Genomic DNA, 72,089 nt, shown 5'->3' on the forward strand with positions numbered 1-72,089 from the left:
AACATATTTCATAATGGTCACAAGCAGTCTCAATCATTTAAGAGAGAAAAGGAGCATCTCTGCAGCGTAATTACACCTAATGCCACTTCCTGGAGGTTTGCTGAGTGCTTCTGCAGGCAAAAAAAAGGCAGGATAGCAAACTGAGCAGATGTGACAAGAAGCACACTCTGTCTTGGACATAAGCATTTCAGAAAAGCGATGATTTTCTCCAAAGCTCTTTGGTGAATTTAATTTTTCCCTTGGAGGCAAGTTTCAACTCCACCATTCCGTTTGATTTGAGCTGTTTGTAAACAAACATTTTTAAATGGGTGCAGCTGTCAATGTGACACACAATCACACAGGACTGTATGAAAGAGACGCATCGTTTCCAAACAGAAGCCTCTGAACCCTTCATCCTATCTGACTGTTGGATGAACTGTTTACATTTTACATGAGAACCCTGTAGGATTGCTATTGCCATCAGCTATGCTCAGGGGTCCCAGCTGGAGCTGCTAGCTTTTCTCTATGGTAACATTCATCATCAGGAAATAAGTTCCTGGGACGAATTCAAAATGGCAGTTGTTTCATAAAATGATTTCATGAGGTCGATAATTACGGCACAAACCCTAACCCCTTCCTTCAAAACAAGAGCAGTTAAAGCTGAATCTGTGTTGAGTCTAACTGGCGTCATCAAATTTATCAGTCACTGTCTTCACATCTAAAACCCATGTGACTCCTGGGGACACTAGAAATTCTCATTCAAACTGAATTAAGACACACTCAACCTTACACAATAGTCGTGTTCATGCAGATTCCAAAAGCAATTATATAAACATATTGAGAAATCTTATTTTAATACCAAGGACATACAGTAATGCTTTACAATACATACAGAGGAAAGGCCTAAGTATACACTTTGACTTCAATCTTCAGACACACAAGTCTGTATTGGCCTCACACAGACAAATGTATATTTGTTCATTCAGTAAAGGAGATAATATAACTACTGGGGAGTATTCACATTCCTTAGGAGATGAACAGTGAGATTACTCTGTTGGCGCCGTGGATATCTTCTTCTCATAACTCTAATATGCTTCTTTTTCTGCAACAACCATGACTTGCACGTACAAGGAGGATGCAAACTGCGTGTGCCTATTGAACAGATTAGCTGTTTCAGAGGACGTGTGCGTCGTCGCAGGTTTAAAAATCCACATTGATATTCACAGAGGTGTGAAGAAACTAGAGGAAAAGGAATACTAAAGAAATATTTCATCTCTCACAGTAAATAAAGTAAACTGAGATTTCTTGTACCCAATCCTATTTCTGACAATGAATGCGAAAGCGCTCTCGTGTGAAATTTTTATCAAGCTGTTTACGGTAAAATGTCCACTGCCTATTCGGAATGTAATGTGGACATGGTTCTTTGTGGTGAAATATACAATGTGAAGTAGTAAGACGGTATAACAGAATTTAAAGACAAAGTTTCTTGCATAACTATAACTTTACTGTTCGCATTTTATAAACTTAGCAGGGATGGGTCGCGTTGGATATGCGGATTGCGACACCCTTTTTCATATTAAAGAGAAAAACTTAAGTAATCTTACTGATGCTAATATATGAAACGTAGTGGTCTCTGAAACTTAAAACTATTCTGACTGAACATACTGAATATTTCAGTCATCTAATTTAATTAAGAAAAAAGTTGGTATTGTAAAGCAACAAAAGCTTACCTATTACCAGAAGAAACGCACCAATTCCATAATCTACGGCAGGTGACAATTTAGACGAATAGATATCCATTGTGGGGGTCTTGGTTATATTCCAGCGCAAGAAAAAAACAATTATCAAGATTCCGGTGTTGCAACGGAACGCGTGAGTTAAAACGGGTTCGCTGTCATGTCGAGCATAAAAACGCCTTTGAATGGCTCAGAGAACAGACCCCAAGTGGTCCTCTGTTGGCTTGTGTCAGGAACATCTGACTTAAGGTTTATGAGCAGAGAAAAGCACCATCAGATAATACCTCCCCCACTCTACTTCAGATCACACGATGTCTTTATCTTGTACCACTACCCTCGCGAATCGCATCGGTACCATAAGCGTATTTGGAGAGAAAGTGGGCGATATCCGAGAAGATGGATTCGTGTAGACCACACGAAGCAATCTGTATCTTGTGAAAAAAGTAAACATAACACCTAACTTTAAGAGACAAATATTTGTCATTTATGTCAAAGAAAACACTTTAAACGAATCATAGCCTACACAGACTCTATCAGTACGCTTACATTTCTTCATCTCGTGTCCACGCTACTGTACTTTATCGTTAGTTGTGAAGGGTAAAGGGTTTTCAACCATCTCTTAATTCAACAGGGATGAGACGTGGAAATACGGTGAACTATCACCCTGTATCGCATTTAGAGGGATTTAGTAATATATTCGAATAAAGCACCCATCGAAATAAACGACACAATCCTTTAAGAAGACCGCCAACATACCAGCCACATAAACCTAATAAAATTGTAAAATGAATATACTATGTATGAAAAGAGTTTGAAGTGTTCTAAGATTCGCATCAGACTGAAAAGACTGAAAAGACTGAAAGGGGGGGGCACACTGAAACGCGGTCGCTACCTTCACATAGATATGCAAGCAATGATACGAAGTGGAGAGCCCATGTACTTGCTACTGTTAAATTAAGTATTAGAAAGTTACACGTTGGTGTGACTCATAAAATCTAAAAAGAATTTATGTGATCAAAAAGTGTTTATGTGATCAACTTTTCAGTGTTTAAACATTTGTGAGTTATTATAATACTACAAGACCTAATAGAAAATAATCTTAAAATGATTTTTGCCACTCCAGGAAAACCAACTCTAGCAAATTTGTTAAGTTTATGAGAACTGAAATAGATTGGAATCAAAAAGCTTGTATGAGACAGAATCAGCTGGGAGTCATAAGATTTAAAAGGATTTAAACCTCTTTACCTTTTGCCTCTAAAAGGCTTTTTTTTACCTCTGTCTGGAGAATTGCACTGCATTCTGAAATGTGGACTATCTACATCTGTTTGCTTGATTGAAGCTCACTTAGGTGTGTACACACAAACACACACACACACACACCCACCCACCCACCCACACACATGCACACGCACGCACACACACACACACACACACATGCAGTGGTTTTAACAATGTCAAATATGTCAATAGCGTGACATATAAAAATGAGTTTGGTTTATTTGTTTTGGCTTTGTGAATTGTTGTGTTTTTGAAACAGAGACATCCTAATGCTGGATCATACTGGTGTTACTAGTGATTTCTGACCCAGCTTAACATTCTTGAAATTGAGTCAGGGCTTCTGACATGTGAAATTGCTATCTATTTTGGCTAAAATACAACATAAAGATATAAACTCTTCCTGTTGATGATCTTTGAGGACATTTTTCGAAGGCCACTCCACTTTTCAAATTCAGAAATCAAAAAGTCTTTTTAGTTATTCTTAAACAAAACATTTTCCTTGTATCTTGTAGCAACCATGTTTCACAGCTAAAGATCATGTTGATGTTCCATAAAAAGACATTTGTTAACATGTGTACTGTTTTTCAGGATTTAAAGTGTTAATTATTTTACACATAATTTTTCCACAAGTGGGAAATCCATAAAAGTGGATTTAATTTTTAAGATTCAAAGAACATACATTAATACTTAAAAATGTTTTAAAATCTGGGCCCATTAACTTATTGAATTATACATACAGTTCAGACTATATTTAATTCCTTTACTAGTTCAAAGACCTGAGCTTGCTGGTTCAAAATGTTAGCTGCTATAGCAGAGCTTCAGAGAAGTATTTCTTTCTAATATGTTGACCTTGCTTAGGTTCTCCATTTCCTCTCTTCTCTTTAAACCAGTTTCAGGTCCTAAGGTTTACTTGCCCTCCAAATCCAATTAATCAGAGGAATAATATCTGTTGTATATCTGTATATAGGCCATTGACAACCTTTCTGGCGCCAGGGGGCCTTGTAACTACTTGGGTTGTTACAGAATGAAGTACCTTGGAGTAACTATGGCAATGACTTTTACTGTCTGTCTTGAAGATCAGATAAAGTGGTGATACCATTTTGTATGAAAATACTACAGACAGGAGTTGTGATGAAGCTGTTTATTTTTATAGTGTCTTGTAGAACTGCAGGAACATAAAATTGGCTATAGTTCTTGTTCTATATGTGTTCTTCATTAACAATTTGCTACAAAGCGCTCAGCTAACCAGTCAAATAGGGTTGGTGTCAATTCAGAACTGAACTGAGAAGTGATGGCTTACAGCACTTACTTTTTCAGTTTCAATTGAAGTTTGGAATAACACTTGCTTTGAAGATGTAGATTTGAAACCTGCTTACCTGAAAATGCAAGGAACAAAATTCCATGAAATTCCTCAACCAAGAGAGGTGTTAGATGCAATTACTAAACAAATACCTATTAATTTTTTTGAACAGCATACCATTAAGTAAATGAAATATATTTATTTAAATTGCTGAAAACTATTTGAAAGAGTTAGTATTTCTTTTATTAATATTATAAAACACATATTCTGGTGTGAAAATAGTTTATATGAATTATTCAGATGGTGTTTTAAGTGAGGTAATTTGAACTAAACTGCAATATTTTTGAACAGCATTTCAACATCATTTTCAATGTCAAACAGCCAAACTGTTTTCAAAATGTTTTCCTATAATACCAATTTGTATCCAGTTCTACAACCTAAATTGTTTGTCCATTTTACACTGGAGTTTTGCTTTTCCAGATTTGTTCTCAGATCCAGGTACTTCTGTTTTCTACTAAATTATGAATTAGGAAATCTTCAATAACCTGTAAGTATTTGATATCAAGTACACAGAGCAAAATGTTTTGACTTCATCATGGTGCTCTCTAAAGGATGAATGACTGTTGTTCCAAGTTCAGACCTGAGAATCTATCACCCGCACTAATACAGACACCCTGCAGCAAATGAATTTCACAGCCATCAAATCACCATGGCTCAGTGAACATCTCTAAGTGAAAAGCAATCTGTTCACTTTGGTTTGGTTTCTCTACAACAGCTTTGACTCTTTCTGTGACAGATTTCTATGACACAAGAATGCTCACATTCCAATTCAACCAGCTTTTGACAATGCATCCTTGCTATACTTCAGTGTCTACTTATGCAGTTACAGCTTGGCTACAGGTTGTGTGATTAGGGGAAAGGGTAATTGTGGTGGAATTTACACAGTCACAATTAAAAGCACACATCATCTGTGACCATAATAATTGCATTTCATGCTCACAAATAGCAAGACATGATGGCTTCAAGATAAAGATCTCTACCATGGCCTTGCTAAAGGAATGATATCACTCATTGAGACTGGTTTGCAGTTACGCTCTGAGCACTGAAAAGGGGCAGGGCATTTCCCATCTAAGTCTCTTTAAACTCTCTCAAAAATTACCTGTGCAATTGCTTAGATTAAATTGACTTTTAAGACACGCCATAATAATTTGGTATTGTATCAGATAAGGTTAATTTTCAGAGAACTTCAAACAGCTGACAAGAATCCACTGGATACTACTCATGTGCAAGCAATAAGTCATTCAGGTTTCAGAGATGTAAAAGACTGCTGGCATACAGAGCACTTGGTAGACTGCAACCTTAAATTAAGTCACCCGGTTTAGCTAATGTAAGAGTTTACCCCCCCCCCCAAAAAAAGAAAGATGAAGCCAGATAAAACATGAGCTTGGCTGTCATTGTCAAAGAGGCAGGTCGGAGTTAGGATGCCACTAAATTAACAGAAGCTTTGCATGGTCTTTAAGGGAGTACCAGTACAGCTCAGGTGTAGAGCTCAGCAGGGCTGGGAAGGGACTTGCTTAGACACTGATCTTTGTTTTGCTAATGCTTACCAAAAGTTCAGAGGTACAGTACAAGTTTGTATCATCAAGTACAGTATGTGTTGCATAGCTTCTGGGCTACTTTCCAACAGGGAACAGTTGTGAGTGTATTATGCTTTTTAGATTTTAATCACTGTGGTTTCGGTGAGGGATTGTAAGTGTTAGACGTAAAATTCCCAATAAAGAAAGGAACTGTAGTGTTTCAGGATTGTGACTGCTGTCAATAACAAGTTTAATGCCAGTACAGATCTCTGTTTCATCCTTTTTCACAGGCTGCGGGATTGTATTCTATTTCCAATAACATAACATTCCATTGTGAAACTCCGATTGTTGCTATCTAAACTTCTCTTTTACTGGCTGAATAAAGATCACTGGAAGTACCTTGGTCTTCAAAATGCTGAATCCACATTTTTTGTCCTCTCAAAGGATTCCCCCACTGATGTGAGATGTAAAGTAGAACTGCATGACCAGCACTGGCACCTTGCCAGACAAAGACATTAGTTGGAGACCAGGGCTGTCACTGCATCTGAATTTATCTTTCCTTTTGTTGATTGTAGCTGCACTCTATACTGTTGTTCCTAAACTTTTGAGAGATGGTATCATTAGACCAGAATTTTAGAAGGAATTTGTTGAGCTTATATGATAAGATAGTCACACTTTCTTAAGGTTCAGCTGGAATTGTTTTAGAACCAGAAACTCCTGAGGATTCTCAGTGCTGTAAGGATCTCACTTTTGGGGTTCATCAAGTGAAAGCACTACTGACAGGTATCAGTCAAGGGGATTTCTCTTGATGAGTAGGGTGTCAAAGTGTTCACGAACAGTAAGGATTTGCTGTTTCCCCTTGAATAATATGGAATGATCTGCAGATCATATCAGTGTAATGTTCTATTTCCTGCACAGAGTTTTCACTGATTTATAAAATTCATATTATTATTACATACATTGGATTTACTGGTGAATTGTTTGGATTCCATGGGCTTCCCTGAGCTGCCACAAATGTTCCGTGTAACACATTTGTTTTTGGATCTTTCCAAGGAGAAAAAAACTGAGTAAAACACTGAAAAGATCAAATAATACAGACTGCCCTCTGAAATCATTGATGAAAATGAATTAATGCAGTTGCAGTTATCAAGGAATCGACTAAAATACACCACATAGATTAATGTGTGCAGTTCCTTTTATTTTTGTTATTGAGAAATGAGAGAAATTGGATGAAGTTTCATAAGACATGTGATGTAAGCTTTGTGTTTGACTTCAAGGAGCTCTTCAGTCTCAGGAGAGCTGTCATCAAACAAAGTGTTGGCAATACCTTTGGATGAGGCCTATTGTTTCAGAGGCGGCAAAAACCACTCCTCGCTCTGGAAGATTCGCCAGAGATACTCATGGAAGGTGACCTTGTTTACTGTAGAGTTCAGCTTTGCCATATCGCTAATGGTGTTCAGGGTGCTGTTAAGAGACTGGTTGACAATACATGGTAAATTATTGCTCTGGACTCTGCATCTCTTGCATCTCTTGGGGCTGAAGATGCAAGAGATGCAGGTTCTGTAAGCCTTTTTGAGGCTGTTGCTTTATGTGCTGTGGAATATCGCCTCTCCGCTCCCAGTCCCTGGTTGACTGATAGTATCCGTGCTGACAGAACCAAACTTCGTGCGGCTGAACGGAGATGGCGGAAATCGAGATCCTCCAACGACCTATCCCACTACCACTCTCTTCTTTCTTCTTTCTCCTCTACCCTGTCCGCTGCCAAATCTGCCTTTTTCCACTCTAGGATCAACTCTGCCTCCTCCAACACCTGCAAACTCTTCTCCACCTTCTCCTCCCTCCTCTCTCCTCCTCCTCCTCCTCCTCCCTCATCCCTAACTGCTGATGACTTTGTCTCCTTCTTCGAGAAGAAGATCAATGACATCTGCGACTCCTTCCCCCCTTCCCCTCCCACCTTGGATCCTGCACCCCCCCCCCCCCCCACTATCTTCTCCTCCTTCTCCCCTGATCTGATGCTGAAGCTCTCTTACTCATCAAATCCCATCGTCCCACTACCTGTCCTCTAGATCCCATCCCCTCCTCTCTCTTTCAGGCCATCTCGGACGACATTCTGCCCTTCATCTCGTCCTTGATCAACAGCTCCCTATCTACTGGCATGGTTCCTTCTGCCCTGAAGAGAGCACGGGTCAAGCCACTGCTCAAGAAGCCCACCCTAGACCCTGCTGATGTCAGTAGCTACCGTCCAGTCTCTCTCCTACCGTTTCTCTCCAAAACCTTGGAACGTGCAGTATATAACCAACTCTCACCATATCTTCTGCAGCACAATCTCCTGGATCAGAATCAATCCGGATTCAAAGCCGGCCACTCCACCGAGACGGCCCTCCTTGCTGTCACGGAGAAGCTCCACTTGGCCAGAGCGAAGTCTCTCAGCTCTGTCCTCATACTCCTAGACCTCTCCGCAGCATTCGACACGGTCAACCACCAGATCCTCCTCTCATCCCTTGCTGGGCTGGGCTTTGCGGGTTCTGCACTCGCATGGTTCAAGTCCTATCTGTCTGACCGTTCCTACCAGGTCTCTTGGAGGGAATCGGTCTCCTCCACCCGCCCTTCACACACGGGTGTCCCACAAGGTTCGGTACTTGGTCCACTCCTCTTCTCTCTCTACATCAGATCACTCGGTCAAGTTATCTCCACCCATGGCCTCTCTTACCACTGCTATGCTGATGACACACAGCTGTTCTTCTCCTTCCCCCCCTCTGACTCCCAGGTTCAACCTCGCATCGCAGCCTGCCTAGCTGACATTGCCTCCTGGATGTCTGCTAACCATCTCAAACTCAACCCGGAGGAAACGGAGCTCCTGTTTTTTCCTGCTAAGAACTCCCCAGCGATCGACACTGCAATCACCATCGAGGGATCTGTGGTGTTCCCCACCACAGCAGCCAAAAACCTTGGCGTAACCCTCGACAACCAGCTGACCTACTCCGGTCACATCCCTGCAGTCACTCGATCCTGCAGATTCTCCCTATACAACATCAGGAGAATCCACCCATTCCTCACACAACAGGCGACCCAGCTCCTGGTCCAAGCGCTTGTCATCTCCCGCCTGGACTACTGCAACGTTCTACTGGCTGGCTTGCCGGCCTGCGCCATTAGGCCGCTCCAGCTTGTGCAGAACGCCGCTGCACGCCTGGTATTCAACCTCCCTAAGCACTCTCATGTCACTCCACTGCTTACTGCGCTCCACTGGCTTCCGGTAGCAGCCCGCATCCAGTTCAAGACACTGGTGCTGGCCTACCAGGCCACAAGAGGCTCCGCCCCATCATACCTTCGGTCTCTTATAACTCCGTACACCCCAACTAGGACCCTCCGCTCTACGACCTCTGGTCAACTGATGGTCCCCTCACTCCGGGAACCCGGCAGCTGCTCCTCCCGACCACGCCTCTTCTCCGCCATTTCCCCGAGGTGGTGGAACGACCTCCCCCATGCAGTCAAGACTGCGGAATCTCTTACCATCTTCCGCAGGAAACTGAAAACCCACCTCTTTAGAACACACCTATCCCCCACTGCCTAACCTCCCTTTCCTAAAAAACCCCCCCCCAAAAAAACCCTTTGTCTTGTATCTGTGTTTGTCAAAGTATTCCAGGGGCGCAATGCGAAGGGGCAATTTGATGCTCAGTTTTATTGTGATCTCTGCTCACGAGGTATTAGAAATCCGACCGATCCACTGATTGTAAGTCGCTTTGGTAAAAAGCGTCTGCCAAATAACTAAATTGTAAATTGTAAATTCACTGATTTTGAACTTCATCAAATGGTGATGTCTCCTGCATTCTGGATGGTACATACAAGCGTTATGGTGACGAGTTCTGATTTTGTTGACAGACGATAAGGTAGTCAATTAGGTATCAGTATTTTCATCAAAGGCAAGTGATGAATATGTTCTCTCTCTCTTGCATCCTTTTTCAATGAAGTGAATGGGCTTTTTCGCCCCAGGCATATTTCTTTAGAATTCTTAGTCATTTTTTGCATTCATTTTGTAGGAAATATTAGCATAAAATGTCTTCATGTTCGGTGCTGGGCTGCCACAAGCCACCCAAATAGCCCCTCTGATGGGACTGGGGCACTTAAATCATGCTGTGAAAATGCACCTTAAATGATAATAGAACTCCTTCTACCCATCAAACCTGCAGTCCTCTAGATTTCTTTTTTCCTGCACTGTGCACATACTTATTTGCTTGTTGAGAAATGGACATATATATTTTTTCTACTGCTTAGTTGACCACTGTTTGTTTTCCTTGCATTGCTTTAATCACAAATGTGCAATTTAATATCACAAGTGGTTTGCGCACTGCAACCTATCCATAGTAACCATCTCGGTGCCTTTTGCATCCTCTTGGCAAACTGGTGATAAACTGTCCTTGATGAAAATGCCTGCTCATGTCTTATACTGATAAATACAATCAAGGCACTAAGAGTTGTTTCTTTTGCTTTTGGAACTACAGCTTTCAATATAATTTTCAATCCCTTCATAACCACATTAAATTTCAGTGTGAACTCTGTTGTGTCACCTGACCTACTTAAAAATGTCAATTGTGTGTGAACTACACTGACAGTCTAATCCCCTCAGCTGAGGAAACGAGCTTCAGATGTCCAGGGGTGCATAATATAAAGCAACGATCTTGAAGAGGAGAGGACCCACTGATAGGTCAGGATCCCAGGGCCATGAAAGAACACAAAATACTGTGGTGACCATTTAATACAGTGGTTTCCAGGTTACCCTTGTCTTTTCTGTTTGCTAATGCAGGTGCCAAGCTGTCACTATGTCAACTGTTTTTATTCCTTGTAACCCCTCTTGACATACACACACACACACACAAATACACGCACCACACATACACACATGCCCACACATACACACATACTTCTGTGTCGAATCTACACCGTGGGTACGGTGTAGGTTCTGCGTAGCCGCGAACACTACACCGTAGCCTATGCCGTAACCTGAGGTGCACCTCCCCAGGTAACTCAGTGTCATGGCGGCGCACAGCGACGGAGCACACAACAGTTGTGATTGGACCAAATTGAGGAGAGGTTCATTGAAAAAGTCCATAAATACTGTATGTACATTTCTATGACTCTTCTTTGCCAGATTACAAAGACTGCCAGATGGCAGAAAATTCATGGAAAGATTTCCGCAAACATTGGTTCGGACTTCACGGGATGTACAAACAGTTGGAAGAACTGGCTGGACAAGTACATTTGCCTCCTAAAAAGAGTTACTGCATTGCAGTAATTTCAGTAAAAGTAACTGTTGTTCAACATTTATTAGCTCTAACTGCAACATGATCACAGAGCCTATGCATAAGTCTAAATCAGCCTTTATTCCTCGTATCCAGAAGGCTGTTATTTAATATCACATCAATCCTGGCTTTAAAATATAACAGCAAATGCTTGTATGTGTAATTTAAGATTTTCAAAGCAAATCCCTCTTTAATCAATACGTTTTTTCAATACGATAGAGAGAAAGAAAGAAAGAAAGAAAGAAAGAAAGAAAGAAAGAAAGAAAGAAACCTACTAATCAACCACTAGACAGATTAAATAACAGAAATCTATACAAACTGACAAATTTGTATTAAATTTCCTTTTTTAACCTATAAGGCTTGAGCTGAACTTCTCTTTGGTAAGCTTTCATGACATGTATAGCCTGTTCATTCTGATTCAAATGAGGTAGGTTCCACTTAAGGCCATTGTATCTCTGTTTCTTTTCAGTTTTGCCTTATTTACAATTTATTACACATGTAAATTGCCTGTACTGTATTATACCACTTGAAGCAAAGTGTCTGTGTTTACTAAACACATTTGCATGTTCAAAAAGCTGCTCTATCTGCTTTTGGAGGTGGAGGTGTCTTGGAATGGGCCCTATGAGCAGTCAAGCGTCATCTAGCAGACACTTCTGCAGATATCCAGTTTATCTGTTTTCTCTCATTAAATCTTCATCACAATGAATTTGCATTAGTTATGACCAGGGTCCGTTTGAGGTCCTTTAAGAGGGATTGTGTATGAAAGAACAAAATGCAAAAAAAGGACGGCAAATAATGCTGCTATTGGAACTTACACGAATAAGCTACAGCTATAGAGCACGATTATAAAAATGTTGAAATTGAATGAAAATAACTGCTAAAGTGCAACCGTTTTTAGCACCGTCAATTGTGTTTTCTGATATGCCATGACTGCTAATGTCCAGATTCTAGCTTTCTGCAACAGAAACTTTTATACAGTCAGCATAGACACAATTTGATTACATGAACTGTAAATGAATGATGCCAACAAATAAGAGAGAATAGAGAGGGCCCTAATTGTGTTTTCAAGTATAGTGCCATCTGACACTCTGTCATGATCTGCAATGACACCTTGCTGAAAGTGTTGCTTAAGATCACTGGACAAATTTACAAAAGGTTGCAGTTTCTTTACATGCTCTGATAATGAGTAATGTTACCAGAGAAGAAAGTGGTGAGCAGGCTTATTTGTGATTTCAGGTATGATGCCACTTCACACATTGTAATAATCTGATATCCTGCAATACTGGACTGAACATTGGGAAAATAGAGAGAAATTCAGGCGTTTGGTAATGACATTTGTTCAAAAAATTCTCTGTATGCCATTTGGGACAACCTCGTGAGTTAGACTGGCCCGATTCTTTCCCTTACTGATGAGTATCACTTTATATTCTTTGACCTTAAAATCTCAGGACATGCCAATTGTAGATGAATGGTTCCTCAGTCATCTGACTGTTCAAGCTTGATAGCTGGAGGAGCCAGTGGTCAAATTTAGAGGCCAGAGAACATGACACTTGACAAAATCCCCAAAATACAGAATGGGTGGTGTCCAAAATGTTTTACTGGGTGGTGCTTTAAAAAATCAGAGAGAGAAAGAAACAGCAACAAAAACAGCAATTGAAATCCACTGAGGCTGATGCAACAATATGTTTAGAAATTATGAAAAGGTGCTGGTGTCATTAAAACCATGTGTCCTGGTCAGTTAAGCCCACCACATGTGATTAGCCTCTAGGTACATGCTGTCTGTGAACAATTTACAGAAAATAATTTGGTGTTATCTTTCACTGATTCTGGAACTGACAAGTTTTAGCTCAGTGTTAGCTTAATTATTTCTGAGAAATTAGTCATTGTGCACTGATTCTAATCAAGCATTTCACATAAATGCGACTCATGTTGTTGTCTGACAGTGAATTATGGTTTGATGGTGTGGAGAAATTGGACTGAACAATCAGGAAATTCTGAAGTGAACTGTGAAGAGGCCTGTGGTCCACTTACACAGTACTGTCTTAGCTCTCTGAAACTGCTTGAATTGATGTAGTCATTTTAATAATGTAGGGATACTAGGCTGTGAAAATGAAGGTTTGTATATATTTTTTGTTCCATTATATGACAGAAATTTACCAGAATAAGTTATTCATAAATATTTTTCTTCATAAATGCCTTGGAAGCAAAATAAGTGATTTATAAAATAGAAATAAAGTTGAATTTAAAAATTAGTGCAATCCAAACAAACGAAAAGAAAAAAATCAAAATGTTATGTACATTGTGTCATTGTGTCAGTGTGTACACATAGTAGTAATTCAGGTGTCTCAGTGATATCTGAATGAACCACCACATTTCTTTTAATTTGGATGTACAGAGTAAGATTAGGTTTCATAATCTGTCAGTAGTGAGGAGAAACTGTTCAAGTGAATAAATAGGTTGTGCAGTTTATTGTTTAATATTTTCAACAGATAGAGAGTAACACTGAGAAAAAGTGTGTATTTCTTTATTTCTTTCCTTCTCTCTCTCTCTCTCTCTCTCTCTCTCACTCTCTCTCTCTCTCTCTCTCTCTCTCTCTCTCTGTGTCTGATCATTTCTGGTTTTCTCAAAGCTGCTACAGTCTGTTTGGTCTCATGGCAGGCAGCCTAGAGTCAGTCCCTCTCTTGTCGGCTCTGCTGACGCACAAAGCACAGACTGTTGTGTCTCCTTCATTTGATGATCTTAACATGATGAATCAGCTGTGAACTCTTCAGAAAATGCACCTTCCTTTGTGAGGATAAGTGGGATTGCAGGTTGATGAAGGGGCAGAGGCCATGCATCAAATCACAACTTGCTGAAGGCTAAATGTATTACGATGGCTACTAGAACTGGATGGATAGTCTTAGAACTTACAGACTTTGGCTATACATAACAAATTTACACACAATTCAATACTATTGTATAATATTAGTATAGTATCAATAGTATTTATACAAAAACAGAACAGAATTAGATTAACAAACACAGGTAACTAATGATCGACTAACAATGTTAACTAAGAAACCAGGAAATGTATAAACAAACCTAATGTTTTTGTTCTTGTTTTGCTCTTGTGTTGCCATTGTTTTGCCTTTGTTTTGCTGTAGCCCTTGCTCTTTACCCCTTGCTCTTTAGCCAGTGCTCTGTGGTCATTGCTCTGTAGCCATTGCTATTGCCACTGCCATTGGTTGCACCGCTACTTTGTCCTTTATTTTGTTAGCGTTAGCGTTTGGGTTGCTATTCCTGTTTTTATTTGCTAAACCAACTGGGTTATTATTTTAATCTTTTTGTATTAGATCTTTTTTCCCTTTTAGTGAACAGTGCCATATTGTTTAGGGAGCTAGGCACCTGTGGAGGGGGTCCCTTCATCCGATGCGTGAGTGTAGGAGCACCGGGACACAAAGGTAGATTGCACTATTCTCTTTGCAGTGAGGATTGCGATGTTGCACCTAAGGTAAGGGTAGCACTCCTCATTGTAGTCTGCCTCTCAACAAGTGGCCTCAGTTCCAGTTTAGATTTTAGTTTCTGTTGGGCTGGCATTTGATATTTATGGTTTAATTACTGTTTTTAGCTTTTGTAAAGGCCTTTCTAGTTTAATTTGAAAGTGTTGCTTTTATCTCACTCATTCTTAGGTTTCTGTCTTGGGTTATTTTGGTTCTCTTCCCCAGCAGCTCCAGTCCTGCCTTTTTTGATCAATTTGATTTTCAATAAAATTGATTTTATTTTGAACACGACTCTGTCTTGCATCAGTAATGAGTGTGCTTTAATTTCCAAAACAATTCTCAAGGTTCCTTGAATGGTATTTCCTGGGCTGTAAGTCTCCAGGGGGTGGTGTCGGTCTTTTTCCCATTCTCCCCTTATTGCCCCTCACCACACTAACAATGACCAGCAGAGGGGGAGAGAACCAGGGCATGACACTATTGCTGTTTCTTACTGTATTTAGTAGTAGTGGTATTTCCTGGTGACAGTAACAGACTAATTACTATAAATTACAATGCTGATTTAAGGGATGATCAATCAAACTTAAAAATAGTGTAATTCAGTCACTGTCTGCCTGACATTTGTTGACTGTCATACCAGGCCTTTATTTGACCTTTCATTAATAGACAATTGGCAGCTGGGCATGTGGGCACTGTAAGGCCAACAATGACAATATTACACTTTCACACATCTCTATGTGGCATCACCCTGCCTCTTCTGTACAAGCCTCTGAGCCTTACCCCACGACCACTGTCCATTTCCGTTTCTCTGACTGCACGAAAGGTCAAGAGCGAATGAGTGCAGCATGAGACTGCAAGCAAATCCAGTAGAGACAGAAAGACAAGTGAGGCAACAGCAAGTGGGCAATGAGCAGGAGTCACCTCACATCCCTTTTATCTAATCTCTGATCTAACTGGACTCTTGTCCACAGCTCAGTGATCTCTGAGGGTAGTGAGGCATGGCAGGCAGGGTCAGAGAAGGACAAACTTTCCCTACGAAAACTATATGCAAGAGCTAGAACTTAGCATGGAGGTCTTCTAATTGTCAAAACACGTTTGTCAATGCTGTAGTTTCTAGATTTTGGATAAACACCTAACCATTCCTTCATGTCAAACACTTGACAGTGTTTCTCTGTGGTCCTGCTCTGTAGAGCCAGAGCACTCGGATGTACACAGAGCTTTTTCCTTTATACAGCTTTGCTTGTGATGATCGTCTACTCTTATTTCTTTATTCAGCTCCTTACGCAATTTGTCTCACTGGCATTTTGCTAAGTGCACAGACAATGACAGCTGTGTTGTTCAGGTAAGTGGAAGGGCTAAGAAATGAAATACTGGTCACCAAAGCCAAGCAGAGCATGCAGAAGTGCACATTATCCTGTTGATTTGCATGTACTGAGCCCTCTTTGCCACCATTTGACCACTCTGGCAGTCGTAACTAAGCCTTTTTTTTAAATTAAAGTGCAAATGGCCAGCCTGGCTATTCAACCTAAAGATAATTTCTGTATCTGTGTGTCTGGTAGTTGTATCATCACAGTAATGAAGGTTGGTTTATTTAGGCAAAAATGCAATTAGCCACATCGCACTTTTCCTCATGTTTTGTCAAGGCTATAGAAGGCCAGAAACCATTGATTGGTTGCATTCTCTTCCACCCAGTTCAATTCATAGGGTTAGAGATGTGGATTTTTTGAGTGTTTCCATCTTAAAAAGGACAGCACAATAATGGTTTACATAGAGTCTACTTCTTAGAATTAAAATTTAATTTAACTTTGCTCCTCAAATTCATGGTTTTCTGATGCAGCCTTCGCTATCATTCCATACAGAGAAATGTTTTAATTCTTGCTGAAAACTGTGAGATTCTGCACAAACAATTATTGTTGCTTTTTTTTTTTTTTTTCGGCGGATGCTATGGTTGGGTAATCTTTTGAACAAGCAATTCACTTATCTTTCAGGGTGCACTGGTGGTTAATGCCAGTAGAGAGAATGTAATTATTTCACTGGAGGCGTAACAGTTATCTGTGGGAACTGATTCATTTGACAAACTGGGTTTCTTGGTCATGAAATGATCCTCTAGTGTGACTCTTTTTTTCACAATTTCATATTATACTGAAGGGAAATATTGGTTTGTTACATAATTGTTTGAACAAAAATCAGATAGATCAGATCAGATGTGATTTGTAACCAACTGACACCTACACACCACAGTTTACATAAAAGACAAGGTGAGGTTTGTTTGGTACATGAATCTGAACTGCAGGTTCACAGCCAATTTCAGTGAAATAAATAATATTGCATAATTCAAAAAATCTCTCAATAATTGAATAGCTCCCTGAATGATATAAAAGAAAGTGACACTTGAAAATATTTATTACTCATTTTAAAACTTGAATAAAAGTATGTCCTGATGTGAAGTGTTGAAAGCATTTTTATGTAGGAACAAGCTAGTGTCCTCTTGTGGCACCACAGTGCACACAGGTCCTTGATCCAACTCTAATCCAGCTCAACTGATTCCATTACACAGACGCTCATCAGGAGCCTCTTGAACACTGTAAGGAGTATTTGAGTCGTGATGGCAAAACACTGTGTCTCTGTACAAGGTGGATTTTCTTTTCTAATTTTAGGAAACTTATTAATGAGATTCAAAATGTGTGAAATATTCTAATAAGATTTGTCATCTAGTCTGTGCTCATGCTATATGCACTGGGTGATTAAGACTGAAAAGTGACAAGTGAGAACATGAGGAAACCACACAGTTATTATCCTTAATCAAACTTAAAATCATTTCTGTTGTAACCAGAAATAATTTTGTTAACTCAGTGTAAATTGTTCTCAATGGTGTCGGTGCTTCTAGGGCCTCATTGAGTAACATTACCATAATTCATCCTCTAAATTTGATTGTACAGTCAAAACTATAGTCATTATATATGCATGAAGACAACTGGGATTCATAAAGGGATTATGCCAGCTTGCATACACTTTCTTTGACGAATTGCACTCATCCTAATATCATACAAACATGTGCAAGCTTGAAGCTCTCAAACAGTGCCTGTCCACACTCCACAACCAAAGAATAATCACCTATATAATACATAAATGCTGATCTGGTTTTAAAATAGTACACACACATTTGTAAATCAAGAATGATGCTGACAAAATAAAATGCTTCGCTGTTGGAGATTACACAATAAGAGTATAACGTCCCATTTTTTTCTCCTTACATTCTCATTATATTGGCTAGAGAGCTAAAGAACTGAAAAAAAAGCATGAATGCAATGTGATAATATCATTTTCATCTAAATTCTAGTGTTCAGTATGAAACATTTCTGATCTGCGTTAACATCTAAATGCTTAAGAGATCTGTTTTGATAGCAAAGCATACAAATAAAGCACAAATGTGCAAAAGCAAAAAAATAAATCAGTTTCCTGCAAGGAATGTGATTTCCAGATAATAGCTTTCATAAGAGTCCAGTAATGTTGGGAAAAAAGAGGATTCATGCTCGTCAAACACATTGCATTGTAAAACTAACCTGACTTTCTCTCCTGTACTGCAGTTATTGGCAAATGACCTAATGTACAAATAAAACAGCTATTCTTGCCACTCATGGATGTACATGCTGTTCAAACAAGAAGCCACTATGTAATATGTGTGTACTGATAAAAGATGTGAATGAATGAAACTTCGCTTTTTTTCCCTATTACATTCATTTCTGAGAAAATTAAAATGGAAAATTCTCTACAGTCTGTTCCAGGAATTCAAAGTAATATTAAGAGTTTATGAACAATGGAAGCTGTATAAAATTACAATCATCAAGCTAAAAAGAATTTCATGTTGGTATGCAAAAAGCACACTTGAGATTGCTGCTCTTCAGAGTATATTTACTGTACAATCTTGTTCTCAAGAATACCTCTCAATAATAGGTTTATACAAAGCTGCATTTATGACTATAATTTCTATGTTGCACCTATCTCTGATCAATCTTGTTTGTATTTACAGCTTGCCAGTGATGGGTACTGTGACTAAACATTAAAGAAAACAAAGGTCCCCCAGCATTACAGAAAGGAACAGGAAGAATTTGGTTGGCCTTCAGCAATGTTTTGTTGTTGACTATATTTTTGTTGTTGACGAGAGATTATTTCTCTGCCCTTTCTCTTATTTCTCAAATTGCATGTCATATCTTCCACTATTTGGCTACTCTGGCAGTTGCAACCAATCTGTGTGTCTGGTAATTTTTTCATTGCCTTAATGAAGGTCAATTTATTTTGACAAATATGCAATTAACCACATCCCATTCTTCCTCATAAATTTTCAAGTCTATAGAAGGCCAGAAGCCTTTGACTGGTTCCATTCTCCTCCACTTACTTCATACAACAGAAGTAGAGATGTAGGGGTTGTTGAGTTGTTGCTTGTTATGAAGGAGCATGGTCACTAAATGAGGCTGGTTATATTGTGTTGGTGTGTTTAGTTTCATCCTGATGATTTTGAATTTTCCAGCAGAACTGCTACCCTCAAACCTTGTGTTTTTGTAGTGGGGCCTCAGAGCATCATATAAAAGAGAAAAGAAATCAAATAAACTTTTATTTTCTCTTTCATTTTCATCACTTGCAGTTTTCTTTGTGCCTGTGGTCTATAGCCCTCTCTCTCTAGTGTGTGAGTCAAATATTCCATCACTGTCTATCTTTACTACTTCACTAAGTGACATTAAAACAGCACTGACCTGATGACAGGATCTGAAAGCAGCAAACTGTACTTACAAGGCCACTGTCAGAGGCACTGACAGCCACTGCAGGGAGAGTCTCAAGTGATTACAGCACTGAACAAATGTGATAGCATCAGCACCTGGCTTTACAAGATTATCACAAAACTGTCACTGAAATGTCTCTGATGAATATTTTACAAGACGAGAATTGCGAAACTGAGCTTAAAAATTTTCCAAAAAAGAACTTATAACTGAGAAAAGTTCCATCGACTGTTCCTGTTGGCATTCAGAGTGTAGTATGAGGATTAGAAACCCATGTTTAGGACTGTTACATATCCTGAAATTGTTATTGGGAAGAATTTCTGCTTATTCTTTATGAGCAGGCTCTTCAACAATGAACAGTTTAGATTAAAACTACAGACCAGAACTGATCACTTCTAGCTTAAAGTTACGATCGTGTCCATTCTTTCTTTCTTTCTTTCTTTCTTTCTTTCTTTCTTTCTTTCTTTGTTTGTTTGTTTGTTTGTTTCTTTCTTTCTTTCTTTCTTTCTTTCTTTCTTTCTTTCTTTCTTTGTTTGTTTCTTTCTTTCTTTCTTTCTTTCTTTCTTTCTTTCTTTCTTTCTTTCCCTAACCATTTTCCTCTATTTACATGGAGTCAAGAAAATGACTAAATGCTACTGCTTGGGAAAAGCAGTGGACAAAGATTATTTAAATGATTTATAGGACTGTTTTCCCTTCATCTTATATTATACTCTCCTGTTTTATTTTATTTTTGTTCTTTAGATATGGCCAAGAAGGGAGTGTTACAGTGATTTGGTACATGGATACTGGGCAGTTTTTATTATATGGAAGTTGCAATATCATTTAAAGTCATAAGCCTTATGCATAAGCTATAGATAAATTGAAATGGTATATTTATCTTTTTGCATCTTAGGGAAAGGATTAGTCCTGATTGATGAACTATATGGCCATAATGATGGTTCATCTTTTATTGAAATCAGCTGATTCAGTTTCCAGATATGGTTTGTACTATGGGACATGATTTCAACCAAATGATTCACATTAAAATAAATAAATCTTGCAAGGCAATAACATGGTCTCTGAGAGCCAAAATATCACTACTTAACCCAACTGAAATTACAGCACAGGTGGATATATGGGAAAAATTAAATGGAGAAGAAAGCCAGAATATTTTTAACTCAGATTGGATAACTTCTCACTGTCTAAATACCTTGTGCCTCAGGTTATTATGTCTGATCATGTACCCATTTGGATCACTGCACAAATAAATGTCAGCCAGGGATATGTGTGATTTAACCCTTTGTTGTGTTTGGAGTCTGCTTTTGTGTCTCAGATGCAAGGAAATGTAGGGAAATTCCACAGTATCCTACATTTTAAAAAGAACATGAATTCTCTAGCTACTCCATTCTCATTGCATGCAGGCTTTTGATCAAGTCCAGAAAAAATGCTTGGCTTTCAGTTTGTATTGATTTGGGTTTGGTCCCTCAGACATGATTCTTAGTAACCGAAATACAGCTATCAAATGGCATACCTCCCTCTATACACCTGAGAGAGCAGCGAGACAAGGCTGCCCTCTACCGCTTGTTCACATTCATTTAGTGCCCAGACCACTTTCAATGGCAATGCAAGGTCAGAGAGAGGTAGAGTACACTGTGATTGGGCACCATGAGGACAAAATTGGCAATGCATGCAGAGAGTAAGTTGCTGTTAAAATACCATGAAGGCAATTAAAGAGCTCCTTGGCCTAGTTGGTAAATACACATATATGTTTATCTGATTTAGAGTAAACAGGGGAAATACACAAGCTATGCCCTTGAACAAGTTGTGTTTAGATAATCAAGCATGTATATGTAATGTATAATGTTGAGTAGGCACCAGAGGGCCTGAAATATGTTTTATGCCATCTTCTCATTGTAATTTAATAATTACAATGGAATACGGAATCTTTTAACAGGTCTTTGAAGGAAGAGCTGGTCAGATGGTCTTTTATGGATATTACTGAATCAATCACATTGACTATGACACCAAAAGCAAGCTTAGCATGCTGCCTGTTACTATTTTTACTATTTTTTTTCCAAGAACTCAGTGATCTCAAATTAATATGCATTTCAAAACAACCTAAAGGGTTGGCTCCATTAAAAACAATTGGAAATAGGCTGTAAACTGCAATTGTAAACTATTGGATATTTCTACCCAAACGTTAGTGACTGAGAGTGTGTTCTCTGAATGTTTACCACTTGATGTGTGCTGTGTATTGAATTCTCAGAGACATACCAAAAAACCACTCCACAATATTAACATGGTAGAGAAACACAATATAAATGTTGTCTCTATACAAGTACCTTTCTGGAACAAACCTGATATATTGATAAACAGTAATCCTTTAATTTGGGGAGATTAGCTATATATGGGTATTTGGGCAATTGTTGATTACTTGATTGACTTACTTGGGTATTTGCTGGACACCAAGAACCTTTAGGGGAAAACAATTTTGAACAATGCATTCCAATCTATCCAAATGGTTCAAGCTTTTACAACAGCAACTGAGAAGAATAAATTTGTCTGGGAGTTAAATGAAAGATGTCTGCACAAACTTGCAATGATTTATCAATTAAGATTGTTTGATTCTCTATTGTTCCTCTATTGTAATGAATGACATTAAGTGTGGAAATACTGTTTCAAAACCTGCAAGGATTCGAATACCCAAATTGTACAGTATAATTTGCTGAATAAGGCTTATTGGACAAACTCTAAATTGTAGGAAGTGAGTTTAATCTTCAGATGATAAGTGCTAGGGGTGTAAAAATAAAATATGGGCTTAGAGCATTTGCTCATGAGGTATCCAGAATAAAAATGAAAAACTTAAAAAAGAAAAAAAGTAAACTTCACGTCCAAGTATCCTGTCTTTATTATAATAGGTATTAGTTCACAAAACGACGTCACAAATACTAAATGTGGTCTTAGGGCACAGGTATTTACATTTATTAGTAAAAAAAAAAAAGTTACACTCTGAGACTGGAAGAAGTGTCTGCCTAAAATGATAGCAATGATTGGTTATGAGGCTAGATTTGCAACCTTTCCAACCTTTCCACCTAAAAAAGAAAGAAGAGTGTAGTTTCAGAAGAAAAAGAGTTGATAAACACTGTTTTTTACATTTTAATTTATTTCTTCATAATTTTTTCCAAAGCAAATATAGATCTTGGATCATTTAATGAACAATATTATATTCATAGAGGTTTCGAGCTGTTAGGAGGCCATATGTAGGCCTACATGTGTGTATACTCTTTTCATTGTATCATAATGTAACAAAGGACAAAAAGATGACAGCTTCCTTTTGCTTTAAACACTGCAGACACAGTAAAAGATCATTCTTTGAGCTGATGTCAGAGGCCAGACATAACATATGAATAAAATACCCAGAAACTTACACTGTGGTCGAAGCTGCCACAGTTGGATATTAACATTCAAGTTAATTCAATATCTCTATTGTTTCTGATTACAGCAAGAAACTTGATATTTCAGTTATGTTGATATGATATGACTCTTTTGGGCTGTAAGAAGGATGTGGGCCAGAATACAGGCCATAGAGACAGTAAGCTACAAGTTAAAGGTGGTCTGAAATGGAGGAACGACACTAATCTGTCATACAGGGATTGAATTAAATAAACACAATAATCAGAGATGGACTGGAACAGAAAAAACACAGTAAACTGTAACATAGAGATTGATTTGGATATAGACTTGAAACACAGAAGCGAAGGAAGCTTCAGTCTTCAGTCCCCTTCTCATCTAAGTATTTTATTAGTGTTATAAAGGATTAGCCAATCATCATCCTAATCTCTGACTGATTAACAGATATGACTGTCAGAGCTAATTTCAATTCATACCAGTTTTTCACAGAAAGTTGTCAAATTGCATGCAGTGAGATAATGCTTAGAATTGTAATATTTCACTGACTTGCTTATAATTATTCAAAGACAATTCACCATGTGAGAGCCGGACATAGAGGACTGATTAAAACATGACAAAAATTCACCAGTGATGCTTTATTGTAAGATGTGTACAAAGCATACAGAAACCATTTTGATTATGCAAACGGCTGTGACAAAATTGATTTTTAGTATATTTGTTTGAGTACTGTGAAGCATTAACAATAGACTAACAATGCCACATAATAAAGCCCTGACAGAAAAAAGCTTTTATTATCATTTACTAATTTTCTTAAGATTAACAAGCGATTCTTAACATCCATGAAAACATTAATCAAAGATTCTGACTTACTTTAACATAATTAACGCACAGCTAGTCAGCAATGAGTATGTGATACAAATTTATTGAAAGACCATAATGTTACAAAGTTACAAAGTTACTTGTGATCTGTGGAGTTTACTGACAATGATTTACATGTGGCTTCAAAATGCTTAAAACAATGAGACACAAAAACAAAACAATCAGTGAGAATTTGTCAACCCAAAACAATTTTAACAAATCCACAGAGAATATCTCGCAGCTCTAGAGTACAAACCTTTTGATAGGTTACATACATCTCAAAATAACTAATGGGGTTATAAGGATTGAAACTGGTATCTCTATTTGTTCTTGAGGCTCTTTCAGCTGAATATTCCTTTTTGTAGAGGAATGTTAAAATGTTGGTTGATGGTGCAGAGGAGTACGCATATCAAATCAAAAAAGTGGATGTGAGCCCTGCTGAAAACATACTGTATATTGAATCCTGTGGGTTCATTTCATTTTGCCATCACATGCATATTGTGATGGTGCCAAAAAAGCTACAGTAAACACACACCTTGCTGATAGCTGTCCAAACATGGCAAATTGTGGTCACAGAAACTACAACACAGAAGCAAGCCTGTCTCTTCATGTTAGCAGGAGCTTGTCACCTCACCATCAAAAATGTATTCAGGGGTTGACTGGCTGAACCCCAGCCCCATGCTGTAGCTTTTTTCCTCTTGTAACCTTTTCTGGGCCAATGACTTTTTGTGGTGTTTGCCCTCCTTCTCAGTGGGGGGACGCTCTCTCCCAAAGTGATGGCAGCAGCACTGAAACTGTTTGAGATCTTGTCGAAAAGACGTTTTGAAAACATAGTAGACAAAGGGGTTGTAGACTGTGGAACATTTGGCAAACAAACAGGGGAGCAAGCTGACGATGGGTGCTACGCTGTCCCTGCCTTCAGAGTGAAACATGGTCCAAAGGCTGATGGCCACATATGGAGTCCAGGAGACGATGAAGCCAGAGCTTATCAGAATAGCCATCTGAAATTTCAAAGGTGACATTAGCTGCTGGTATATTGGCTCAGCTGGTGTCAATATAATACACTGAGGTGGTGGGCACAGCAGTACAAAGGGAAATGGTCATGAACTCTGGAGGACACTTAACATGCTTTAAATCTGGTAAACCTTGATCTGACACACCTGAATCTAATTTTCAGAGGGTCCTAAGGGACCCTGGTCAGATGAATCAGATGAAGTGAGTTTGCGAAGCTTCTCCTGTGCCGCCTGCCCACATCACAGTCCTTCAGGAGAAGCATTACCAATCTCTTTCTTAAGTCATCTGATCAAAGAGATCATTTGATAAAGGGCAGACTCAAAGGCTGAGTGGAGTGATACCAATTTAATTCCCATCAGCTCAGGTATGTTGGTGATCCTAATTGCTCTTAGGTCTTAAAATAACTCTAAATTTTGGATTTGATTGTTTAATATATGTTTGTGGAACTATGACTGAAAGCCTTTCAGTCTTGTTCAGGATTTGAACACGGGTGACCTGATGTGAAGTCGGGCATGCAAATCGATGCCTGCCACTGTAATAGTGAAATGGTTAAGTATAACGACAACCAGATGTGTAGACCTTCTGAGGGGAAGCCTCATTTTGACCCTTCACGCTATGTTAAGCAGAGCTTACAAAATCAGAGCGACAAGCTACAAAAACCTAATCCTTTGGCTTCTGTTTCCCCCCCAACACCTATTTTACATCCAAACCAAACAATGGCAGATCTTATCTGATTTCTCATGGTTTATGTTCTTAATCTCAGGGAGTTCTGAACCTTCATTTGCATAACTCAGTAGTGCAGACAAGAGGATGGCATGACTCATGATGACTGAATATTTAACAAAAAAGAATATGACAGCTTCCTCGAATGGGTGACAGAGGGTCTAACAAGTCCCCATTTACTCAAAGATCTCAAGTGTATAGTTAACAAAATATCATACAGCAGAAAAAATCACTCTCATAAAGCTGTACATTTAACGGTTCACTTTTCTTTTGTCAATTTCCATGCATTAACTGTATATTTATATATTTTCCATATATATTCTTTAAAAAAATCTCTTGTCTGTTGCTTAAAATAAAGGGGTAAGCAATCACAGGATTGCATCTAAAATGAAACATAAAATCCAGTCATTCTACACTGGGTTAAATTTAATCTCAAATCATTTATGTGACAAGTCAAATTTTGATGACCAGAAAACAGATGTCTACTGTTTTGAACTAAAGGAAGCAAAGCAAATACCTACCAGGGTGACCTTCCTCTCAATGCTGCCAGAGTTGGGAAGATTGTCGTTGCTCTGGATGGTCTGGTAGGCTTTGTGGAGCTTCCAGGCAATGCCAGAATAGGAGAACAAGATAACCCCACAGGGTATTATAGTACACAGAACTGCCAAAGCCATTATAAAAGTGGAGCCATTCAGTGAGTGCTGGTATCCGGCCCAATCCACAGAGCAGGCCAAGCCAAAAGGTTCTGGACCATACCCGCCCCATCCAAGGAGAGGGAACGCCGCCCACAGCAGAGAGTAGATCCAGATGAGCCCAATAAAAATGGTAATGGTTCTTCTTTGAAACTTGTTGCCTAAAACACATAAAACAAAGACATTGCACAGACCTTCAGGATTGCCTCAGATGTGCAGTTTCCCTTGGTCAATGTGACATCACACTTCAGAGCCAAGTCTGAAGCAGACTAATTCAGAGATATGAATAATAAAAATGAAAATATTTTCCCCATTGAGCTGCTCTCTTCAACTTCACTAAATAAAAAATTGCTTTGGTGCAAGCACTAGTTATCTGATACATAATGTATAAAAAACACACAGAAAATTAAGATGATGTATAAATGGGCTCAGAAAGAACCCACATAACTTCCTCTCTCCACTGGCTTAAAAAATTAATATTAACTTTAAAAAAAAGTTGAAGATTCTTAAAAAGAAAATGTTCTTTGCAAAATAACTGCAAGATGCTGCAGTTAACTAAAAATATTTCAAGACTAGCGCTCATTGCAATATTTCCCAGTAGTCTTTTCCTAATAGATTTAAGTATCCTCTTCTTTAACTTCTTTAACGTTTGAGTCTGACAATTGCTGCCATCAAAAGTGCATGACAATGGTTCTTTTTTTAGGCTTCTTAAAGTTATTGCATCGGTACCACAGATTCTGTTAGTATATTCAGTCCCTACAATGTCAATGAGATTAATTGTGTTGTGTTTCCGATAATTGCGGTCAGGTCACATTAAGTCTGTGTACACTGATTTCTTTCAATACATGATTTATGACTTCTGGAATGGTAACATTAATTAATCATACCTAGAAAGAGGTCTGCTGCATAGAGCAGACAATAATTATATAAATATATATTAATAACTCATTGCCAGAAGTTTGGCTGAAAAAAAAGTTTGTTTACATGTAGTCACACTCAGAAAACTGCACAGAAGCATGTGCTAACAAGTACAAACTGTTCTCATGACAGAATACAGCATGTCTTCTGTTTAGACTAGATTTTACCATAGTGATTTGTGGCTTTACGTGCTTTGTGCTTACTGAAACCAGCACAGAACGTTACACTGCCTAATAGAGGAAGATGGATGGACACTAATTTTATTCATAACTCCCAGCAGTCCTCCTAAAAAGGAACAAAAAGTAACTGGGCCTCTGGCTTTTGTTGGTCTGTGGTGTCCGGTACCCCTAACACATGACATCAATCACCTGAATTACTGTCTGCAAATCGGTGAGGGAGTGTAAACCAAAGCTGTCATTTATGCAACTTTGGCCTAAAGGTTCACCCAGAATTAAAAATATCCTTACAAACTAGAGGTGCACCGATACCAAATTTAAAAAGACTGATACAAGGATCAAGTTTTTGAGAATTGGGGGGGGGGGGTGAAAGATGACAAAAGAAGCATCATGTATAATATTTTTGTTGGAATATTTTTTAGCATCAACAAAGAATAAATATTTACAAACAGGGGACAATTCTGGTAATAATTCTGAGGGAACACAGAATTGTTTAGTGCCTTCGCTATGAGGCCAGTGGCCGGCTACCGTCTGTCTAACAGCCTGGTTAACTGATAATAAACAGAGGTGGCTTATCTAAATGTAAGGGAACGGTTTTCTTCATAAAGAGAAGCATTTCCGTCCTCTCACAGTCTGTTTATTCTCATGTTAGCATCTTGAGAGGCTGCCCTATAGAGTCTTTCAATCTCGACACTGGTGCATGGTGCTGAGAGAAATTTCCAAGGTGTGGAAGACAAAGAAGGGAGTCAAACCACGTTGCTTCTCCAGAACTCTGGGGCATTATCTGACCTTGCAATAGTTGGCTCCCTGAGGTACATCTGCACATGCACTGCTGTGCCCATGACCCTTGCCTTCAAGCGTTGTGACTCGTTCTCTAGAATTTGATGTTTTAAAAAACACATAGAGTTGGTCTTCTGCATTTCAGTGTTAATAACAGTGGGTGTTTTTGTCAAATTGCTGAGGTACATTGTATTTATGCTTCCCCTTGAAATGGTTGTGTTTCAGATATTGCAGTTAGTGGTTTTACTTTCTTTGTGTTTAAGTTTAAAGAAATTCCAACAGGCTGATATAACTCCAGGTTTATGATTGTATTACTCGCATTTCTCTGTTAGTTTTGTGGCAAACTTTTACAGGCCACATCATTATACATATGGGTACTCATATCAAGCCATGATGCCAAGTACAAGTGTTTACCATGCTGCATCGACCCAATACAAATATGACAGAGTAGAATCGGTGCATCTCCCTTATAAACTGTAGACATACCCCAAACCTAATGAGGGACAGATTCCACAACCTTTCCTTCATCACTGCTAGAATCTGATGGACAATTTTTTTGGGGAGAGGGATGGAATGTGTGAAATGGTGTGGGCTGATTTTGGGAAATCAGGCCACTAAATTGCAGTGTGCTTTTACCTGATTTTGGAGGGTTGCCTGTCACAAGGTATCGTACCATACCCATGACTGCCAAGGTCATAATGCTGGCTACACTGAAGATCATACCCATAAGGCCATAGTACAGGCAGGATGAGTCTCCGCCGATCCAAGCATGATTGAAGGCTGAGGCAATGGACAGCGGGTACATGCTGAGTGCCATGCCAATGTCTGTCACTGCCAAGTTGACTGTGAGGAGCTCTGGGGCTTTCAGGGCACTGTGACGACGGGCAGCTGTGACCAGGACAGCTGCGTTCCCCAGGATTGACAGTATGGCTGAAAAAACAACAAATAAACAAACATACTGTATGCCCATGATCAGTGGTGATAGACCAGGGAGCCCTGCTCATACGGAATAAATTTTTTGTTGTTGTTTGTTTGTTTGTTTTTGCATGTGTAGGGCTATATGGAGTACTAAATGCTGACAGAAGACATTAATGTATTAGTGCTAAAAATGATTTAAAACACTCATTTAAACATCACATGTTTTTCAAAACCTAAAAGGTGCCATTTGATGTTGGAAACCCCTATTCCTAACCCTATTTTCTCTGAAAAGCTATTATCAGATTAATTCAGAATTAACCTTAAGTTAACCCTTCTTGTCAGGACAATGAACATTAATCAACACAAAAGTGTTACTTATTGTCACGCCCTGGTTCTCTCTCTCTCCACCTCTGCAGGTCATTCTATGTTAGGTTTGTTTATGCACTTCCTTATTTACCTTGTTAGTTTAATCATTAGTCGCACCTGAGTTTCTCAGGTAGTCATGTACTATTCTGTATAAATTCTCCTAGTTTTCCCTTGTTTAGTGTGTGGAATTGTGTGCAATGTGTCATATAAACCAGAAGTTTGAATCCTGAAACCTGCAAGATCCCAGAAGTCCTTTGTCAAGCCTGTTTTGTTCTAACACACTGAGGAACCTGCACGTGCATCTTGAATTTCCTTAAGTCCGTGACAGAATTCCACATCGCACCATGGATGCAGTAAGATAGCCTAAATTCATGCAGAGATCATAAAGGTATAATGGATCCCCTTGGAAGTGCCAGGAACTTCTGTCTCAGTGCTCCCCATATTTTGCACAAAAGGGGATCAATGGTGACAATACCCAGCTGGCAGTATGTAGTAAACTTCCAAAGGGACAAGCATTGATATTGGCAGCTGGGTGGTGGCTTAGAGAGGGAGACACTATTGGTTCTTCATCATTTATCTTTCCTGAGGCCTCTATGACAAGCTCATCTCCCAGTTCTGTGCCATCTTTGAACTCCTGCGACAGTGGGGATGTCAAGGTGGACTTGGAGAACACCACCACCAGAAGGGCATGGGAGAGCAGTATTCACTTGGGATCTGGACGAGTGGGGTTTGTTTCCTGTTGTGGCAGCACCCTCTCCCACTCAGTGTCCAACCACTCATTGCTGCTACCTGTCACCTCGGTGCTGCGGGTCACTGTTCCCACAACCTCAGGGACTCTGCAGCAGGGACTCCAGCTCTGGATCTGATTGTGGTGGGGGCCTCACTCACAGCAGGGACTCCAGATCCAGATTAGGTGAGGACTTTTCTTGTGGCAGAGGTCCCACCTCTGGATCCAGTCACGATGGGGACACTGGTTCTGGATCCAAGCACCATGACGCTCTGCCCACCTCTGGGTCTCCCGATGCTGCAGAGGCTGTGCCTGCCTCTGGATCTCCTGTCCCTGGTCTTATTGCTGTAGAGGCCATTCTCGCCTCTGGGTCTCTTGTCCCTGGCTCTGCTCCTGTCACTGCAGAGGTGGGTCTCCCTCTCCTAGTCCTGTCGCTGCAAAGGCTGTGCCCACCTCTGGGCTCCCTGGTCCTGCTCTTGTTGCCAAAGAGACTGTGCGTACCTCTGGGCTCCCTGGTCCTGCTCCTGTCACCTCAGAGGCCCCTGGTCCAGTTCTGGTCACTGTCACTCCTACGATTCCAGTCCCCGGGCTTGCAGAAGTACCTGACCCTCCAGAGCCTCCAGACACTCAATTCCCATCACCTGCTCCGTCTCCAGAGCCTTCTGATTGCCCAGCCCCATTGCCCGGTCTGCCTCCAATATCTGTCTGTGTAAATCTGGAGTATCCTGGTGCTCCTGGCTCCCTGGTGTCTCCAAGATGGTCTGTCCCACAGCAGGAGCTGCGCGTTACGGGGGGTTACTGTTGCACCCTGGTCCTCCCTCTATCCTTCTGCTAGTTATTCTATGTTACGCTGGTTACGCTTAACAACTAGAATTAACAACTAAGGAGACACTATCCCTTTACTGATTTACTAGGGAATTACCGTTTACCTAAAAACCCTTTAGTAGACTCATCATGTTGTGCTTAAAATTCAGAAATCATGATATCTTTGTAACAATTGCATTATTAACACTCTTACACAAACTATAAGTACACTACTGTGAATTAAAACATTGGAGGTTAAACATGTTGGGGGAGTCAAACAAGTTGGACTCTAAAAAATTGTGTATTTCAATGATCTGTGAGAATGTGTATGCATTATCCTAATCGAAACCAGTCTGTGGTAAAATGAGTCTGTTCATAGGAAATGTATGTCACACTCTATGTTCATGTTGGACATTATGGTCTTTCAGATCTGTGCAAAGATCAGAAACTGCTCTGAGTAAAGTACACTTTGAATGTTAACCTAGTATCCAAAGAAATTAGGAACTAAGTATCTATATAAATATTAACTACATGTATTGCATGTTTAGCCGTTCCGAAGAAGCCACTTCTCATCAAATGCCTCTTCCAAGAATTGATGAATTATAACAGGTCTGAAAAACTTCAAATATTCTCCTGTTGCCTTTTCACGTTTGTTAGGGAAAAAGTGGTTATTTATTGTTGACAGTACCATACATTTTCAGTCTTGTTATCACATGTCTTTTTATACACACTATGTGATTATCTGCTACTGTTCAACAGCTCTACAAATATGATGGCAGCATATTAATTAGGAAATTGATTCAGCTGCAGAAGTCTGTCCCATTAAAAAACGTCTGATCTCTATGCCCTGAATCATACTGAGTTCAATCTTCGTGAAACTAATTGCTCTTGTCTGTTTTCATACCCTATGAAAAGTAATTAAGCAAATGAACAATATTTTATGATTTCTTAATTTGTGTCATAGCTTTTAAAAGGGAATGTAATCACTTGCAGTTTAATCAGGTAAAGAGCTAGACATGGCATTGAGTATGTCCTTTCAAAGCTTTGCTTCACTAATCAGCAGAGAGAATAAGCAATCCCTAGGCGACTATGTCTGAAGGTCTGTCTTTGCTATGGAAATAATATATCGAACTGCTACTTTGTTTCACAGATAAGATGATTTGAGCAACCTAAAGTCACCACTGAACAATTATTTGTCCAAGAACACTGATAGATGTGTTTTCACGTTTACATTTTGCAGGATGTGCAGTCCCAACTCCAGTGAAATATGTAAGGCAACAGTATTCTATGGAACTGTATGTTTTCTTAACAGTCGCAAAATGTATTTCAAATTTATTTTTAAATTCACAAGGACCATGGACATTTTTTTCATTTCTACTGATTTTATGTTGTATTTAGAAAAGCATATGAAATAATACATTTTTCTCATTAATTTCACACAACTTAAAACATTAAAATAGCAATCATTATATTATGATAATATTATTATCAGTATATCACATACGATAATATGCTATTATATTAGTAATATACTGTATATATGTGTGTGTATATGTACATACATACATACATACATGAGTGTGTGTGTGTGTGTGTATATATATATATATATATATATATATATATATATACAGCCCACCACTTTTGTTCATGAACACTGTATTTCACATAGGAAGGATAAAACTGAGATTGCATATATATATATACACAAACACACACATATACACACACATATATATATATATGTATATGTTTTTGAAATCCATTTTCCTGTGTATAATTCAAACCAAATGTGAAGTATCGATCTACATGCAAGGAGACAGTGCCTCAGTTCCTTCAGTCTGCTGGAGAGACAGGGCAGCTTACCAAGTTAAAGTCCACTGGAGCATGATGTCACCTTTATACTGAGGAGACAGACCCTTTAAAGCATGCTTCGCTTGTTACAGAAATCTCTACAGGTTCTATTTCTAGTGTTTTCCAATGGCAAACTACCAAAACATAGCAATCACATGAACCAACAGCATCCATACGTGACTGACAAAGTGCCATCAACCTGTTCATGCACATATGTGAACTAATCACAAATATGTGGCCTCAAGGGCCATAATCAGTGTTGGCAGAGAACAACTGTGCTGTGAAGCACCTCTACGTTGTCAGTTTTTTCTGAGAGTGGCAAGAGAGCATGCTTAACAACCTTTTTCGTCTGATCTTCAGGTGAGACATGAACTGAATTTTACTTAGTGCCATATTTTCCATAAAACTCTTCTTGTAACAGTGTATGGGAAAACTATGATCTGCTGTTAACTACGTCAAATGTGCTAAATGTTTTGGCCAGTGATGTGACATGGTCAGTGTTTTTTGAGGTGTCTCAGATAGTGTACTTAGGTGTGAAGAAAGAAAAAAAATGAACTGAAACACTTTGAATCACATTTCATGGTTTCATCAACATTTTTGTTATATTTATCATCCAGCTGTTTTCATATAGCCAAATAAAAGGATACTTGCATGGGAAACGTCTATAAAGACTAACCTGAGAAGAGGTGAGCCAGTGCACTCTGGTACAAAACACATTTATTGGTGATTATTTAATTCAGTTCAGATTCAGTTCAATTATAGTGAACTGAAATGAAGTTTGGAGTTCATGTAGGTGATAAGATCTCTATTGCAGGTCCTGCCACACCTTCCCCAATGTGAGAACTTGTCTCAGTTCCTCTATGATGCTATTCAGCCTGAGGTCAGGCAAATTTTTCCACAGAATGTTCTGAGAAATGTATTCATGCATGGCCGTAACCATAAAACATAGCTAACCCAATGTTAAGTCACATGAGTGTACTGTCAGCAGCACCAACTTCATGACTCGTGGAATGTTTATTATATAATGCATAACATTGTATGGCAGGCTGACTAAAGTTCTGCAAAAGACAAAAAAACATGAGCAGGAATTATCACAAATACAAATTGGTGTTACTTTAGTACTGTTAACACAGCTCTTTTTGTGTAACTGCTTATCAGAGTTTCAAGGTTTTTTTTTAAGTTGGAGTGTTTCATAAATAAAAGGCACCAGACAGAGAAGCGCTATACAAACAATCATGTGTTATCAGGCTTTGCTTCCAACAGCCTTTGGAAGTAATGGGTAGAACCATAGACAGCAGGAATAGATTTCATTTGACACCATCCCTGGCTTTTCTGAACAGCATTCCGAGGAAAATCTCAAACAAGGAGTTGCATCAGAGCACAACCATTCCAGAATGAAAAAGATACTTTCCTGCTGCTCACTCCAGCATCCTAATGACAGGCTTGTGTGCTGTGCACGGCATTGCTTATGTAACTGATTCGTGAACTCACTGTAAAGATGACCTTCATCATGAGCCTTAATCGAGTGGATGGATTTCATCCCCTAGGTAATGATGTGATAGGTTCTTGCTTGGTTCAGTAAAAAGGGGTGCACAGAATGTTAATACATAGAATATGACTTGAAATAGAATATGACGCTTTTAGAACAAGGTTTGGGGAAATCTTGAAAATGATGATGTGTAGCGTTCTTAAGAAGTCTACATTTCAAAGCTAGGCTGATTACTTTTGACTGGAGAAGCTGTGGTGAGTCTGAAGGTAAAAGTTTCTAATACTTTTGTACCATGGATCCTGAATAAAAAACATTTATTCTTAGTTCTAACCTGAGAGGGTCATCTCTTATCAGTAAACTGTTGTGGTAAATATGGTGGGCTTAGTCAGCTTTTATTCTTCCTGGACAATTGGGACAAGATCATTTGATTTACTTAGTCATTTATTAGAATATTGTGAATGTTTTGGAAACAACATTGCTTCAAGTTCTTAAAACACCTTTGAAACAGTTGTGCCACATGATGTGCACTTTTTTTTAGCATTCCATTCATAGGAGCCTATTTGTTTGAGACATTTACTGTAAAAAAGTTAGCAAACATCCAAATGTCACATGATGTTGACTTAAATAAACGATGCATTCATTCAAAAAGTAAATGAAGTAAGATGAATTGAGTAGAAAAGGTGATCAGACTGTTCTGGATTTTTCCATAGCTCAATAATTTTTTAATTTTGTAATGTCTCTGATGTAAGAACCCAAGTACTGGACAGTTCAAGGGTCTGGAAATTGAATCATTTCTGTGTAAAATAGTGACTCATGCAATATCTCCCTACTCTATTTACATTTGGACCTTCAAATATCTGGCACCATATTCCTTGACACTACAATTTTAAATACGCAATTTTTCCTGTTTCAAACACATTTCACAGTTCTTTCACAGTATGCATTAATAATGCTATCTTGAGTGTAATTCATAATTCAGATAACATATTGTAAGCCCCTAACATCAAATATATGTATTGAATGGCATGGAGGAAGTACAAGAGAAAAGCAGGTCCTACCTACAACAACCAGGAACATCCCTGCTCCATAATCAACAGCAGGGGACAATTTAGAGATATATCGGTCATCCATTCTTGCGCTTAAATAAAAAGGACTTCTCGCATTGTCCAGATGGGTCCAAGTTCCGTACTCCAACAAGAAAACAGCCCTGTCTGACACCATGTAATCATCATCATTAAGAGAGAGCACATATTCATTTTCCATCACTCCATCCAGAATAATCTTTCTGTCCTAAAGCGTGGTCTCGCACACTCACAGATACACACCCATCTTTCTGATTAGGATTACAAGTGTCACTCTGTGTGACAGGACGACAGTCTGCAGACTCTCTCTCTCTCTCTCTGTTGCTCATCTGCTGCATCTTTCCAGAGTCACTGACAAGGAGGATTCAGTACTTTCATCTCACTGAACATAAAAGCAGGTACTGAGAAAAGATATAAAAATCCAGGAAAAGGTATCAGGGTAAGGGTGTCTCTGACTACTTTTATCTAAACAGGCTAACACCTTTTGGCACTGTGTGGTCTTTGGTGCATAAATTAGTTGGATTTAAGTGCATGGTGATGGTGTCACTCCAATGTAAACTCATGGGGATGGGAACTCTTCATAGGTGCTACTATGCATTAGGCTTTACCAGTGATCTCAACCATGGAACTTAAAGCCACCTTGATGTCTGATCCAGAAAGTACATTGAACCCAAAGTACATATAGCTTACATAAAACACATTTTCTCCCTATCTATCTATCTATCTATCTATCTATCTATCTATCTATCTATCTATCTATCCGGTCTGGTGTCTGGAAAGAATTTATTTTACCAGACAAATTTGAAACTTACTGGTCACGTTTCAGTAACAATCTATGTTACAAATGCTAATATAATGTACATCTAGGTTGTCGAAAGAGTGACAATGACCTCAAATCAGTTTGTCTATTTAATAAACAGTAGTAACAATTAAGCAAAACAAACAGTAATAACTGAGCCAAACCTCAACATTTGCCACTAAAATGTATGGAATTATGAAACGTGTAGCCTGTAACCTCTGTAGCTTGTTTTAAAAAAGGCTAGGCCTACATGGCATCAAATATAGCCTATAGACTACTGGGTAACATTTTCTTTTCTTTTTTTTTCTGTTGCAGCAAAGTTCTCATTTGCCGACTTGAAAGAAAACAAACGTGTCCAATCTTTGCAATTTGCAATGCACTATGTTTCGTATGAGCATTATTTCTGGACATTTTGACTGTCAAGTTTTTAATTTATTGTTTTTTGTTTTTTTTTAAGTTTTACCAGGCAAGAACCAGACCAACAGAAACCCTGATAGATAGATAGATAGATAGATAGATAGATAGATAGATAGATAGATAGATAGATAGATAGATAGATAGATAGATAGATAGATAGTGCTGCTTGAAAGTATGTGAACCCCTTGAGCAATTTAGAGTTTTCTATTGTTTTACCATGATTCTCATCAGCACCAGTCTTTTTATATGAAATGACAGGTTTATGTTTAACAATTCCATAAACTTGTATAGAGGGAATCGTGCGAGTAGTCAAAAAACTAAATAAAAAAGGAATTAGTGTAGGTGCAAAAGTAAGTGAACCCCAAGCTGCATAGATTAATTCAAGTAGGTAATAGAATCAGGTGGGACATAACTGGTTGCTTAAATAACAAATCAAACAGACCAATCAAATGACAGATCTTTAGGAAAGAGTTTGAGCAGCACTGATTAAAACAGGGCAGGAACCAGGCCTGTTTAGTCTTACCAAAGCATACCCACACAGGTGAACAGTGCCGAGAGGAAAGGAGATTTCAGAGGATGTCAGGAAGAGGGTAGTGAGAGCACATCAGTCTGGGGAGAGCTATAAAATCATCTCCAAAAGATTTCACCTCTATCTGTCCACTGCGAGACAAATAATTTTCTACAAAAGGGGCGCATTCAATATGACTGCAACTCAGCCTAGAAGTAGACGCCGTTCTAAAATATCCCCAAGAAACACAAGTAAGATGAAAATCAGATAAAAGCCAACCCAAACATAGCATCTAAAGCAGACCTCTCTTGTCTGGGTTACATGTGCATGCTTCAACAATGAGAAGAAAATTGAATAGACCTGACATTCATGTGAGGGTTGCTGGGAAGAAGCCTCTACTCTCAAAAAAGAACCAAGCTGCCTGTTTCAATTATGCCAGAGAGCACCTGGACAAACCTGAAACTTTCTAGAAGTCTGTTCTCTGGACAGATGTGGTCCAGTTTGGTCACAACTAAAACCGCTATGTTTGGCGGAAAGCGAACACTACATACCACCAAAAGAACCTTCTCCCAACAGTGAAGCATGGTGGTGGGAATGTGAAGATCTGTGGTGCTTGCCTTCCTTGGGACCTGGACGACTCCACGTAATCAAGGGAACGATGAATTCTGAGGCCTACCAAGAAATTCTTGAAGAGAACGTCATGCCATCAGTCGTGCAGTTGAAGTTGGGCCGAAAATGGATCATGCAAAAAGATAATGCTTAATGCCATAACAAGCTTTGTCACGGCATTAAGCCATCTATAATCGGTACTAAACCTATACAACCCGTCAGGCTTGCTGACCGGAACATTGAGGGGCTCCAAGATCTATAACTTGACTCAGCCAAATGTTATTCAGCTAATACTTCACTTCTTTCCTCAACACTTTGTTTTCCATGGGGTTTACACTATAGGTATGCTTTTCCCTACAGCTAAGTAACTCAAAAATGTAGGTAAATCATTAAGCACCTAAGAATTTCTCAGTCATCCCTCAGTAACTCCCTCAGAGGGAACAGCACTCCATCATCACCGTGACAGACATTACATGAGACATGGGTAGGCAAAACACTAGAACACAAAAACTCGACTTTGGCTGAAGGAACAGCTATAAACCCTACAGAGGTTATGAGGGAAAAGTTAGGTTTCAAAAGGTTAAGGTGACAAACCTGAACTTTTTTCTGCTGGTCAGGTGTATCCAACAGATAATTCTGACCAGGCAGACATCACACTACACTATAAGGGCCAGAAAACTTGGCTTGGAAGGGGCTAGTAGCAGCAACAAAGCACGTGCTCTATCACCAGGCTTGAAAGCACAAGGCATAGCTTTTCTGTTATACAAACTCTGTGCCATACTCAGTTTCCTCTTGGCTGCAGCTCTAGCCTCATACAGTTGAAAACGGAAACCACTGACAAAATCAAGAAGTCCTCCACTGGTCAGCAAGGACAGTGGTTGGCTCTTGAACAGCGTGACCAAACACTAGTTTGCTCGGGCTAAACCCAGTGCTCTCCTGTCCCCTCATAGCAAGGAGAAGTCATGGGAAGCCCTCTCCCCAGTCGGAAGCAAGTTCTACACAGTACAACCTAAAGAGGGACTTCAGTGCTTGATGGAACTGCTCAAGTGCTCCTTAGCGTTGACAGTGGTATGCACTAGAGATGTTATTCCATGCCTTTAGCTGTCGCAGGGCTCTAGAGAACTGTCTGGACATGAAGTTGGACCCTTGTTCCGACTGAATGACCTTAGGTATTCCAAATGTGGACATGATGTTGGTCAGGGCTTTGAGGACGGCCCTGGTGGTAATAGATCTAAGTGGAAAAGGAGCCGGATAATGGGCCTATGCAATCAATCAAGAGGTGTTCAAGGGTTCCGACATGGCAGGTATAGGTTGCAAAGGCACAACAGGCAACTTCTGATTGGACTTTCCTGTCAATTGGCATGTATGGCAGCTTGTCACAAAAGCTGCCACATCACATTTTTAGCAAGGTCAAAAGAACGAATGCAGGATAAGGTCATAGGTCTTCCCAACACTCATATGCCCAACTGTACCATCATGAGCTAATCTCAACACTTGGACAAATTGGCTGGTAAATGAATCTCTCTCACCAGCCAATTTATGGCACAGCAGTCCATCCTGCAAGAAATAACTCATAACTCATAAGTCCTCTCTTAACCAACCAAGTCAAACAGAGATTTAAGAGTACCATCATCACCCTGCTCCCTATTCACCTCTTCACGCGTAACATTGAACATGTCGGACAAAGAGCTGACACTTTCCTCCACTTGGGGGCCAGCATTACCCTCAACATCAACAGTGGCTAGTACAGCATCAGTACAGTCCAATCCAGTCCCCTCAAACTCATCCTTACCAATGTCATCAACAGGAGTGATCTATTCTAGTGTACTTCAGAAGATGCAGCACCTTTACAGTCTTGGTCCTTTCGTTCATTACCAAAGATGACAGGAAAAAGTCAGGTCAGGTTCAGCAGATCTCATTTTACTCTGCTTGAGCCGTCTCGTCACAGCATGTGTGACTGCACAAGCTGGAAACACAGCAGGGAACATCTGACTGCACTCAGAGACAGTAGAGCCAAAATGCATGGGACCTACAATGGGAGGAGGTACAACCTCTGATTTTGCCCACACATTCGCACCAGCTAAATCATTCCCCAGAATGAAAGTCACACCAGGCACTGGGAGAGAATGCTGTACACCAACCATCACATTACCAGTTACAAGATCAGATCGGAGATAGATGCTGTGCAACGGGACCTCAACAAAACCCATTTCAAAGCTTCTAACCAGTAAATTTTTCCCGGTGGCTGTCTGAGGAGAGAGCGGCAGGACTCTGTGGATAATAAATGACTGAGCAGCCCCAGTATCGCAAAGGATATGCACTGGTACCTGCTCACCATCGCTGGATAGAGACACAGTGCCAGTGGTTAGAAAAAGACAACACAGAACAAACATGTTCAACTTCTGGCGTTTGACTACCTGGAGTCACCACAATCCCAGCATCACAATCTGCCTGCACACTCAAGGATGGAAAGGAGTTGACTAGTTTGACAGGCTTGGCTGACTTTCCCCTCTTAAACAGGGAGCACTCAGCGATTTTATGGCCTTGTTTCCTACAAAAGAAACCAGACATCCTGGTTGGGGAACGGCTTTGACCAGCCTGCGATATTAACTCAGGAGGATTTTCAGGGGCACTAGACTTCCACTTGTTTAAAGAAAAGTTTCTAAACTTCCCCTGCTCAGCACTACACTTTCCAAAAGAAAACATCGGCGTGTCAAGACATATTCATCAACCAAGACAGCTGCATTGGCTAAGGTTGACGCTTTTTGTTCAATAACCATGATATCTAGCTAACCAACCAGTTGTTGGTCTTGTCCCATAAATGAATTAAAGTGAGATAGCCAAGACTGATTACAGCTACTAATCAAATTATCGTACATTATGAGAATTTTGGATTGTACATTGTACAGAAGGCTAAATTATCGTACAAATACAACAATTATCGTACATCTGGCAACGCTGGAACCGCACAACCCAGGCTTGTAGGTGTATACCTGTAGTATCAAATGTGAAAACAAAATGAGAATGAGAGAGAGGAATTCTAGACCACTTTATGCCCAGCAACACCTGCCACCAGATGAAGGATATAAAAAATTAATGAGGCCTGATACTATTGTCACCCCCTTAACCACGGCACTGCCACCACCAGGCTGATGGGGGTGCAGAGGGACATATGTATATATATATATGTGTGTGTGTGTGTGTGTGTGTGGCACTTAGCACCTCTCAGGGATGTTCATTCTGCAAAAAAGCTTGTCTAACCCCAGGCTAGGGCTAATTTGGTTCTGCTTGTTACTGCTTTGTACAACCATGACCTAGGGCTGTGCGTTATGGCCTAAAATTTAGATCACGGTATAATTTGACTCATGGACGGTAATGGTATATATCACAGTATATTTGTTTTTCTTAAAATTTCAATAGAAATGCTTCTGAAGGGGTAAATGACTGTTATGGCAACTGTCCACCGTCCGCCCGTTAATTAGTAATTACATTGTTTTTAATGACATCGTATCTGGTGGCATAGCCAGAAATTTATTTCCGGATGGGCCTTGGCAAAAGTGAGAAGGCATGACTTTCACACATGGTCCATCACTAGCCTTCACATTCTTTATAATCTACTGCTGAACCGAATGACAGGTCAGACACCCCGTATCACAGCTGTAGCGTACTCAATAACAAAGCTAGTCCAGTCTTCCGTTCTTTGTTCGCAATGAAACAGAATAAGTAGTAAACCACAAAATACTGCCGCAATTTATGCTGTTCACCAGCGAACTTTAACCAGAAGTAGCGTAAAATGCTAATATAACGCTAATATAATTTTTCTTTATAATATTCTGGCATCCTGAAATCTGCTCTGTGATATCAGAAGAAATCATTTCACTACATTAATTCATAGAGATGTTTTGCATTTATGCATCTAATTTTGCCAGTGAACATGATATACTGTGTATGGCCCTGGGGCTGGTGGCTCATCTTACCCACCAAGACCATTTTGACAAAATTTCTTCAGTTAAGGCTAACCTCTCTGCTTTTCTTCAACTGTCATATCACAGCTTCTAGAAGCACCAGCTAAACTGTAATTTATCACCATAACACTAGACCTCAGTGGAATCCTCTAGGAAAGGGAAAAATCACATTTGGACATAAAGCACTTACCACATTTTCCATGTGCTTTTTTCTTCCATAGACCGAAGGAAATGGTTTCCTCTTTCTAAAACTGCCGTAATTTATTTTGTTTATTTTGTTTGGTTGCTTCAGTACTTGAGGTGGGTCAACTTACTTGGCAGCATATCTCTGTTCTGCCACGTCATATATAGATATGACTATATGGAATGAAAAGCTGAAAATAAGGATTGAAACCTGAGAATATAGATTTAAGCCTGAGAATATGGATTTTATATATGAAATATTTAAAGGTATAATGGACAAGATGTTTATCTGACTCACCTCCCTCTATTTACAAATTAAATTAATAAAAACCACATAGAATCCTTAGCATATTTGATATGCTTTACATCACAGACATTTTTTGAACCTTAAATGATCAATTACAACACACACACTGTGCTACTGGGAGTAAAAGGTTGAGTCCTGAGGGGTCTGGTGGCAAATGCAGTGAGTCAGCCCATTAGCAGGGTGACTAATTACAGACTCAGATCAATACTGTGACTTTCGTTGCTCTGCATGTGTGGGCACTGATGAATGAGGACATATAATGTCAAAATAAAAAAAATCTTGTGTACATGCAAGCAGACTGTCGGTGAGTGTGTGCAGTTGTCTGTGTCTGCATTTTGTGAACTTCACAACAGATAAAACTGAAATAGTGTTCTAACTGAGCTGAAACATTTATTGTTGTCGCTGTTTGATCACATCATTAACATGTTTTTGATGGTAAATAGTAATTGGACAAGACAAAACATCTGACATTCATTATTTAGTTTTTTTAACCAGTTATTAGCATGGACCACCATTTTAGACATAGTATAAGTGTAGACCAATTTACCATCATTGTCTGTGATGGTGTCAGTCATTTACCTTTATCCGTCTCAGACCGTGACATTAGCTACCGATGCTCCTGCTGCTGTGTTGAAACTATTGTAACTAAATTCCTGCTTCAGCTGAGTGCCATCCAAGCAGAATGGGCAATGAGCAGAAAGGGCAGTTTGCTTTCTAAGCAGTAAGCCAGAGGCTTTAAAGCATTGACTCTTCCTTTCAATCTAGGAGAGACACAGAGTCTGCTAGATTTTCCTTCCACCCCAGTACTCTAATAAGTGAGTGGTTACAATAATTATTACCTTTCTTATTACGTTATTGTATAGATAGTCCGAAACTTTTTTTTTAAATGCACATCTACATTTTCCAACATTCTTACCCAGAGCAACTTACAATCGTTACTTTTCATGCCAGAGTTGACACACCTCTCACACTTTGAGTTAAGTGTTCTGTTCAGGAATACAGTAGTAGTGAACCATCGTACTTTGGGTTCAGAATCTAGATTCTACAGTTATTAGTCTGTTTTTCACACTACATTTACCTTTATATTCCTTACTATTTCATCTATTCAACATTTGAAAGAATAAACATTTAAAGGTTGCTGCATATAAAAAACAGAATTGTGTCATAAAGGCATGTGATCCAGAGGTATAAAGTCTTGTGCTTGGATGAGAAGAAAACCATGTGAGACACAAAGACAACCAACATAACATGCACAATCCATAAAACAAATATTAACGGCTGTCTTCAAAAAGCATTAAGATAAATTGGGCCATTCAGCGGAGCATTCACATTAGAACTCCAATAGTCATGAGTTCTCAGTATAATACCATAGCTTTGCAGATAAAATGTTCAGAGATATAAACATGTGTCTTTTGCTCTTTTTATTGGGTCTAATTCCTTTTCCACACCAACATTTTCCCTCAGATGCCAGGATCGTTTGCCTGAACATCATGCTTTAAAGCCTCACTGAGTTATATAGGGACAATCCTCTGATGACCTGGTTATGCTTTAGATCCTCATACAAGCTTGTGGTCTGTGACCTCATAGTCTTTATCATGGTCATATCATCACATCTTGCATCTTTGTGAAACTGACTTTTTTTTCTGAATAAAACTAACAATAAAAATAACACTACCATGGTATATACAAAATCAGAAAAAATACAGTTATTAATGGTAAGTAATCACATGAAAGCTAATACTTTACTGCATTATATTGTACAAGGTACAAGAAAACAGGATAGCCATCAGCATGATTTTTTTTTTTTTTGTCACCACTCTTGGTGAAGAAATCACTTCAGGTAGTTGGCATAGATTTGCTGATTTAACAAAAAGACAGCTTAAAATAAAGCCTATCCAGGAAACAATGCAAACAGTGTCTTAACGAAAGATCATGAGGTGAAATCCAACATTTATTTATTTATTTATTTATTTTGCTGTTGTTATGCCTTCAAGACACAATTTCCACACTCTGTCTGTTATCTGAAATAACATTCAGCTGATGAATTGCCGGGTCTATGGGAAAACTTGAATGTGTGGGGAAGGAGATAATGTACACACTATATAATTCCAGAACATAAACACATCGAGGCAGTTCTACAATGTGTGGATGAAAATACCATGCAGCTGCAGTTCAATATGTTATGAGATATAGCAGGGGTGAGATGCTAAACCCATCATGTTTCTCTTCCCTTGGGATTGCAAAATTGTATTTTTCGTAAACCCTGATGCACTACCCCAAACTGCATCCCAATATGTACCTCTTTCCGTATGCAACGCATTTTTCTCCTATACCATCATACTAAGAGAGGTAATTTAGTTAGGTGCAGGACCTACATAAATAAAAGACACAGTTCTTTCAGGAGTTCTCAAAACCCAATCCACTATCAGGTCACATCACAACCAAGGACCACATAGAAAGTGTGTCAAGGTTTTGAAAGCAGATCTTAGTATGAAGTAGAAAGGAGAGCATCTAGTGATAGTCTAACAGGAGGCCATATCCTTAGAGACTTGGTAAAGATTTTTTTTAATTTTTACCCTTCTTGAGCCCGTGGACTCTGATTTAAAGGCCCGCTTCTTTGGAAAGATTGTTTGGTTTCACCAAAGAGGAGGGTCTTTGCATATTTTTAGTGCTATATATTTAAACGACTTTAAAGTCTCATCTACAGTTGTAGTCCCTCATTATAATAATTTAGTGACAGTTACTTCAAGGTCATATTTAAAGTCTGACACGTACATAACTTCGAACTAGTTATCTTCACAGGGAGTTTATGTGATTATTGATTACACAGACAGCCTTAGTTTTTCACCTCCTCCCTATTCCTATTAATGATTAAGGTCTTAAACTCTACAAGGTCTAGTAAAATGCCTAAAATGACTATGATCATAATTACACCTTACAGTTAAATCAAAATGTAAATACTAGAAATCAAATGTAATTTTCTTATCACAGGCTGTTATATGGGTTAAATAACAAGTTTATTACTTTTTTAGAGAGTTTATCTTCTCCTAGTATAAATAGTGAATTTCAATAATTCAGTAATTTTAATGAAAGACAGAAAACCATACTGTCAGTGTTGTTGTATTTTGAGTGAAAGGTTTTTTGGAGTACCTTCTCCTCTTGTTTCCTGTTACGCAGACATCATCATCAGTATGAGTCATGAGAGCAGGTCAAAATATTACAATGTAGAGGATCCAATAATGTTTTCTTTCTTTCTCAGTAGAGGCTGATTACATGTCAGTTACTCTGAGTTGCACTGTGAGATAGTGGAGTTGAACTTACTGATGCAACTGGTTCAGTGATGCCCGTAGTGGGGATGTGAGGTGGAAAAATAGCTTTTGCCACTTGTACCGTATCTCATAACACAAACTCATGAGCTGGATTCTCTCTTGGGGCATTCACTCTGTGAGTCATCATGCTTAGGCATATCAGGAAAACTGCTCAACCGTCCACCATTATAGCAGAATACTAGCATGTCGGGGAACAGCTTGTGGAGAATCCACCTCACACAACCGATAGAATACAATGTATTGAGTTTCCCTTAGCAGCATGCATGAAAATGTCAAATTAATCAGGCATAACTGATGGTGATGCTCTATTTCCATTGGACAAAATAATTGTGATCCACTAGAACTATTTATATTTCATGAGGTGCACCCATTGCTATATAAGAACCTTCCTCTAAGTGTTGAACTATGCAAAGACAAAGGATGTTGTCACATACTGTGAGTGCAAATGTGTTCATCATGTTAGATGGCTACTCTACTCCCAGTGTTTGGTTTCTAGTTGGTCACCTCCAATGCTAAATTGGCCATGATGACAGGTTCAAAAAAAAGGATCTGGGTTTAATAAACAGGAGAAACAAGAAAAAAAGAAAACAAGAATAAAAGAAAAAGGGAACAAAAGGGAACAAAAGCAACAGGATTGCAGTTTTTGGTATGGTGCCTGGATTACTCCCAGAAGTTTTTATTTTCAGTTCTATAGAAATCACAGATGTTTTTTCCTCTAAGAGCACAAGATTCTTTTTACACTGTAAATCACCCATCATTTACAGACAATTACTCAATCTATCTTCGGTTTTTATTATCTCTGCTGAAAAACTCAATGTTACTGTATTTCTGCTTCTCCAGTAATGCTCTTAGTTTACAGTGCTTTAAAAAGAGAAATAAAATATATATATTATTTATATGGATTGATTGAACAGGGAAAATGCAGTCTCCAGGATAGAGAGATCTCAATATTTAAATACATTTATACGTTTAAATAAATACGTTTGAATGCAATCATCAAACTTCTTTTATGAAAAGAAAACTTTAATAAAATTCACCTAATTTCCTATGCTCCCACATTTTCTGCATTATGGGGGGAAAACCCCCCATAAAAACACAAAATTAACGTTAGCAGTGATAAGAATTGATCTTAATCAAGCAAACAATAAAATGGAAAATAAAGTGAAATATGAAAATGTGCAAGGAATGGAAATAATGAATGAAATACCTAAACAGTGCCATCTACTGTTGAGATGGCCTTCACTATAAATCACAGGATGAAAACAAATCCAGGGCTGAGCTAGAATGAGGTATATTCAGCTTTTCAAACACAAACAAATGGCTGAGGAAAGATCATATGCATCTGCTGTATCCAAAAACAACTGAAGAGACCAAGGATGTTCTTCTATTTAATTACTCCTCAAGGCTACCTCTTATTTAAAATGCACTGAAGTGACTGGGTCCCCAGGCATGACTATTGATGCTCACACAATAAGAGAACAACATTCTCACAGTATGGTATGAATCATGTGAGGACCTGGTGCTGGTGAGCATTACATACAAGATCTGCACAGAGCACTGTTCTAGGCACATGTAATGATGAAGAAAAGCTGTGGTTTGAGCGGTTTTCATAAGAACACAATGAAGTCAAGTCCCATTACTTGCATGTCATTGCCACTAATGATTGTATGAAATTTTGTACCAAATTTGTTGTATGAAATTTGTTGTAATTTTTCTGGGTGGAAATTAATTTTTGGTCTTTGGATAGGGCTAACGAGCACAGATTAATACACAGCAGATTATCAGATGTTTCGATCAATTCCTGGAAGTAGATACTATGTCCTCACTTACACAGCTTCAGTGAAGCTAATGTCAGGCACAGATGTAGTGCCATCTCTCTTGCACCACCCCGCATTGTAAAGCACTGTCAGAAAGTTAATGAAGAGCTTAAGAGAACATTTTCTAAGAGACTGTAATTACACTATGTGAAACATTAAGAGAACTGGGAGGAATATGACGCATTTTAAAGAAATTAACATCATGACAAGATAGTGAAACTGTGGTTGGACACCATCAATGAACTCAAATCTGTATGTCTACCATGGTTACAGAGTATGCTTGACAGTTTGTCTATTTGTTATGAAAAAGATGATACCGTACTTTGTTGAAGACTAAACAAGACCACTTAATTCCCCCTGAAATTTCTCTCTCCACAATTTCTTCTCAGTCCCTGAGTATTGACCTTCTTCTGTCAGTTCCATTTGTTGTAGGGAAATTTCTTTGCCTCTGCCACATCTGAAAATTCTTAAAAATGCTTAATGTGAATTGTCACACATCAGTGATTGGTGAGTTGACTTTGTGCCAGCGAAAATATGTGGTGCAGAAGTGAGTTGCATTTAAATATGAAAACTGAACCAAATAGGGTACTATAAGGAGTTTAATACCAAGGACTCCTGGTATTAGACCGTCTATAATAACAGGCTGTGTTTAGACAATTTTGCCTTTTCAGATCCATGCTCTAAAATAGCTGTTCCTAGTACTTAAAGTTCCAGTTTTTTTTTTTTAAGTGTGCATATTTCAGAATACATTTTGTATTATGTATAGAGCCAGCACATGGTTTTGCAGCTTTGCCGCTGTCACATTGATTCCCTGTGCATCTCAGACAGACAAAGCTAACCATCAGGGAAAGCCATGTCCTTGGTTATGTGTGCATTTTGCAGGCAAGAGAAAAGAAAACAATTTCAGAGACAAATTAAGATAATGTTTAAACAATATTCATGATTAAACTATTCAATGAAACAACAGTTGGTCGAGCAGAGGCTTAGTAAAAAATGGAGTACTCTCTCTTTCTCGCTATTCTTAGGCCTGACTATTCCTTTTGCCACTTGTTTAATGGAGTCCTCTATGGTGGGCTTCTCATGACATGCTTTAATGAGAAGAAAACATCAGAAGGGAGATGTTCTTTAAAGCCCCTGAGTTAATAATTCATCAGCAAGCGGAGGAGACTCCATAAAGCTATTTCTTTATTCATCTCATACTCTGTCAACATAACAGTAATATTGTACCATCTTGCAGTTTTCTGAATGCCATTAATGTTTCAAGCATGCCATTTGCGGCTGATTTGGGTAAAACAACTTTATATTTTTTACATTTTTACATTTTCCTGGGTAAGATTAAATTATTACTGGGTGTTACTGGGTGTTTTGAGTGTGTGTGTGTGTGTGTGTGTGTTTGTGAATTTAGGGTTGCTAACGTGAAGTTGCTGCATTGAACCAACTGAATGCAGTTTCCAGACGTCTTTAGCCTGTAGAATATGTAATACATAACATATTACCCAGAGGACAGGCAGTGCCATGAGTCCATGGATTGTCTACACCGCTATTTGTCACACTGACTAGGAAAAGGGTTGTTTGAAGCATCGCTTTGATAATGTTGGACCCACTGTTTTATAGATGCAGTGTTTGCAGAGCTTGACGTAATAATGAAGATGGTCAAGGTTTTCATCTGGCCTGGAAACCTTTCACTCTTTGATAGAATTTTGTTTTACTTTTTGTTTTATTTATTTATTTGTTTATTTATTTATTTGCTTGTTTGTTTCTCTGCGAGACTGAAAAAAAGATAATCATGCAGACTGGAGCCAGGAGAAGAAGCAAATGTTGTTAGTACCAGAAAATTACTCTGTATGTGAAGCTAACAAATGTTTTCATTTAAATCCTACTTGCTCATATTGGACTTGACAGTTTCCATTTTTTTCTTTAATCTTTGAATGATCAAAATATATATGGCAGGTCTACCCTGGAGATTTTCCTGGAGAACTGAGAGAATTTTCATTTGATCTAAATTGGAAAAGGCTAGCAAAAGCAGCAATATCAGAGCACTAAGAGAGCAAAGCAGTCAGAAGTGCAAAGAGAGTCAACCAACAGAGGACACTATTGCTTAAAAAATATACAGTATAGGACTACAGCCAGACATTAATGTAGACTGGTCTCTCTCTGTATACAACATACAAATATCTTTTGACAGAACAGAAAGTACAGTAATGGATACAGTCCTTGTTTCTGATAGGCAACAAGTAATTAAAATTTTATTGAGAAAGCCTAAACTTCTTGCCTTGTAGATCTGTGTTTTGCTTCCGCCTTTGGAAAGGAAATTTTGCAAGTGATCCAGCTGCTGCGAAAACCGTTGTGTGGTTCTGGAACTGGAGACCATGAAAAACATTATGAAAAGCAAAAGAAGAGTCTGCACAGTAAAAAAAAACAACAATATTTTCTTAAAATATCTTTCATTTTCTCAAGGACATTATATGTGAATATGATTTCCTTAGACATGTTTTTGGACCTGCACATAAGTTTGTCCTATTTCTACAGTGAACTTAAACAAAATTATCTATGGCAGTGTTGATCATTTGATGTGGTGATGACTGACCATCATATTTCCATGTATATCTGCTTGAGTAAAAAAAAAAAGAGAAAATATCTGTCCTTTTATTAAAAACTATCTACAACAGTAGTTCCTGGCACAATGCTGCAATAGCTGGTGAGATCATTTAAAATGGTAAAATGAATAAATCTCACTGACAAGATTAAAAATTATTTCTTGATTATGTTACATAACGTGCAGGTACTGTTTTGATCATGGGGGCAATTGCAATCTGCAACTGAGAAGGTAATGTGCTGTGATGTTCTGTAATTTAAAAAAAATAAATGCTGCAGGTGAGAAATGGGAAACATTATCCCTAAAAACTGAGATATTAACACATTACCACTGCATTTATAGTGTGTAGCTAGTCTTTAAGTCAGTAACAATTATGACATTTTAGCTGACAAAAAGGTACATTTTTGGTCACTTACTTACTTGTACTGTTTTACACTGATTTTAATATTTATCATCATGTTTTTTCTCAAATTTTTACACACTTCCGGAAATAATACATCATGTTCTCGAAAGTGTTTATCCCTATTTGTTTTCACTCTAAAACAAAATATTAAGGCAGAGTGAACAAAATCTGCTGTTCTGCAAATAGCACACGACAATTTTGCAATAAGGCCGCCAGCTTTTCTGCTTTTCAGACTGACTGCAATTCCACAGCAAATTTGGGTTTCCATTCATATCAGTTACAATTAAGCTCATTTGACAAATGGTTTAAGCACAGCATCTTATAAGGTGTGTACTCAGATGAAGTAGGAACAGAACAGTACATCCCTAGTACACCCCTGTTATAGTACAGAGGCTTTCTATGGAAAATGCCAATGGTAATTAGCACTGCTGTATAATTTCTCTTTTCTTTTCCTTTTTTAAATGCTGGGAATTAAATAAGTTTTCAGTCTGCAGAAGAGGGGGAAGGTTCTCACCAGAAAGACGAAGAGATGTGAGAAGCAAGGCTTTGAACCGGTTCAAGAGACGTAAACGAAAACCGGAAACAGTCGATATTTCGCCAGGAACAAAAACGAAACCAGAAACTTTATAATTTTTAATGTTCTGGAACAGAAACGTTAATTTGAAATAATGGTAGTCGGTGAATAACGTTATTTTTTCGTTCTTTTATTTATTACAACAAATTAAATATTCTCTGCTTGCAATAGCTTTGCTGCGGAGTTTACTTCGCTGTCTTGCTTTGAACGTCACTAACGCCTTCGAATAGCGGATATAAATTAACCGGCAGCAGGCGGTGATATAGCGTGAAACGCGAGATGTGTGGTCTCCCTGTTTTCACCCAGAGGAGGTAAATAGTATACTACATATCTCACAAAATGTTGGTCGTAGACATCAACTTCATCAATGTTTGATAGATAGGCTACCACGTAAAGAGAACTAATGTTGGAAATAGCTAGCTAGCTCCAGTTAGGCTAAACATAATGTGCCCCACATAGCTTATTAGCAAGCTTGCTAACTGCGTCGTTAAAATGACATAGTTTCTCATGATCGGGAAGCCACAGTGGACAGATTGGACTACAGCGGCTCCTCGTTAGTGATGCAGTGCATTTTTGTAATGTTTTGTGACATCAGCGATAGAGACTATAGCGTAAAATATCTATCAATGGATATTTTTATACTGTCTGAAAGAAACATATTGTCATGTCACACAGTCCGCAGTTCACTTCATGTCACTGTATGCAAAAGTCTTGAATATGAACTGCTATTGCCAGCCAGTGAAGCGGAGGAGGGGAGTGACGTTTGAGCATCTGAAGACACCCGGCATCCCACCACATTCTGGACAAGTTGCAAAGGTGTAATGGCATAGGTTGGGAGCCTGGCCAAGACTGTGTTCAAATGTGCTCACATTAAAAGTTGCGTTTATGGTGAGAAAAAGGCAAGTTGTACAGATGTTGTTCAGCATATGCCTGTAAGACTGAGCTAAAATGTGAGAAGAGAGTGACAGCTTAATCTCCAGGGTTACTCTGAAACTCTTGGCCATCCCACAGGGAGATACAGCAATAACAGTACTATTCATGCTGGTGCGGGAACTGTGATATGGACAGTCATTCCCACGAGGGAAGAGAAGCTCTGTCTTATCAAGGTTATATTTAAACTGAAAAATCAAACACAGTTACAATATGATTTAAAGCTATTAGAATGTGCACACAGTGCTCTGGAAATCATTTATGCTTTTGAGAAATTAGCTAATAGTGCAGGTAGCTAATTTGATCACTGTGTTCCAGTTACAGTATGCAAATATATGGGGAAAACATGTAAATTTACATCCTGAAATGACAAAAAAAAAAGAAATTGAGTAATTATGTCACTTTTATTTATGTTGCCATAGTCTCTCTCATCAAAATGTATGCGTCTTCAATCAAAACTTGGCAAAAGGCCGATGTGAGCCTGTATGGACTTTTTCATTCCAGGGGTCAGAGTTGCAGGTGCTCATACAAACCCTTCCATCATATGCAAACCTCAGTCATACACACACAGCCCTCCAGCATACACATGCCTCCAACCCCCATTTGCAACCAGCCAAGAATGTGTCATAATTAGAATAATGGGTGTGCAACATTAATGCACATTTGTTGTTTGATTGACATTCTTGTACCACAAAGTATTGTTTTCAATTGACATATTATTATTCGTATCAAACCAATTTTTTTTGTAATCTCATGATGCATTGTTGAAGTCACACCATCGCTGACTAAATTAAAATAAACATTATTGATAATTATATTACTCATGGACTTTGTTGATGAAGTTAAAATTTGCACTAAATGCACAATGTGGTTCTATTATATACATTTGTACTTCATTTATGTTCCAAAACTGCAATTCAGCATCCAAACATTTACTACTCTTCAACTTCAACTATTCTGCAAATACTGATATATACATACACACATACAAATACAAACATACATACGTGCTAAAGCAATGTCATTTTAGATTTTAAGCAACTCTCTATTACTGTATTTCACAGATTAGAATCTATGCAAAGTCAGCCTTCAGGTGCCACAGGGGCCAGTTTCTTTTAATAAAAAGAGGGATCAACACACAGCATAAGTGTACAGTATAAACGGCTAGTAGAATATTAGGAGGATTGAATTCCAAGGTGAAGAAACCACAAAGGGGGTCCTTTGGTCCGTGTACAAACATGAAAGCACTCATTACCACTACTTACCAGCCAGTGGCTAGCAGAATTTGCTAAGAAATTGGGCCTACTTTGGTGCCAAGATATACAGTAATTGCATTTCCTGTTTCTCGTTGACTCCTGGGACACACACTAGGCAAACAGCCATTTCCTTCCCCTAGCCCCTTTTCGTCCATTCCTCCGTTTTGGATGGGATACCTCACTGGATAAGCCAACATAGATTGAGACGGAAAATAAAACCAGAACTGGTTGTCTACTTGATTAATTTTTTTTTTTTTTTGCTACAGAATCCAAAATTTTTCAGTGTTCAGTTTTTAAGTGACTCTGTATTGGAGTAATATGAACAGTATATATATGTATATACATACACTTACAAGCACATGCATACATACACACACACATATATGTATATCTTTGTCAATTCTGTGGTGTAAATTTATCTTAATCACACTCCTAACTGATACACAACCTATTAAAACAACAGAAAATACCAAGGATGAGAAAAGTTTGACTTGGTTTTGTGCATTACAGAATCGTTTTTGAATAGTATGTGGCAATTGCAAGATCTTGCTCGCCAAGAGTTAAGAAAACCATTACGTGTAAGCATGCATTCTCTACCATGGGAGCAATTAAGGAAAACGATTTCCCTCTCAATGTCCCCTCTTTTACAGAGGCACTATAGAGGAGATCTGAGGGAGAAAATGCTTGGCACGATGATGAAAGTTACTGAGGTTTCAGAGCCCATTGAAAATTGTCACTTTATTTCAAATGTCAACCACACTTCTGGGGGCCTTGCATCCTTCTGGAAAACCAATCAAGCACTGCAGTTCACTGGTTATCACTGAGGGGGGTGAAAGGGGGGTACGGAAGTGGTTAAGTCAGGACGTTTATTCCAGTATTGTCATTCCGAGTCATTAAGAGTTTTCCTGATCCACAAGCCAGTGGATAATTAATGGTTTTCATTTTTCTTGACTGTTATACTGACTGCGTCTGTCTGGCGTCACTTGTCTGTCTTCTAAGGAAAAGCAAATCATTTATGAATCCATTCGTGCATACCTGACCAAACTGTGATGAAGCCAGAACAGAATCAAATGGCCTTGAATCGCATACCACAAAGTGATGTTTTATATTCTAGTGGGATATTGCGACCATTTTATTTTACTATTATTGTTATTGTTACTATTACATTTTTTTAATATTAAAATGCATTTCACTTTGGCTCCATAAGACAGCACGGAGTTTATAAAACCAAATTAAAACGATCAGTCCAGACTGATATTTATGTAAGAGGATCATAAAACTTTCATGCTTGAAATGCAAGCACTTGATAACTGTACCATGTTTGATGTTCATGAAGCACGAAGTTGTACTGTTGAAAGCTTGAACATGTTGCACTGGAATCCAAGAGTGAGTTTATTGCCCTAAGAGTAACATTTGCCAAAGAAATGGGTCATGGATTGGATTAGCGTGTTGGTTCAAACATGGAGACAGGGCCTGCTAAATGCAAGCTTTCTGTAACTGCCAAAGTGGCGTGCCAGTCCGGTGGCGCTACAATGTCAAACCAAAACAAAATATGACCCTGAGTCAAACCATCTGTTACTGCTCTCAGCTGGAAGTGGTGCTCTCTTGAATAGAGTAAACACTCATACAACCAAATGAAAAGACTTGAACCCATGCACCTTCCTTTCACAGGTTCAGATGAGTCTTCTCAGGTAATGAGACATAAACAGAGTAAATTAGGGTGACACAGGGGCATACGATTGTTGTTTCAAAGACACATTTTTAGGTATGTGGATAACCACAGATAGAGGCTCACTTCAAGCAATTTTATGTCTCAGAGAATTCCTGTTGAAGCATTCATTTAGTGTAAGCAGTGTTGACAGACCATAGAATTAAGTTTGTTCTGAGAAGCCCACCAGTCTCATTATGAAAGCGGCGTATCATTTTAGATTGATAATGCCCATCAAGTAAACATTTATATATGGGGTATTAGATGATCATTATAAATAGAGGCTAATGAAAGTCTTACTTTGAAAACCTCAGGTAATAATACTGTCATGATGGCATTGCATGCACTACATTGCATTGTTTAGATTATTTAAAAAAAGCCATTTTTTCATTTCTGTAAACTTTCAACATAGATCAAACCAATTCTCATTTCCCAACTGACATCAAAAGAATCTCGTGTCATGGAACTTAAAGATGTATTGAAAAGGCATATCTTGGTATTGGAATTGATGAGTTTTTGAAATTGTACACTTGTCGAAGAAAACAATACAGAAAAAATGGAAATGGAAAGGACTAAAAAAATGGAAAAATGCAAAGGACTAACAACTGGATTTGGAGATAACACTGTGTAGGACACTGAGATCTGTCAATGGACTATTTTGTCATTCTTTAATGAGAGGCTGACTTTCAACAGCTCTGTGTGTTTGGTTCAGTTAAACATAATCCATCAGAACAGCCAGTGTCAACTCAATTCATTTGTCTATGTCTGGATACAATGGCGTGGCTTGCCTATAGCAGGGCAGCTGTCCACGCCTGAACAAACTTAGCTCAGTTTATTAATACTGACACATTTTGGACAGTTTTGTCATAGTACTGGATTTCAAAAGTTTATTTGATATATGGTTCTCCGAGTCTTTATACAACACAAGAGAGACAGCTAAATAAATGATATCAGAACGAAAAGATGTAGAGTGAGACATTGACAGTATAGAGTAAAATTTATTTTGAGGAACGTTCAAATATGCCATGTTCACTTCCTTGTCATGCCTGAGAACAATCATAACAGTAACACTGGAGTATCAAGTAAAGGAAATCTGAGGACATACTTACCTCAGATTTTTTTAGGCTTGTGTGATAAACTCACAGAATATCTGAAAATGTCTTATTTAACAGTAATGCATAATTATTTATGCTGGGATGTCATTGAAATCTTATGTCACTGCCCATTTTGGAGTATACTTTAGCTGTGAATGAAATCTTACAGATTACATTCTATCAAGTTTTTCATCAGTTCTTTTATGTTTGCAGTTACTAAGTGGTGTTAAATGTTAAAATTCATTTCTGTGTTGCAGCAGGCAAATTCCTGGAGTCAAAGAATAGTTTTGGTTGTGTGCCAGGCCTGGTGTTTTAAATATGATAATTTTTTACCTTTTCTCCTTTCTGTGCTAACCTCTGGACCGCACTGGCTGGTATTAGCATGAAAAAGTGGAAGAAGAATATGTAACACACACACACACACACACACACACACATACACACACACACACACACAAAAGGCACAGCTTGCAGTTTGTGGTATTGCTTCAGTTTCCAAAAATTGAAACCATAGTATTTACATGACCTCAGAGAAGTGATAGTTGACGAGAATGGCACCTCATCTCTATTGCCCATTCCGCCTGCATTGTGCAATGGCCTAAAGACATTATCCCCTCCCCAGCAATTTCTCCCATGGAGCCCATGCTTCATCTTCTGATTGATGGTCCAGATTATGAGGAGAGTATGCAAGTCATAACAACAGCAAAAAAGTCAGTTGTCCAGCAATTTCACTTGTTGGTCTCTCAGTGAAACATTGGTTGCATTGTTTTCTGGCTAGTACCTAGTTTGAACTGTCTTCTGCTTGAATTAATGAAGCTAGAATTTTACAACAAGTCATTAGTTTGGTTTAAATAATCTGCTGCTTACTGTTGTAGAACTCAACTGAATGTCAATTGTTCAGTGAATCTAGAGACAAAATAGTTTGGTAAATGGTTCCTGATACTGTTACTTGTTTTTAGAAATCCTAACATATATAGACAAATATTATTTCTTTCATTTCATGTAGTTAACCAAAGAACTGAAAGCCATTTAGGTGTCCGTTCTTAAAAACACACAGACAAAATTTTTCAAATTGGGCCCAGTCAGTACAGGAGAAGAGAAACTATGTGTGTATGGCAGCAGGTATTCACAGCTTTTGTCACAATACTCTGGGGTATAGGCACACGACTGGCAGCTGCTCTGTGCTGTTTAACAAATTCCCACATAGTTTCTTTAAAAATAAAAAAAAAGAGGGAAACGTTGGGCAAGCAATAGTCTAGTTACCCTGTAGATACTAACATACTGCTGCCTCCTACTGATGAAAGTAAAGACCAAATCAAATTTACATGAGTTTGGTGACTTCATTTTGCAGCAACATATTATTAATACAATTTTAAAATGTTTAAATGTTTACATCTGCAAAACTGAAGTGTAGACACCACTCAATTAGGCTCTGAATTCTTACTCAGAAGTATGAAAGCATAAACCAAATCTGAATCTGATGAACATTTTACGGTATTACTTCATTTAAAAAGGGTCACAATTTTCAAGTAGCCTGATGGTAATGTATCTTAAAGATGAGGATTTTTTTTCCCTTTTTTTTTTTTTTTACTGTGACCAAACCGTTGAGTTGTTTATACTCATTTAATTTGCAGACAAAACAAGAACAAGTTGTGGTATGATTGCTATCATAGTGTAAACAGGCTGAGGTCCTTTAGAAAAACCTGTGTGCACACACACACACACACACTGTGCGCACACACACACACACACACACACACACAATGTCTGATGGGCTTCTGTGTCTGCTTGTTGTTTTTTTCTGGGTTACAGAGACTATCACAACTTACACACCCTCATCCACACTCCTCACAGCTCTTTTGTTTTTCTGTTGCTCCCTTGCCTTTGCTTTGAGGCTATCAGGGTCAGTGTGTGTGTTTGATCCTGTTTTTGACCAGACATGGTTGGGTTGGGTAGAACAGTGATGGTGTGTTCTCACAAGGAGCAAATAGTACAGCCTCATGTTTGACTTGGATGTAAATGAATAGCATTGTATGTCAAGAGGAAATTAAAAATGTGGGGTCATAATTTACAGGAGAGTGGAAATGTTTTTAAGCCATCAAATCCTCTGCCCACCCCCAACCTTTTCTTTTCTTTTCTTTTCTTTTCTTTTCTTTTTTTTTCTTTTCTTTTCTTTTCTTTTCTTTTCTTTTCTTTTCTTTTCTTTTCTCTTTTGGCAATAGTCACTGTTCAAAGCTTTGAAAAATGCCACAGCTGAGAGAAAACTGAATATTTCTCTATTGGCATTCAGATGAAACAAAAATTCTGCCAGTTATTCTCTTTTGCCAAGGCAGGATGGTGCAAAGGTAAACGATTTATGGATTCCAAATGCTACACACACCCTGCTGGCTTCAGATGCAATGATACAGCACATTTTTACACTTTAAAATGTAAACTGTGAAATCTAGGTGCAGAAAGAGACTTTTGTTGGTAAAATGATAAGAAAATGTATCTACCTTAGGATACCAGACCATTGGAGCACATATGGTTTTTGTTTGGTGATATCTTTGACAGTAGCACAAAGCCCTGTTCAAGGGACCATTCCACCAAGTAGACTAAGACTTGATGTACAAGCTTGAAAATTTGAATTTCTCAGGTACACGTTTAGTACTTAAAAGGCTACAGTATACACACCATAGCCCACTTAGTAATATGGGCTCATATTTCATGATTATATCATACATAAAAAGAAAGTTATGTAGTGTAAAATATTAACCTTCAATTACAAAATTTAGCACAAATTCATTCATATATTATATATCATAAATATATATGTAATTTCTTTACACTGAAAGAAACTATGTGTTGACAGTTATGTATGCAATTTATAGTATCAGAAGCTCATTTGATTACCCCTGACATAAAGAGTCAACAAAACGCAGGAATTCCTTCAAGAAGACTTTAGTTTAAACAAAGCATCCCTTAGGGGTCAGAATCCTTTTCACACTACATCATTTGGTTTACAGTCAAATACACAGTGGATCACTTAGTAGAATTTCATGTGAGCACAACTTTTTGCTCACAAAATCCCAAATAATACACATGCATACATGCACCCACCCATGCACCCATGAACACATGCACATGCACAGATGCACACACACACACACACACACACACACACAGAAGGAAAAAGACAGACAGACAGACAGACAGGGGGAGGGAGAAGTGCTGTTAGATGTTATATCATGCAGCACTGCAAATCTCCAGGAGATGGCATCATCTCCATAATTTGACACAATATGATGTTCCGGGCTACTTTCCTGAAACGTTCCATCTTTGTGTCTAAATGGTCTTTACTTTGACAAAAATTAAAGATTAATTATTTGAGTGGTGTGTGTGTGTGTGTGTGTGTGTGTGAGAGAGAGAGAGAGAGAGAGAGAGATGCTGCAAGCTTGGACCATGAGGAAAACCCATATAATTATGTTGGAAAAAGAGAGAGCGAAAGAGAGGGAAAGGGAAAAAACGAGTTTCAGTCCAGCAGAGTAAATGAGATGGATGAAGTGGCAACTGAGCTGTTTGCATAGGACAAACACAAGACGGGGGTCGGCCTCTAATGATGCTATAGAAGACTCTGGGCCTTTGGGGTCGTGGTAGAGGAATTTTTCCTAAAAACAGAGACTTTGATGAAGCCTAAGATAGACAGAAAATGAGCAAACAGGCGAACGAGGACCCTCCAGAGAGTACTGAATTTTTTTCAGAAGGATTTGGCATGTGCTTGTGGCGCCTGCATGGGTGTTAGCTGACCGTCATTCATAGCTGACGTTACGAACCCTTGTGTTGTTACTGAACACTTTTCTAATACTCCAGTTGTGCTGACTTGCGGGAGAGAGGCAGTTATACTGAGAAGTCATTGGAAAAAACACTAGTTTCTCCATATCGCACTATACTACTAACAGGATAACACAGCCATTATTCCAAACAGTGTGGTTCAAGTTAAATGTTAATGTTTTTACCATTAGCTCAGTGTCAAGTAGCTGATAAGGAACTGTCCTAAAGTGTTGTTCTAAATCTCTGACACAGGTAATTACTAATGGGCTTTCATTGAGTGAGAGAAATAGTCCAGCCTGGTGGCAGTGAAACGACAACCATTTATCCATGTAAATCAAATGCATATATAGACAACTTATATATTCAGTTTATATAGAGAGGGCTTACATAACAGTGCTATACAGTTATCACACACATAGCACATGTATGGGACTAGAGAGCCTGATATTACATCATAATGCCATATCAATGCCATAATGCTACTGGTGGATACAGGTTCAAGCTTTCGGATGCAGGACAGCTAGCTGACACAGCACCTTTATGATGAGAAACACCTTTGTCTTGCTGTATTACATTATTTTAACCCTGTTATTTTTCACAGATCATTGGATATCAGAGTGCCAGGAATCTGCCAAAGTCGGTGTTCACTGTAATAACCTAAGCGATTTTAAAATTTACCTCTGCTTTTTTCTTTCTTTCCCTTTCTGTTTTTGCTACATTTTTTCCCCTAAAGCTGAACTACGTAAGGGGAAGTGTAGGTCGGGATAGTATTGTTGAAAAAAAGAAAAAAAAAGAAAAGAAAAAAAAGAAAAGAGACTTTATTTGTCTGAATAACAGAATGCAGTATCACACATCATTTCTGTAAATGAGGCTATATAACAGACTTTCATTTTGGCCTAGTTTTCTTTCAGATGGCATTAAAGACCTATGGTAACTTTTTTCAACCTGATGACAAAGGGTTAAACAAAGAATTGCAAAGCAGTCTTGGTAAATCATTTGATCAAGTCTTGTGATTTCAGCATACAAAGTGTGAGTGTGAAAATAGTCCTACATTACAAACAACAACGAAAAAAAAAACAGTTCACCTAATACTGGTCTCCATGGCCTGTGAGCACAAACAAAACCTTTGCAAACTTTGCTGTGCCCAGGTGCAAGTGTTGTATCGCTTTATTCTGTCGAGGAAAGAGAGGGCTTTTCCTTTCTATGATCTTGACAGGTCTTAACTGGATTATGAGTCTTGGCTGACCAGTGAAGCATTTGGATTTCATTTAGCCTCTTCTGCTTACGAAGTCAAGCTGTTTATTTCTACTTCAATGTAATGAGCTGCTATGAGAGCTGCAGTCCTGTTGTTTCCTCCTGGCAAATAATATCTGAAGTTGCCCATCACAGAAAATAAAGGCTGCATTGCATGTATGCATGCCTGATCATCCATAATATCAAGAAGCTGCTCCCTGAATAGAGAGGAGGACAGGAGATGTGAAGTGTAACTCAAGTGGTATGTGCTATGAATATGCATTCAAGTGAGGCAATCAGCTAGCCTGAGCTAACACTGGCTAATTTGTGTATTTGTAGACATAACTAGCTTGCTTATTCATTCATAGTTGACATATTTATGATATTAATGATAAACAGTGTTGGAAGTAATGCGTGATTCCACTACTTTTGCCAGTAATGAGTAATGTAACTAATTACTTTTTCAGATTAAATCACGCAGTTACAATTACTCAGATTTAAATGGCTTATTACTCGTTACTTCTGTCTTGTGTGAAAATATTAATGGAGACCATAGCAGACAAATGCAGCCTATTCCCCCAATTTCCTGTTTATGATCTAATGTCACCCTTAGGTGGCGCAATGAAAGAGTGAATCAATCAATCAGCATTAGCCCACACAATAGCCATCAGTTCGGGCAATGTGAGCTTGCTGTCCTGGAAATATAGACATTATTTTTCCCTCCCTGAGATCAAGGACAAAAGTATGCTTGTGAGTTATTGTCTACATGCGGGCGTGAGAACTTTATCCACATCTAAGAATAGTAACTCTAATCTTCTGAAGCGGCTGGTAAAACAACACGCTTCTACAAAGCTAACCGTGATAAACCTCAGTGCTAGCGCCACTGACCAAGGAGCCACTCCATCCAAACAGCCGAGGCTTGATTTGCTTGGTATACCTTAATAATATAATTGAAGCAAACAAACATTTGGAAGTAATGCAAAAGTTACTTTCACAACAGTAACTTGCACAACACTGATGATAAATAATTTGTTGTTGATCAGCAAACTACACCTCTGACTAAATTTTGACATTTTATTTCCACAAGCAAATTTTTATTTCTTGAAAGGAGATTTACTGAATATTAAACCCACTTCCTTGGATGTGTAGAGGAATCACAGAAACTACAACAGGACTAGACTGGACAAGGCCCAATGTCACTAATGGGATTTCATTGAAACAAATCATCACCACTGACAAATGGCCACTGCAGCTTGGTAATGCTTTTCTGCCATTTGAATTTCCAGCTTTTTGTTTTCACAAGTGGTAACTTGAACTATCCCAATTTTGAACCCGTATTTTAAAAATTAGTGCCTCTAGATAAAATGTGTACATGAAGATAAGATTGTGATGAAAATGAACTCAAAAGTGATAGCCTCAAATTTGCACTGCTTGTCTATGATTGGTCAAAATCTATAATTGCCTCACAAATGAACCAGGAACAATATGAAAACACTGTAGGATAATGAGGGCACAAGTTTGATTGCAGCCTCCACAGAAGGGCTGACAACCAATTGTTTTGATAAGTTTGTTACTAATATATTACTAATATCTGTAATATTTTGTTATTTTAGTTGAACACACCATTGGACAATTATTTGTAATTATAATTTGGTTGCTGGAAGCAACTTCCTAGGCATTAGATGTCAAGCAAGTTCACTAGAATCCCAAAATTATCAGACTTCAGTTGCTAGAATAATTAGCCCAAGAGAAAACCTCCTGATTGTGAGCCAGGTGATATCCTTCAACTGCCTCATTCAGCTACATGCACAGATACAGCGTCCAGCCAGAGGACTATGGTGAAGTCATTCAAGCATATAGATAATAGTGACAAACATCACCTGTCTGATTTTGATCCTAGCAAGTATATTGGTCTTCTTGCTCTGAGGGCCCTTTTGTGACAACCCCTGGTTTATTTCCCAGACTATTTATGTACTTACATTCATTTACTGCTCATGTAGTTGAATAAGCATTGTTTACAGTTTATATTTACTGTCAGAGGCAATCGCAGTCATCTTTATTAAGCTAAAAGGTCCCAGTGTAAAGATTCAGCAAAGTCACTGAAAAGTTGTGGGCTGTAGATTCTCTGTTCACCCCTATCTAATCTGTATTTTGCCTTTATGCAAAGATTATAGAAAATATACCATTACAAAGGTACAATGTCAAGTCTAAGGTTTGTCTCAGTCAAAGCAAATCAAGAGTTAAGGGGTTGGTCCTTCAAATGAAACATGTCTGATATGGATTGGTTCAGCATATGAGATGCACCTAAGGAGTAGGAGTACCTAAGTTGCTTCTATCGAGGCAAATTTTTTATTGCAGTAGAAAGGGGTCATAAGTCTATTACTATAAGTAACAACAGGGATTATTTTGTTAGCATGAAATCTTCTTGGAGGGTATTAAATTTACATATTTGTTTAATAGACTGCATTAGAATCAGAGACTCTACATCCCTGTGGATTAGAACGAGACGACTTGGTAATGCTGACAAAAGAGAAACTGATGTATTCGTCGGCCCCGCTACAAAAACACATAAAACTCAGGCTGGCCAGGCACCTCAGAGCTTATTTGATTTTTAATTCGTTCTCCTGCATTTTCACAGATCCATCAACTAAAAATACCTAAACACACACAAGAGCGCAGCCTTAGAAGAACCAAGAAAAACAAACCCACAGAGGTTAAGATACAGAGACTGAGTGTTCATAATGATGGGAGGAATTCGATTGCTACATTAATTAGCTTGTAAGGCTAACTACTCGGGACTGACAGGTAGCAGTAGCCACTAGAGAAATTTCTGATTGCATGCCAAGGGCGCAGTAGCATGTGTATGTGTAAGTGATTTATGCAGTGAATGATATGTCAGGGAACTCTGTTCAAAGAGTTATATTTATTGAGAGCAGTGGTACATGTGTGAGGTTTTCGGGATCCAAACCTCCACGGTCATCATTTTTCCTGCATCACAAGCTTGACGCTGATAACCTCCGTCTAAATACACCACACAAACATCCACGAGGATTCTGGCAGGGCTTTGCTTCCTACCATACAGTACAGGACAGGGAAAGAAACATAAATACAAGACCTATGTTTAGATCCAAGTCAGTTCGCTTTTATTCGTGTATAATCTGAGGATGTTAAACAGGACGTAATAGCATGGCATATTAAGGGCCAGTTCCTTCCTGTGCAGACAGTGTTCTGCTCCCTGGTAGACTTGTTTTTTTTTTTTTTTTAAGGGGGGGGGGTTCCCCTTTCCCCACTTGAGGTGACTTTTCTTTATGCTTGTATTATCTGGTACATATATCAGAGAGGAAGAGAGAGAGTGAGAAAAAAAGAGAGAGAGAGAGAGAGAGAGAGAGAGAGGAGGTTAGGAGGAGGTTGGTTCTTGGGATGATACACTTGTTTGGCATTGTGAGCATGTCATAAAGTACTGTGTATTATTAAGACATGACTCCTCTGGACTTCTGAGGGTTGTTTCATTTCTTGAGATCTTGTTAGCACAACAAGCTTTGAAAGGGCGGATATGAATATTCAACAAACACATTTTTTTTTCTTTTTTGACTGAATAGTAAAAGCGATGCGATCCAAAAAACCTCTTTATTCACACTTGTTCTGATTCCTTCACTGTTGACAGGGACACAGTGTACCGAGCAGTTGCAAATCTAAACCAGAGGTGTTCTGTCTCGGTCCAGAGAGAAGGAGAGGAGAGCCAAGAGAAAGACATGGGTAACGAACAGTCATTTATGAGGCGAAAGAGAGGAAAGACCTCCTTGGAAACACTCGTTTTTGTGTGGGAGTCAGCAAAATGGTTTGGAAGACCAGTGCCCCTAATGCTAACACATCATGTCTGATTCAGCTACTTAAATTGGATTCTTCTTTTTTCTTTTCATGTCGTTACTAGGTGTGTTCGTAGTGTTCCAAACAGAGTCTTTTGAGAAAGGTAACATATGGCCTAGCTGAATGTCTTTGGGAAAAAAAAACATTGGGGGAGTTGATTCATCAGCAGTATTTTTAATGAGCATCTGGAATAAGAAGAGTCGCCACAGATTAATTTGTCAACTTTTAAACCTTCAAATTACAACGGTTCTAAAAAAAAAAAAAAAGAAAGAAATAAAGAAAAAAATGAATAAAATACACACACAGGTACCAGAGGAACCTCTAAAAATGAATATGATACATTAGCTCTCAGTCACAGACACTAGATTTAATGATGAGCTATAATTTTATTTCAAAGCTTGCCCTTTTTTTGCAGTGAGATAAAAAAGCAAGATTAATATCTTGGTGAAAGTATCAATAAGAGAACATTTCCATCTAGAAACCAAAGCAATAAATCTTCCTTATTTGCAATTAGAAAGAAACAGAGGCTTGATTTGAAACATCTTTTACGTTTCCAGATATACCCCCAAAAAACTTTTTAACTCTCTCCATCCGACTGTGGCTCTTCTACAAGAAATGGCAGAGACCACAAATTGCTCTCAACAATTCGAGTACCCCTGGAGTTGACCACTTTAATACTGGCCCGCTGGGATATTATAAATACTTTTTGATGGTTCTGTCATTACTCCCTAAGCTAGAGGAGGGGTTGGCACATCTTGTGGCGACAGGGTAGGATGGGTCTTTTTGATGTGGCCAAGATCTTTGAGCCTTTCGGCCATAAGCTTCTGGTACTCTGCTTACAGTAGAAACACAAGAGAACATCACTGATAATACACACACTCACACACAGGCACACGCACGCACACATACACACACAAACACACACGCATGCACACACACACATGCACGCGCGCATACACACTCACACACACACATACGTGCACACACAAACGCACACACACACACCCACCCATCCACATACACAGCACAAGGTATTCTATACAGTCACCAACACAGCACAATTATGGGTAACATTAAAGTTCATATGTACGTATTATACATCCAAGGGAAAGACCAAATGGTGTAAAATACAGAAGAGTCATCTGATCAGTAAACACAAGAAAGAAAAAGAACTCTTTGTCCGTGCTGTTCATCAGAATGCTGTCTGAAGTGTGAAAAATAGAAACAAGGTTCATGTTTACCATGAACAATATATCTTTCCTCTGACACACAAGTCACATGGAAGAGAACACATCATCAGTCGTCACAATCAGCTGACTCAGTATCTCCTTGGTTACCGTCAGACACAGCACTCATTGAGCGCTGACCCTTAGCTGTTAGTCATAGAGGAGCAGTGAGCTGGAGCAGAAGGGTCAGTGGAGGTGTCGTGGGAGGGAGTCATCACACAGGCTTTTTATTGTCTGAGCTGAGATGAGCTTCCAGTAAACAGGGCTTTTCCTTTAATGAGCATGTTATGAGGTCAGCATTGAGTTGCTCAGAATTGCAACCAAAAAAACAGAAAAATACCTTCTTCTCTCACTCTTTCTCTGGTTTTTTTTTTCTTTGGAGGGTGAGGTGAGTCAGCATGTTGCCTATGTCTGCACCTCTGAATTACAGTGTTACCTCTTCCGCCTATTATTTTCGAAATAAGCACAAGTAATCACGAGGCTTTTCTTACCTGTATTACAGCAGCATTAAACATATGCATTGAATCACAGTGAAAAATAATGTCACTACCTCTAGCCTACAGACCTTAGGGACATAGGGATGTGTAACTGATCCCATGTGAGTGTGGTGGGGCCACAAAGTAAATGAGAGGTTAGTGTGGAGATCTGAAGAGACTCAAGGAGTGATGGATGAGATGGCAGAGGATTGAAAGGTTTGGCGCTGACAGAGAGAGGCAAAGAAATGAGAGAGAGAGAGAGAGAGAGAGAGAGATCCATACTCCTCCTTTACTTCTTGCCCCACAGACTGGTTTAAGAGAGTCATATGCCTGCCTGGGGGGAGTGGGACACAGAGCTGACATAACAGAGAGAGGCAACATTCATAACCAGTGTGAATGAGGCATTTTAAAGCTTGCATACCGCATTACAGGAGTTTGTAGAAGCACATAGCAATATGTCTCCCTGAAAAAAATTATCCAGAAGAGTTAATAGTGTACTTTAGTGTACATAGTAAGATACAATGAACTTATATAGCAAGAAAAGGCGCATTATACATGTACATGCAACTTAATCCTATTAAAATTAAAAAAGAAGCTTATTGTTTCCAAATCTTTTTTTTTTTTTTTACCGTAGCTGTCTTTTTTGTGTGTTTTTTTGTCTGCTTGTTTGTTTGTTTGTTTTTTCCTTACTGACATTGCCACCAGAGACAACTGAGTCATTGATGCATTTCATTATTTGAGGTGATGTGTCATTGCCAAATGTTCTGTCGAAAACACTGCCAATATTGCACAGTCTTGCACTTATATTAATTCTTGTATTAATGTCATCTGTTTGTTCTGAATGTTTTAAAATATAAAAGAAAAACATTGTCTGCAACTGTCCATAACTTTATCACTCAAGAAAAATATATTAATTGATTATTTGAATAATTCTATACTGTCCTGAACAATTAAAACACCATTGGAGCCATCAGAATGTAGGCTGTCTGCAACAAGTACATTTGGAAGAACACTTCTCTGAGATACATTTCAGTTGACAATACTCTGAGGAAAAGTGGATTTTCTAGACTTTTAAACCAGTGTTTCTTGCTGCCTCTCTTTAAGATAATGTGAAAATGTACTCTTATTGGCAGCGTCGAAAAATTAGAGCCTGGAGGTCAATAAAATATATCCAGTAATGACATTAGGCAGGCAAAGTCATTCTAAAAATACTAAGCTTAAGACTAAGAGGGTTTAATGGTTTAAAAAATGTCTTGGAACCAGTTTTAAATGAAAGTGGCAAGCCAAGTTTCACTATGTAATGGTTCCCTTGACTTCCCCGTCTCTTTAGTCTAAAACACTACTATAAAACTCACAGCAGAATCGCAGTGGAGGGGTTCTGAGACCTTGTAGTGAAACATCCCCTTTGCTTAAGGCGTTGTTTAATTGAGGAAAAGACCATCACTCTCAAAGCAATACCCTCGTTTATTTATCTTTGGCAGTCCAATATGTCTCAGATCCTTGTCAATGGGTTCTAATTGCTCCATCCGGTGAGTAGACAGTGAGTCCACACACTGTTTATGTACAAAGAGATTTTAATCGGATCTTCTCTTTCTCCCCAATTTGAGCCTCTACAACTCTTTTGAGACAAGGAAAAAGTAGGTTTTATTCATTTGTTCTTCTTCTGAGACATTTATGAAAATTCCCAAATGTTTTTCTGATTCTCAAGAACACATATGTATCCTGTTTATACGGATGTAAAATTGACATCACGCACTGCAAATCGAACAACTTCCAGGGCCCCGCAACGCACCACACATCACTGATTAGTCTAGTGCTTAAGCCAGAGATGGTCCTGCTGGTGATCTGTATTTCTATTTGGGCTTTCACTGATACTTTTCTCTTGGCTTACCCATGACCAAGTACCCCTTTAGCTCTTGACTTAGTGAGGTTTCATACTGGCCCACTGAACATTGACCTTATTGCTGCTACTTAAGGCCTTCTCAACTTCTAAGGTACTGGGCTCAAAAATTCCACTGAAATGTGACTAATTGTCAATGAAGACAATTTACACTTGGGGTCTGAAAAGTGCTTTTAAACCTCTCTGCTGAAAAGTGTGTCTGGGAGTAGGTAAAGAGTGAGGAAGGAACTCAGGAAGGGTCCCTGATTCCTGTGAACATGTGAGGGACATCTGGGTGTGTTCACACACACACACACACACACACACACACACACACACACACACACACACACACACACACACACACACGCACTTCCACCTGGTCTAAACCATAAAGCCATTTTGATTCCTCCTCCTCACATATTGTGTAGCCTCCTACTCAACCTTTGAGGCCCTGTTTTAACAGAAATACTTGAAACAGAAAAACTTCCTCAGACTTAAACTTCATGAAAGACCCTTGGCATCTGTCTGTGAATGTCTTACTTAAGCAACTGAGGAGGAAGCAAAAATCATGGTTTACACAGGAAGTCAAAAGACTTAACAAAATGCCGAAAGAATATTTGGTAACATGGTACTGAATCAGCCTTCAGTAACACTATAATTACACTATGACATTTCCCATAAATGCCAGCATGACCTCATACATTCTCAAATAACTTGACAAAAGGATGCAAATATGTATTATGCATCTACTTTCACTTCAGTAACCTTTGTGTTTCACAAAGTTGACAGGGAAGTTAGAATCCCTGTCTAGGACCCTCAGAGTTTTCCTGCAGCATGGTTTAAAAATAAATAAATAAATAAAATGATAAGACAGGGCCCGGAACTAAGGTACAGATAAATAAATGAATTACCAAAGGAAGAAGCCACAGTAGGCAGCTTTTGCTATTGTTCACCAAATGAATTCTCCTTAGATACAAAGAAGAGATCTTAGGACCATAATAATTCAAGCTGTGATTTCTTTTGTAAGTATTACGAAAGAGTCTGACACTGCTGACACTGAAAATGTTTTTTCAATACAGATGTTAAGAATTTTATAATCCATCAAATCCATTCTGAACTGCTTGCTGGCTACATGTTGTGGAAGTGGCCATGGAAAGGAAGACTGAAATTAATTAAAAGTGTCAGGGGTTGAGATGATAACCAATGGTGTCATTTCCTTTGAAATGACTTATAGCAAATGATTTAAAAGAACTTCACATTCATGCACTTATTCATGTTTCAAAAAATAGCTCTTTAAAACCACAGGGGTCTGTATGTAACAGCAAGGGGACAAACTGATGTTAGCTGTAGATAGATGCAGACAGTTATGGATCAGTTGGGTTTAATGAACAGGTTTCAAATGTAGCCGTTATGGCACAACTCCACCACAAACTATGCGGTAGACGTGACAGTGCCTTTATGGGACTCCACACATGCAGTAAAGCATTGTCGCTGCTCAGCAGAATGCCCCTGTGTGAACGCCAGACACAAGCCAATTAACTTCTAAGGTTCCACCGCCCCCCTCCCCTCCCCGGGTCTTGCTCTCTAATGTATGAACTTGGAACAGCTCAATGTAATCAAATCAAGAAAAGTTTATTCTGTTTGGAATTCCGTTCGGTTCCAAGGAGCTTATTTTAGCAGGGATGCAAAGGCAGTCCGGAGTGAGGCTGCATACGCCATCCTACTTACGACTGGAAGGACAGAGAGATACACAGACACAAAGGCTCCTAAGTATTAGACTGCCGGCAGGCTGTTCTCTAAACACTACATTCTTCCGTCATTTATCCAATCATCCATCACCGGGTGTTGTGATAAAATGGCCTTGCTAACTCTGAATCAATTGAAATCCAATGTTTTTTAGTTCTGATAAATAAACATTATGTGTATGTATATACAAAGAGTACATATACAGTATGTGTGTGTGTGTGTGTGTGTGTGTGTGTGTGTGTCTGAATGTATGTACAGACACAGACACATACAGTTTTGTTTGCATAAGATACTGACAGTACCCTTTTTTTGTTTAGCAGGGTTGAATTCCCTTTCTGTTGAAGATGTTGTTTCTAAACGCGTCTCTGTGCATTGCTGTAAAGTTTTGTGGTGATGGTGCTGATTGGATGTGGCACCCAAAATTACCCTGGCTTGACTGAGGTTATTACATATGCCGCCAACATTTAAGAGTGCGACTGAAAAGCGAAATTTAACTCGCTCAGAAAGTATTGTTTGTATTCTTCTATGGGATAATTAAATGGGCCTGTGACAAAACTACTGAACTACAGTTTCAACACAGAAACCCTCAAAGAAAATCCAACGTGCCAATACACAAGTGAAGGGTTCATATACTGAAATGCAATCTAATGAGACTTTTTTGACAGTAAATATGATTATTTTATGATTACTTTTAGATAAAAATACATTTTGTGCTCTGTGCACATCCGTACCTTATCAAATAAAAGTTACTGTGAGGGCCGAAAAATCTAAAAACAACAACAACAACATAACCTCATCTAAAGCCTGACTCAACCAATTGTAGCCAATATTAACAAATACTTCATGTTCACTCTTAGCCTTCCTCCAAAATCACTTGATTTAAATCTGTAATCACTTTGGCAAAAGCTCTATTCTTTGTTAAGAGTTAAATGACTTAATAAAACATGTCATAAAAAAACAGTGCCTTAACTTTAGGCACAACACTGTGTATTACTATAACAATTACACAATCAATACTGACTAGTCCTTTATGCAATGTCCTGTCATGCAGTAGTAGCTCATGTGATCTAATGAAGAGCCAACACATAATCTCCTGGTGTGTAAGGCAATAAAAGCTCAAATATAAGTGAAAGAATAGTCTTCACCTCTGCTTCTTTCTTTCCTTCTTTCTTTCGTACAACTTCACATTTTACATGAAAGATGAAAGTTCAGATTTAAGAGCCACCAAAAGTGAGGCAGGGCTGTCAGAGTAGCCATGTTCATGTGCCTGTTTCCACCTTTTTTTTTTTTTTTTGCGCTAACAGAAACAGCTCATTCAAAATATTTACTTTAAGTAGTTGTATCTGTAGAAAATTATGCTGATTTTCAGACTTATTCTGATTTTGCTGTAGTATGAATGTGAAAAATGTCATTTCCCAGTCTGTAGTCTTTAGCTGCACTGTGCTGGTGTTGCATTAAACCAATGGAGAAATCTTTCATGCTTTGCTGACACTTCTGCAGTGAACTCAAATATAAGCACACAGGGAGTTGCACTGACCAAAGGGTGATTCAGACTAGTTAAAAATAACATCACCTCCCTTACTAAGGACTTTCTGTGCTAATATTTTGACTCTGGAAAAAAATACCTGTCAAAGCACTGATATGTTTAGGTCTCCATTCTACAATTTATCATTTTTCATTGCATGTCAGATTTTTCCGTTTCAAAACGACACGAATCCCTGTTGGTCATCAGTCAGTCATTCAGGGTTTCATTAATTTGATTTCAAAATATTTTAACATATTTTGGACATAGAAAACAGTCTGAATTTGTCACAGATTTACAGCATCACTAAGGGATACATGCCTACTATTCACATATTTATACTGGCGATAATGTGACATGATTTTAGTTAGATCTCATTTCACTGTGAGAAAGTAAAGGAAAAGTGAGCAAATACCTTACACTGTTCCTCATTGTAAACAGGATTATATACAAGTGCAATGGGATTTCACTCTGAAACTTGTGTCTCAGCTAACAGCAAATTAATATAGCAATCATATGGAAGCAATCTTTATGAACTCTGAGAAAGACAGAAAACAGAAGCAAATGAAGAACATCCTTTCTCTTAAAACCAGCCATTTGTTTTTATTTCCTATTAAGTGAAA

General features: G+C 38.6%; 2 protein-coding genes across 2 annotated transcripts in view; both read right to left on the minus strand.

The window, feature by feature from the left end:
• The window catches only part of opn8b (opsin 8, group member b), a 6,977-nt gene extending 5,198 nt beyond the window's left edge, over nt 1-1,779 (minus strand). Inside the window, exon 1 of the mRNA XM_030772151.1 lies at nt 1,710-1,779. Coding sequence (XP_030628011.1) covers nt 1,710-1,779 — 70 coding nt within the window. The remainder of the gene's footprint in view (nt 1-1,709) is intronic.
• A 22,498-nt stretch (nt 1,780-24,277) lies between these two features.
• On the minus strand, nt 24,278-35,258 carry opn8a (opsin 8, group member a). The gene is made up of 4 exons (XM_030772152.1): nt 35,186-35,258; nt 28,606-28,899; nt 25,925-26,256; nt 24,278-24,667 (listed from the first exon to the last, which is right to left on the minus strand). The coding sequence occupies exons 1-4, from the start codon at nt 35,256-35,258 to the stop codon at nt 24,278-24,280; spliced, it is 1,089 nt and encodes a 362-aa protein (XP_030628012.1).
• Between the last annotated feature and the right edge of the window lie 36,831 nt (nt 35,259-72,089).

Source organism: Chanos chanos, chromosome 4 (assembly GCF_902362185.1).
Source record: "Chanos chanos chromosome 4, fChaCha1.1, whole genome shotgun sequence".
In the NCBI taxonomy this organism is placed as follows: domain Eukaryota; kingdom Metazoa; phylum Chordata; class Actinopteri; order Gonorynchiformes; family Chanidae; genus Chanos; species Chanos chanos.

Coding starts and splice junctions, on each gene's coding strand:
- opn8a (XM_030772152.1), bottom strand. CDS start 35,258: ATGGATGACCGATATATCTCTAAATTGTCCCCTGCTGTTGATTATGGA. Junction 26,257..28,605: donor AGGCAACCCTCCAAAATCAG/GTAAAAGCACAC, acceptor TATGTGTTTTAG/GCAACAAGTTTCAAAGAAGA. Junction 24,668..25,924: donor TTGAGAGGAAGGTCACCCTG/GTAGGTATTTGC, acceptor TTGAAATTTCAG/ATGGCTATTCTGATAAGCTC.